The sequence below is a fragment of the Coregonus clupeaformis genome, chromosome 36 (genome assembly GCF_020615455.1).
Source record: "Coregonus clupeaformis isolate EN_2021a chromosome 36, ASM2061545v1, whole genome shotgun sequence".
Taxonomy (NCBI): Eukaryota; Metazoa; Chordata; class Actinopteri; order Salmoniformes; family Salmonidae; genus Coregonus; species Coregonus clupeaformis.
In genome coordinates this window covers 27900883-27972971 of record NC_059227.1, presented here as the reverse complement: position 1 = coordinate 27972971, position 72089 = coordinate 27900883, and the positions used below count along the sequence as shown (strand labels likewise).

Below are 72089 nucleotides of genomic sequence, written 5' to 3'. Positions count from 1 at the left end.
ACCCACCTTTTCTTCACCACTACATCACTGATATTAATACAGTATAGTAAGTAATATTCTAATAATTCAAGTGAATAGGATCATCGGTGTGCTCCATTGATGTCTGTTTGTGCAGAGCTTGATTAGTAATGCCTAGGAATACAAATATGCAGGGGCGCAACTTTGGTTTTAGATGTGTGGGGGACAATTATTATTATTATATTTTTTTTTATCCAGTCGAATAAACACGCCAAACAGCCTAACCGACTGCTCGGAGGCGTCCGCATGGTCCTAAAGCACACCGTTGCCTCGTTTTGTATCACATTCCAATGATAAAACTGTCCCCTGTGAAAGTTGCGCCACTGCAAATATGAATGATATGTCATTTGAGCAAAGCGATATCTATGTAAATGCTACATGTCAGTGTGAATAATTTCTCATATTTCCCCCCTTTCAAGGGTATAACATTACAATTGTATAGCTAATAGGCTATGTGTTTGTAGTGAATGAACCTACAGCAGCCAAGGTAAACATGGCTGGTGTCATTTTTGCATGGTTTTGCTGTTCTCCAAATAGCAATTTTAAGTTTTATAATTGTATAGAAATGAGCTTCATCTTTCAAAAAATCCACCCGGACCTCACTAAAACCCGGACCTCTGGTCAACAATCTAAAGCTTACCTACAGAAAGGAGTCGAACATCGTAGACATTGAAGTGCCTGATGAAGAGCTTCTGGCCTGACTGACATTTCTCCCTGGCTGTGCCATCTATACTCCGCCCGCTCAAGCTACTGCCTATCCAAACTGCCTCAACGCCCTATCATCTGAAGCTGTGGAAGCCAATTGCCCAAGAAGCCAGATCCTTAAATTTGTTTTTGTGTTTTTGTAAAGCGACTTTGAGATTCGGTTTGTAATGAAAAGTGCTATATAAAAGAAATATATCATTATTATTATTATTTCCTTCTGTTGTTAGGGTGTTGAATTCTGTTACTGATGTTTTGTTTGGCATTTTGAAGAACAGCTGTTTCCTAAAGCCTACCAGTGTACACTGTGCTATCATCAGTGTCTGGCAGAGAATGGCCTCTTTTAATATCTCCGTTTGGCCTTTCACATATTGTTGTTGTTTTGCTGCAACAGATATTATGACATATTGTTTTCTTGACAGCCTGCGATTTCAACAAGCAGAGCAGAGCAAGCGGCAGCAGAGTCTTTGGCCATTTCAGTATTTCAGTTCCTATCTCCGACTTCTCCTTCTGTGTTTGGAGCCATTGCGTCACAACCCCCAGGCAGCTGTTTACACAGACACATTCTCCCTGACCATAAAAGTCCTTCCTCCTGTCAGGACTAAGGCTGGGATGTCTCAGAGGAGATGTTGCACCTCCTCCTCCTCTTTATCATTTTAATCTGGCGTATGCAGAACACAGACAACCAGTAAAAGCATCAAAACAAATCTGTTTTTACACACACTCATCGACACTCAGTCTCACCAGTAACCAAAGGAATTTTATAACCCCCATGTTAGCTCTACCGGCTTTATTCTTAGCGCTCTGTGGGCGTCGGTGTTAATTTCCAGTAACAGGAGGTGCTTTGTTCTATTCGTGTCATATCAACTACACAGTCACATGGTGACCTGGACACTGGAGCTTGAGGCGGATGAAAGCATACAGTGTCGTTCTTTGAGTTGGCTACATAGGAGGTGTTGGTGGAGAGGCAGACACTCTCATTCAATATCAAAGAGCATCTAGTCAAAGCGAATGAAGGCTAGCCCCGGATCTGTTTGTTCTGTATAGTTAGCTATGCATAGGAGTTGACTATACAGCTCAATCAGATCTGGGACCAGTCCACAAGATGTCCATGAGGTGTCCATGAGGTGACATTTCCTATTGCTGCAGGATTATTTTCCTGTTGTAGCAAACTGGCTCAAATTAAGATCCTACATCTGTACTCACTAAAGTCAGGTTGGGTGAGCATCAAACTGACTAATCAAATGGTGACAAGAGTGCTTCAGAAAAGGGTGGACACAACAGCCCGGAGCCTGGTGCCTGGAGAAGTCAAGTGCAATGCTGTGTCACTTGGCTTGTATTTTGCTAACAAAGGTGAAGATGCAAGACACCTCATAAACACTGTATGAGCAGACTCTTTGGATACCTATAGTATATACAAGTCTTGATGTTATTGATAAATCCATTTGATAAAAATGTGTGGGAGTGGTATTCTTTCACGAGGTACTGCCTTACATGGAGTGAATTGCGAAAATAACACATTGGCTAATTCACGAAAGCTGTCAGTTCTTTCTACAGCCTAAAATAATATTTTTGTTCTGCAAATGTGTCCCCTTTTCCCAATGAAGTATAGGAAAATCAAATCTGATATCCTTAGAGCACGATTCATGTGACTTCTATTTGAAAAATGAAATCATTACATATTTTTTGTATCATTCTGAATGACAAGGCACTGCCTCCTTCTGGCGTGATAGCTAACATAGCCAGGAAACTGGATCAAAGACAGATGTGAGATAGTTTTGCTGCCATCTGATCCATATTAGCTGATTCATCTCAGACAAATCTGTTTACACCTGACAGACACCATTTAGTCTGATGTGGTCTCCCAATCTCATCCATATGAAGCTCACAGCAACAGCTAAATTACAGCAGGATTAACCCAATCTGCACCTAGATGTCAAAGGGTAATTCATTTGCGTGGAAAATGATTTTACCTGACACTGATGTCAAACTGAGTGAGACCAGTAGAAACCATCTGTTATAGAGCCATCATGGAGGGCACGTGTGATAATTGGAGCTAGCCGAGTCTCATCCACATGTCAGGAACCGGTAATGAGCAGAAGCCGGGGCCATCAATCTCCTTCGTAGGTTTAACAAGGGATTGGAGCCCAGATTAATCAGAGGAAGAGCCAAAGCCAAGCGGCTGCTACAGAGAACTTCTCTCTCCCTCACCTGAGTTATGATGTTCTCATTTGTAAAATACTGTTGTTGTCCCAGTCATAGACAAGTGCGAATTTAGCTTCTATTATCACGAGACAACAAATACGCTCCTTTTCTTTATAGGTATAATTGTTCCTCTTCTTTTGAAATTCTTCCAGGCACTTGAGCAGCTTCATAGCGTGCTATTTTCATTGGAACCTACGTTCTGTAATCAAACCTCTTGAACTTGTCTTAGAATCTATTTACTTTCACTTATTTAGAACTGCCTGTACCACTCAGTTCTTGGCACTGCCAATGGGACAGCTCAATACCAGTTACCATGGTGACGATGGCATGAATACAGGGAACCTGTCCTGAATGATGAGGTTGCCACGGGTGCTTGGGTGGCTTACCCACCAGAAGGAAAATGCATAAATATAATTGAAAAAATGTTCTGTGTTAGGCTATGGAAAAATCCATCAAGATAAATCGAATTATGTTATTTATGGGTGTGATATTTGTAACACTATGGAAACCATATTGCTCTATCACATTACTCTGAGAAAGCATTGCTATTATGAAATATCTTGCTATTGCATGAATGAGCTAAAGTGACAGATCGGGCATGACACTCTCATGTAAATGATCAATATGCAATGCTTTGGTGTTGTTGTGTTGGATTCATTTGACAGATACCTTCTGTTGACTTCCAGTTCAATGGCCAATCCACCCTCAAGCCTCTCTTAGCAAGGGAAAACAACCGCATCTATCACGCTTAAGGGGATCTGCCTGACATTCATCTAGCAGGTTTACCTCCAAATCATATTTGCACTGTATGACAAAAAGTGGGCTGATTTATTAAAAACAAGAATGTAATTTTTGGTTTTACATTTGGATTTACCACCCTAGCTGAATGTAATTTTGTATATTTTGTATTCAGTATACACTGAATGTACAAAACATTAAGAACACCTTCCTAATATTGGCTTAAAAATCCTTCTTTAACCTGTTTCAGCCCCTTCATCTATACTGATTGAAGTGGATTTAACAAGTAATATCAATAAGGGATCAAAGCTTTCACCTGGATTCACCTGGTCAGTCTATGTCATGGAAAGAGCAGTTGTTTATAATGTTTTGTGCACTCAGTGTAAGACATTATTTAATAGGCTAGGGGTGAGTTGAGTTACATGATTGGACATGAAATTTCTACCATAGTACTTTGTGGCAAATCAGATAATGCATCAAAATCATATTGAGTATACGGGAACATTATTGACATAGGATGACCTTAAATAAATTGCCCATGAAAATATTGTGAAGTCTAGATTACTTTCTACTGTATATTCTGGAATATGCATTTTTGGTAAATTGTGTTGCCCAGTAAAGGGCTTCATGACATTTCAAAATGTTATGCACTTTCATTGACGCAATGTGAGGAAAGCAGCATTTACTGTTTTTAGGAATGGATTCTGGCATGTTGCCTTGTATGTGAATATGACCACTGGGGTTTCTAGGATTACTCTCACACACAAAAAGTGCTATGACTATGAGCACAGTAAAACAAAAGAATGGAAATCAACATGATATCAGAGCAAAACGTAATCTTGTCATGTTTTTGTAAAAAGTTCTGCATCAACCAATTGATGCTTATGTCAATTGGCTATGCTCCCAGCAGGCTTTGCAGTGCCAATGAGAAAAAAATCAGCATCAAGCACTTGACACTATGTTAATACATTGCATTCAATGGTAAAAGATGAGTGTCACAAGGTTGATGCTTATGTCAATACATCACAGTCGATGGGAAAATATTAGTGTCAAACAATTTATGCTTATGTCAATACATTTTCAGTCAATGAGAAAAGATCAGTGTCAAACAATTTTACCTCCCTTTTTCTCCCCAATTTTCGTGATTACGATCTTGTGTCATCGCTGAAACTCCCCAATGGGCTCGGGAGAGGTGAAGGTCGAGTCATGCGTCCCGCCAAACCGCGCTTCTTAACACCCGCTTGCTTAATCCAGAAGCCAGCTGCACCAACGTGTCGGAGGAAACACTGTTCATCTGACGACCGAAGTCAGCCTGCAGGCGCCCGGCCCGGCACATGGAGTCGCTAGCCAAGTAAAGCCCCACCGGCCAAACCCTTCCCTAACCCGGACGACGCTGGGCCAATTGTGCGCCACCCTACGGGACTCCCGGTCACGGCCGGTAATGACACAGTCTGGGATCGAACCCCCAGGTTGTAGTGACGCAGCAACACTGCGATGCAGTGCCTTAGACCTTATATTATATGATTTTATAGTAAGAATAATATAATTGAACTTAGCTTAATAAAATAGAAAGGATATTTTTCCCATTCCGGAGCAAGTGCGCATATGATGGCTATGTTGAGCATAAAAGTGATAATTTGAAACAGGTCCTATTGGCTATGCTAGATTTAGAGTTATTTGGCAACTTTAGTTGTTAATGATACACACCTTAGAATGTCTTAGAAATCAAACATATATGGGCTGCATGATGCGACTATTGCCTATTGATGATTTGAGAAAGTCGCAAAAAAAAGCTTGCTCTCTATTCCTTACCTCACTGCCCGGCTTCCATTCACCAGTGGCAAAATCATATCGAGTGGTTCCCATGACGACATTGACGCTATGCAACCCAACGCTGCAGAATTTCTTCAGCAAAGATGGCTAACACAAATACAAGGATGGAAGCAAGTTTAAGTAATTATAACGTCATAATGAATCATGCAAAACATTTACAGTTGAGAGGAATATGTTATTTAATGTAGAGACAAACGATTATTCATATTTTTTGGTCATAAAGTTAATTCATGAAAATCGTTATTTAGCAAGCTCGCTGACTAGCTAACATTAGCCAGCCGGCGAGCTAGCTTTATGGGCGTTGTGACATGAGGATTAAATTGTAATTTGTGTTGTTTAATGTTTTAGGAACTCATAAGAAAACCAGCAAACCAGGCTGTCGTCTTGTGAAACAGTGGATGTAAATAATCTAGCTAGCTAAAGTATTTACTGCAAATTGAATGTACAATTTTGTAAGCTTGTCTTGCTGATATTTGCCATGCATTGCAGCTGAGGTAACGTAGCTAGCTAACTATTTTCTTGCTTATTGTGTAGTGGAGGATACAAATACCTGTATGCCTATGGAGCTAGCTATGTAGCCGATCTGTGTATGGACCCTAAAATGTTTGGTATAAATATTAGTTCAGAACAGTGGTTTTAATTGCTTGCAGCAGTTAATCATTAATCCCTAAGAAATTGCAGAAAATCACTGTTACGCACATGACTGTTACATGTCACACATGACTGTTACATGTCAATATTATAATGTCAATATTAGCAAGCAATGAACCTAGCTATGAACCTCAGCTATCATAGCAGGTTGTATCGACTTCAAAACACTCTGAATGGTATCAATTAAGTATATGGATTGAGTAGAATATAATATAACTTTATTGTGCCAAGGATGCAAGTCGTATATACATACAGCTATTACCAAGCATGAGTTCCCCACATTATAGCCTTCACGTTGAATATATTAACTGATCGTGTACTCTACTTTGGCAAATAAAGGTGTGGTTCAGGTGTGAATGTCTGTCTGTGAGACATTATTTTTCAATCATATATAATACCAGGAATATCAAACTTGTCTTTGAATGATGCTGTGTCTGCATGTACAGTATGTATTACAATTATACACTTGAACAGTGTTTACCCATCCTGGTCCTGGGACATCAATGGTTACACATTGTAACTATGCAATAGACTAGAACACATGATTTAACTAGTTAAAGGCTGATTTGTAATTCATATATACAGAAACAGAATTTAAAAAACAGTACACTACACTTCCTATGCATCATGTAAATACTATAAAACAGGTTCATCTCAATATCTAATTTCCTTCATATGCACTGATCTGAGGACACAGGATAGGTGTAGTATTTCATAAAATGAGAGACTTAATTTCAACCAGTAGAGAATGTGAACCAATTCCAGTAGAGAATGAAACACATTATTGAAAGAAGTTCATTATCCAAGTGTTATAAACACATAATACATGCCTTATAAATAGTATAATTGTATTTACAAGTTCAATCTGTACTTCAATGCACATCTGCTGTGCATTATAAAAACAGATTTAGAAAGAGGAGGTGGGGAGAGAGGTGTGAGAGAGTGTAAAAGACAGAAAGGGAAAGAGGTAAGAACAGAGGAGCAGGAAAACAGCATATGATTAATGAATTGCAGTGCTACTAAACGTAATATTCTCTCAGGTCATCACAATTACATAACAGTGTCTCTAGTGGTGTCTCCTAACCAGCCTTTGGCCCCCAGTTGGCCCAAAGGTTATCTTAAGAGCGGGTGAGGTGGCGATGACATCAAAACATACCTGCAGACGAGAGACAGATGGAGAGAGAGAGATTGCATGATTAAGCCTTGTGTTTCTTTTTATTCTAACATTGTCAGTCATCATAATCATCAGGAGGTGAAATGCAAAACTGACCTTGGATCATTAACTCCGGGACTACTACAGCTCTCTCTGTATTTCAGTGTAAAGCCTCTATATAAAGCATCTCGACCAGGTGACCTCTCACCTCTGATCATGCTGTGCCCTCTATGTGTCAGCCAGTTCAGATGCGTGAGGGGTTCACCGACATAGCTGATATAACCTAGAGGATTTAGGGAGAAGGGGTAGAGGGAGGAAGTGAAGGAGAGACTGTTATTGAGAAAATAAGGTAGTTAAAGAGACAGTGTTCAACAGAAATCTGTGTGTGTGGCCTCACTTGGTGTCCATACTAAGTGGCTGCAGAGTACTTTATACTGAAAAACATGCACAGACACATGAGGACAAACAATATAGCGTAGTTATATAAATAGAAATAATGAAGTGTCTTACTATTCTCCATGGTTGGTCCTCTTGCCTATTCTTTGAAGGTGGAAGGAGCCACAGTTATACACCTGAGCCTGTTAACTGCACAACACAATCCATCAATCAGATTGATACACACGTGCGTTGGTAGCTGTGGGTTACAGGGTGTCTAGTTGTTCTAAATTTTTTCAATATGGGTGACTCTTAAAAGAGTCTGTTTTGTTTTTGTACAGACATCACCCTTACCTGAACAGCACCCTCACCTGAGAAGTAGAAAAAGGAGAGAAACTGGGAATTGAATAACTGCAGTTGACATAGCTAAGTAAATGGAAGAATACTCTTATTGCAATGTGAATGGCTCTTAAAAGAGCCTTTGGTTGTGCATAGTGTAGTCTATGGTGTTGCCAGGGAACAGCACCCTCTTCGAAGAAGTAGGAGGTGAAGATCTCCTGCACACGGATTACCTCCCATGCTGCGTTGTTGGCCCCCATCCTTGCAGCATCCTGCAGAGTAGCAGACCTCTCCTCTGGCACACGGCGGAGAGCTGCAGATCCCCTCCTGGTCCTCGTATCCATCCTCATTAAGTTTTGCAGGACACAGGTAGCCTTCACACATGCCTGAATTCACCCACGAGGCAGTTCCAGATGGCTCTGGTCATCCAACCGTGCAGTGCCCTACACGGTAAGTGTAGGCAATTGTTTTGAAGGAGTCTCCAGTTGCAAGGTATCTGTAGGAATATGGAAGATAACGTCATAATCTTTCATTAAGTCAATCTAAAATGTATATCTAATGCAACATTTACTAATGTGAAGATAAAAGAAAACAGAGAGCATGTACAAAATGTACTTTATTTTACAGTATGATATAATGCATGAAGTAAATATGGAATGACTGTGAAATGTGAAGGTGTAGACTGGGTGAAGATGTAGAGCGAATGTGTCTTTCATCCCCTCTCTGCTTTTCCATTGTCTTTTGTCATCCACAACACCCTCTTGCAGGTACGACCTTCTTCATCTTCTCTGCGTCCTACAGCAGGAGAAGTGGAGAGAATAGGGAGGAGGGGTTAAAATTGACAGGCCGTTCTAGAAGTCATTATGTTGAAGGGCAAGTGGGCAGGCATCGCCACAGACACCTACATGGGCTTCTGTTAAGTTAAACCACCTCTGCCACTACTTCTTGCAGTACTTCTTGCAGTACCTTATTTCCATAAACTATTCCATAGACATTCCCTTCCTAAAAAAGGCTTTATAATCATGACTCTCTCTCTCTCTCTCTCTCTCTCTCTCTCTCTCTCTCTCTCTCTCTCTCTCTCTCTCTCTCTCTCTCTCTCTCTCTCTCTCTCTCTCTGGCTGCCGTTTTACGGGCTCCTAACCAATTGTGCAATTTAATGTGTTTTTTTGCATTGTTTGTAACTTATTTTGTACATAATGTTTCTGCTACAGTCTCTTATATCCGAAAACAGCTTCTCGATATCAGAACAGTGACTACTTACCTCGAACTGGACGAAGATATTTTCTTTAATGAGTCGGACGCAAAGGATTTACTGCTGCTGCCGGACCAGGCCCAAATCCTTGTCATTCGCATGAAAAGGAGACAGAGGATGTAGATCCGGGTGCCTTGTGAGAATTCGTTGGTGAGTGGGTAACCCGCCTCTACCATCCGTCCTATTGGCTAACATGCAATCATTAAAGAATAAAATGGATGAGCTCCGTTCGAGACTATCCTACCAACGGGACAGAAACTGTAATATCTTATGTTTCACAGAGTCGTGGCTGAACGACGACATGGATAATAAACTGTTGGCTGGGTTTTCCGTGCATCGGCAAGACAGAACAGCTACCTCCAGTAAGACGAGGGGTGGTGGTATGTGTCTATTTGTCAATAACAGCTGGTGCGCAAAATCTAATATTAAAGAAGTCTCAAGGTTTTGTTCGCCTGAGGTAGAGTACCTCATGATAAGCTGTAGACTACACTAGACCACACTATTTACCGAGAGAGTTTTCATCTATATTTTTCGTAACTGTCTATTTACCACCACAAACCGATGCTGGCACTAAGACAACACTCAACGAGCTGTATAAAGACATAAACAAACAAGAAAATGCTCATCCAAAGCTCCTAGTGGCCAGGGACTTTAATGCAGGAAAACCCCAGCCACCCTAGTCATAGACTGTTCTGTCTGCTACCGAACGGCAAGCGGTACCAGAGCGCCAAGTCTAGGTCCAAAAGGCTCCTTAACGGCTTCAACCCCCAAGCCATAAGACTGCTGAACAGTTAATCAAATGGTTGCCCGGACTATTTGCATTTACCCCCCTCCCCCCTTTTTTTTTTCAAGTGCATAAACCATCAAGCGCTATGATGACACTGGCTCTCATGAGGACCGCCACAGGAAAGGAAGAACCAGGGTTACCTCAGCTGCAGAGGATAAGTTAATTAGAGTTACCAGCCTCAGAAATTGCAGCCCAAATAAATGCTTCACAGAGTTCAGGTAACAGACACATCTCAACATCAACTGTTCAGAGGAGACTGTGTGAATCAGGCCTTCATGGTCGAATTGCTACAAAGAAACCACTATGAAAGGACACCAATAATAAGAAGAGACTTGCTTGGGTCATGAAACACGAGCAATGGACATTAGACCGGTGGAAATCTGTCCTTTGGTCTGATGAGTCAAAATTTGAGATTTTTGGTTCCAACCGCCGTGTCTTTGTGAGACACAGAGTAGGTGAACCGATGATCTCCGCATGTGTGGTTCCCACCGTGAAGCATGGAGGAGGAGGGGTTATGGTGTGGGGGTGCCTTGCTGGTGACACTGTCAGTGATTTATTTTGAATTCAAGGCACACTTAACCAGCAATGGCTACCACAGCATTCTGCAGCGATACGCCATCCCATCTGGTTTGTGCTTAGTGGGAATATCATTTGTTTTTCAACAGGACAATGACCCAACACACCTCCAGCCTGTGTAAGGGCTATTTTACCAAGACAGAGAGTGATTGAGTGCAGCATCACATGACCTGGCCTCCACAATCCCCCAACCACAACCCAATTGAGATGGTTTGGGATGAGTTGGACGGCAGAGTGAAGGAAAAGCAGCCAACAAGTGCTCAGCATATGTGGGAACTCCTTCAAGACTGTTGGAGAAGCATTCCAGGTGAAGCTGGTTGAGAGAATGCCAAGAGTGTGCAAAGCTGTTATCAAAGCAAAGGGTGGCTATTTGAAGAATATAAATACAAAACATATTTTGATTTGTTTAACACTTTTTTGGCTACTACATGATTCCATATGTGTTATTTCATAGTTTTGATGTCTTCACTATTATTCTACAATGTAGAAAATTGTAAAAAATCTAGAAAAACCCTTGAATGAGTATGTGTTCTAAAACTTTTCACCGGTAGTGAAAATATATATATATATATATATATATATATATATATACACTGCTCAAAAAAATAAAGGGAACACTAAAATAACACATCCTAGATCTGAATGAATGAAATAATCTTATTAAATACTTTTTTCTTTACATAGTTGAATGTGCTGACAACAAAATCACACAAATATTATCAATGGAAATCAAATTTATCAACCCATGGAGGTCTAGATTTGGAGTCACCCTCAAAATTAAAGTGGAAAACCACACTACAGTTTGATCCAACTTTGATGTAATGTCCTTAAACAAGTCAAAATGAGGCTCAGTAGTGTGTGTGGCCTCCACGTGCCTGTATGACCTCCCTACAACGCCTGGGCATGCTCCTGATGAGGTGGCGGATGGTCTCCTGAGGGATCTCCTCCCAGACCTGGACTAAAGCATCCGCCAACTCCTGGACAGTCTATGGTGCAACGTGGCGTTGGTGGATGGATTCAGGTCTGGGGAACGGGTGGGCCAGTCCATAGCATCAATGCCTTCCTCTTGCAGGAACTGCTGACACACTCCAGCCACTAGCATTGTCTTCCATTAGGAGGAACCCAGGGCCAACCGCACCAGCTTATGGTCTCACAAGGGGTCTGAGGATCTCATCTCGGTACCTAATGGCAGTCAGGCTACCTCTGGCGAGCACATGGAGGGCTGTGCGGCCCCCAAAGAAATGCCACCCCACACCATGACTGACCCACCGCCAAACCAGTCATGTTGGAGGATGTTGCAGGCAGCAGAACGTTCTCCACGGCGTCTCCAGACTCTGTCACGTCTGTCACATGTGCTCAGTGTGAACCTGCTTTCATCTGTGAAGAGCACAGGGCGCCAGTGGCGAATTTGCCAATCTTGGTGTTCTCTGGCAAATGCCAAACGTCCTGCACGGTGTTGGGCTGTAAGCACAACCCCCCACCTGTGGATGTCGGGCCCTCATACCACCCTCATGGAGTCTGTTTCTGACCGTTTGAGCAGACACATGCACATTTGTGGCCTGCTGGAGGTCATTTTGCAGGGCTCTGGCAGTGCTCCTCCTGCTCCTCCTTGCACAAAGGCAGAGGTAGCAGTCCTGCTGCTGGGTTGTTGCCCTCCTACGGCCTCCTCCACGTCTCCTGATGTACTGGCCTGTCTCCTGGTAGCGCCTCCATGTTCTGGACACTACGCTGACAGACACAGCAAACCTTCTTGCCACAGCTCGCATTGATGTGCCATCCTGGATGAGCTGCACTACCTGAGCCACTTGTGTGGGTTGTAGACTCCGTCTCATGCTACCACTAGAGTGAAAGCACCGCCAGCATTCCAAAGTGACCAAAACATCAGCCAGGAAGCATAGGAACTGAGAAGTGGTCTGTGGTCACCACCTGCAAAACCAGTCCTTTATTGGGGGTGTCTTGCTAATTGCCTATAATTTCCACCTGTTGTCTATTCCATTTGCACAACAGCATGTGACATTTATTGTCAATCAGTGTTGCTTCCTAAGTGGACAGTTTGATTTCACAGAAGTGTGATTGACTTGGAGTTACATTGTGTTGTTTAAGTGTTCCCTTTATTTTTTTGAGCAGTGTACATATATATATATATATATTTATATATAATGGTGTGAATAGGCAGTATGGACAGTATATGTATTGAAAAGGTGCGTAGAGCAGTAGTTATATAGGATGAGCCTTGACTAGAATACAGTATATACATATGAAGTGGGTAAAACAGTATGTAAACATTATTAAAGTGACCAGTGTTCAAGGACTATGTACATAGGGCAGCAGTCTCTAAGGTGCAGGGTAAAGTATCGGGTGGTAGCCAGCTAGTAACAGTGACTAAAGTTCAGGACAAGGTACTGAAGTTGGTCATTACTATGTGATAGTGTCGTTTCTCTATGTCCTTTTCAGAAAGCTCCACCAGAGTTTTTCTCCCCACAGTTTTAGTTAGCCTAACTTTAGCTTGGCTTGGCTAGTGGGGGCTTTGAATTCAGCATTTTAGATTCATGTCACCAAATTACTTGCATCATTTCTCCACAGCTGAGGTGCAATTTCTGTAGGCCACCAGCATGATAAAAGTCACAAAAGTCTATCATCGAGAGGTCATGTGACACATCAGAGCTTCAAATACCAACCAATAGAGCTTCTTATGACACATAATGTAAAATTGCTGTGATTGATTGTGGTTGGGGAATTGCTTGGATATTGACACACTCATCGATCATCTCACACTGGTAAATGCCTGTCAGATAATTATTTCTGAACATATTATTGGATGTGAGGATGGTATAAAGAATGATATCTAAACAAGAACAGCTAATCAAATGGCTACCTGGACTATTTGCATTACATCGCTGCTACTCGCTGTTTATTATCTATTATCTATGCATAGTCACTTTAGCCCTACCTACATATACATATTACCTCAATTACCTCGACTAACCTGTACCCCCACACATTGACTCGGTACCGGTACCCCCTGTATATAGCCTCGTTATTTATATTTTATTGTTGCTCTTTTATGTTTTACTTTTGTTTATTTAGCAAATACTTTTCTTAACTCTTATTTTTCTTAAAACTGCATTGTTGGTTAAGGGCTTGTAAGTAAGCATTTCATGCTAAGGTCTACACCTGTTGTATTCGGTGCATGTGAAAAAATTACATTTGATTTGATATTTGAAAACATAAAAACATGCTAAATTACTCCCATGGCATACTTTATTTGATCTAGACACCTTTAATAACATTAGAAAAAATCTATATTCCTTAAGGATGATCTAGTGTTTCTGTATATGACAAAGCCCAGCCACATACCATTTGTTCATGACAGTTTAATTTAATTTAATTTTCATTTCACCTTTATTTAACCAGGTAAGCCAGTTGAGAACAAGTTCTCATTTACAACTGCGACCTGGCCAAGATAAAGCAGTGTGATAAAAACAACAACACAGAGTTAGATATGGGGTAAACAAAACATAAAGTCAAAAATACAACAGAAAATATATATACAGTGTGTGCGAATGTAGTAAGTTATGGAGGTAAGGCAATAAATAGGCCATAGTGCAAAATAGTTACAATTTCGTATTAACACTGGCATGATAGATGTGCAAATAGAGATACTGGGGTGCAAATTAGCAAAATAAATAACAATATGGGGATGAGGTAGTTGGGTGGGCTAATTTCAGAATGGCTGTGTACAGGTGCAGTAATCGGTAAGCTGCTCTGACAACTGACGCTTAAAGTTAGTGAGGGAGATAAGAGTCTCCAGCTTCAGAGATTTTTGCAGTTCGTTCCAGTCATTGGAAGCAGAGAACTGGAAGGAATGGCGGCCAAAGGAGGTGTTGGCTTTGGGTATGACCAGTGAGATATACCTGCTGGAGCGCAGACCACGGGTGGGTGTTGCTATGGTGACCAGTGAGCTAAGGTAAGACGGGGATTTGCCTAGCAGTGATTTATAGATGACCTGGAGCCAGTGGGTTTGGCGACGAATATGTAGTGAAGGCTAGCCAAAAAGAGCGTACAGGTCACAATGGTGGGTAGTATATGGGGCTTTGGTGACAAAACGGATGGCACTGTGATAGACTACATCCAATTTGCTGAGTAGAGTGTTGGAGGCTATTTTGTAAATTACTTCACCGAAGTCAAGGATCGGTAGGATAGTCAGTTTTACGAGGGCATGTTTGGCAGCATGAGTGAAGGAGGCTTTGTTTTGAAATAGGAAGCCAATTCTAGATCTAACTTTTGATTGGAGATGCTTAATGTGAGTCTGGAAGGAGAGTTTACAGTCTAACCAGACACCTAACCAGACACCAAGGTGAACCCTGTGGCACCCCCATAGAGACGGCCAGAGGTCCAGACAACAGGCCCTCCGATTTGACACATTGAACTCTATCTGAGAAGTAGTTGGTGAACCAGGTGAGGCAGTCATTAGAGAAACCAAGGCTATTTAGTCTGCCAATAAGAATGCGGTGGTTGACAGAGTTGAAAGCCTTGGCCAGGTCGATGAAGACGGCTGCGCAGTACTGTCTTTTATCGATCGCGGTTATAACATTGTTTAGGACCTTGAGCGTGGCTGAGGTGCACCCATGACCAGCTCGGAAACCAGATTGCATAGCGGAGAAGGTACGGTGGGATTCGAAATGGTCGGTGATCTGTTTGTTAACTTCGCTTTCAAATACTTTCAAAAGGCAGCGCAGGATGGATATAGGTCTGTAACAGTTTGGATCTACAGTGTCACCCCCTTTGAAGAGGGGGATGACCGCGGCAGCTTTCCAATCTCTGAGGATCTCAGACGTTACGAAAGAGAGGTTGAACAGGCTAGAAATAGGGGTTGCGATATTTTCGGCGGCTAATTTTAGAAAGAAAGGGTCCAGATTGTCTAGCCCAGCTGATTTGTAGGGGTCCAGATTTTCTTCAAAAAAAGGGGGGCATGGGCAAGTTGCAGCGGAGGGTGCAGAGCTGGTGGCCGGGGTAGTGGTAGCCAGGTGATAAGCATGGCCAGCCGTAGCAAAATGCTTGTTGAAATTCTCGATTATTGTAGATTTATCGGTGGTGACAGTGTTTCCTAGCCTCAGTGCAGTGGGCAGTTGGGAGGAGGTGCTCTTATTTTCCATGGACTTTACCGTGTCCCAAAACTTTTTGGAGTTAGTGCTACAGGAATGCAAATTTCTGTTTGAAAAAGCTAGCCTTTGTTTTCCTAACTGATTGTATATATTGGTTCCTGACTTCCCTGAAAAGTTGCATATCGTGGGTGCTGTTCGATGCTAATGCAGTACGCCACAGGATGTTTTTGTGCTGGTCAAGGGCAGTCAAGTCTGAGGAGAACCAGGGGCTATGTCTGTTCTTAGTTCTGAATTTTTTGAATGGGGCATGCTTATTTAAGATATAGAGGAAAGCACTTTTAAAGAACAACCAGGCATCCTCTACTGACGGAATGAGGTCAATATCCATCCAGGATACCCGGGCCAGGTCAATTAGAAAGGCCTGCTCGCTAAAGTGTTTTAGGGAGCGTTTGACAGTGATGAGGGGTGGTTGTTTGACCGCGGACCCATTACGGACGCAGGCAATAAGGCAGTGATTGGTGAGATCCTGGTTGAAGACAGCGGAGGTGTCTTTAGAGGGGCATGGGCAAGTTGCAGTGGAGGGTGCAGAGCTGGTGGCCGGGGTAGTGGTAGCCAGGTGGAAAGCATGGCCAGCCGTAGCAAAATGCTTGTTGAAATTCTCGATTATTGTAGATTTATCGGTGGTGACAGTGTTTCCTAGCCTCAGTGCAGTGGGCAGTTGGGAGGAGGTGCTCTTATTTTCCATGGACTTTACAGTGTCCCAAAACTTTTTGGAGTTAGTGCTACAGGATGCAAATTTCTGTTTGAAAAAGCTAGCCTTTGCTTTCCTAACTGATTGTGTATATTGGTTCCTGACTTCCGTGAAAACTTGCATATCGTGGGGGCTGTTCGATGCTAATGCAGTACACCACAGGATGTTTTGTGCTGGTCAAGGGCAGTCAAGTCTGAGGAGCACCAGGGGCTATATCTGTTCTTAGTTCTGAATTTTTTGAATGGGGCATGCTTATTTAAGATTGAGAGGAAAGCACTTTTAAAGAACAACCAGGCATCCTCTACTGACGGAATGAGGTCAAAATCCATCCAGGATACCCGGGCCAGGTCAATTAGAAAGGCCTGCTCGCCAAAGTGTTTTAGGGAGCGTTTGACAGTGATGAGGGGTGGTTGTTTGACCGCGGACCCATTACGGACGCAGGCAATAAGGCAGTGATCGGTGAGATCCTGGTTGAAGACAGCGGAGGTGTCTTTAGAGGGGCATGGGCAAGTTGCAGTGGAGGGTGCAGAGCTGGTGGCCGGGGTAGTGGTAGCCAGGTGGAAAGCATGGCCAGCCGTAGCAAAATGCTTGTTGAAATTCTCGATTATTGTAGATTTATCGGTGGTGATAGTGTTTCCTAGCCTCAGTGCAGTGGGCAGTTGGGAGGAGGTGCTCTTATTTTCCATGGACTTTACAGTGTCCCAAAACTTTTTGGAGTTAGTGCTACAGGATGCAAATTTCTGTTTGAAAAAGCTAGCCTTTGCTTTCCTAACTGATTGTGTATATTGGTTCCTGACTTCCGTGAAAAGTTGCATATCGTGGGGGCTGTTCGATGCTAATGCAGTACACCACAGGATGTTTTTGTGCTGGTCAAGGGCAGTCAAGTCTGAGGAGCACCAGGGGCTATATCTGTTCTTAGTTCTGAATTTTTTGAATGGGGCATGCTTATTTAAGATTGAGAGGAAAGCACTTTTAAAGAACAACCAGGCATCCTCTACTGACGGAATGAGGTCAAAATCCATCCAGGATACCCGGGCCAGGTCAATTAGAAAGGCCTGCTCGCTAAAGTGTTTTAGGGAGCGTTTGACAGTGATGAGGGGTGGTTGTTTGACCGCGGACCCATTACGGACGCAGGCAATAAGGCAGTGATCGGTGAGATCCTGGTTGAAGACAGCGGAGGTGTATTTAGAGGGTAAATTTGTCAGGATGATATCTATGAGGGTGCCATGTTTACAGATTTAGTGTTGTACCTGGTAGGTTTGTTGATAATTTGTGTGAGATTGAGGGCATCTAGTTTAGATTGTAGGTTGGCCGGGGTTTAAAGCATTTCCCAGTTTAGGTCACCAAGCAGTACAAACTCTGAGGATAGATGGGGGGCAATCAGTTCACATATGGTGTCCAGGGCACAGCTCGGGGCTGAGGGGGGTCTATAGCAAGCGGCAACAGTGAAATACTTATTTCTGGAAAGGTGGATTTTTAGAAGTAGAAGCTCAAACTGTTTGGGCACAGACCTGGATAGTACGATAGAGCTCTGCAGGCTATCTCTACAGTAGATTGCAACCGCACCCCATTCCCTTTGGCAGTTCTATCGAGATGGAAAATGTTGTAGTTGGGGATGGACATTTCTGAATTTTTGGTGGCCTTCCTAAGCCAGGATTCAGACACTGCTAGGACATCAGGGTTGGAAGAGTGTGCTAACGCAGGGAATAACTCAAACTTGGGGAGGAGGCTTCAGATGTTAACGTGCAAGAAACCAATGCTTTTACGGTTACAGAAGTCAACAAATGATAACGCCTGGGGAGTAAGAGTGATACTGGGGGCTACAGGGCCTGGGTTACCCTCTACATCACCAGAGGAACAGAGGATGAGTAGAATAAGGATACGGCTAAAGGCTTTAAGTACTGGTCTTCTAGTGCATTGGGTACAGAGAAAAAAAGGGGCAGGTTTCCGGGCGTTGTAGAATAGATTCAGGGCATTATGTACAGAAAAGGATATGGAAGGATATGAGTACAGTGGAGGTAAACCTAAGCATTGGGTAACGATGAAAGAGATAGCATCACTGGAGGCACCGATTGAGTCCGTCTCCGCGTGTATGGGGGGTGGGACAAAGGAGCTATCTATGGCAGGTTGAGCTGGGCTGGGAGATCTACAGTGAAATAGTACAATAAGAATAACCGAAACAGCAATAAGCAAGGCATATTGAAATGGGAGAGAGGCATAAAGCAACCACAGGTGTTATTCTAGAGCTAAGACAACAGCTGGTAATGGCGACAAAGTTTGGGCTGAGGCTAAACATAAACAGGATGCGGTACCGTATAAAGGAACAGTCCAGCAGGCATCAGCTGTATAGCTGAGTTATCATAAGGTCCGGTGAACAGCAATAGGAGAGTTTGGAGGTAGATCGGGGGCTGCTATAGCACTAGCGAGCAAGAGGCCACGGCTAGCGTGTGCTAGCGGGCCGGGGCTAGCAGATGGATCTTCGTGGTCGACGTCATAACGGGAAACCTGTTGTAATCACATCAGACAACCCGTCCGGTTGACAGAGAGGTAGATAGCCGGGAGAAGGGCCTGGCTCGCGGCTAGCTCAAGGCTGATTAGCCAACAACAACGTCCATTTGATTGCAGCTATCTAGCTACGATTATCCGGTGTTAAAGGTCCAGTGAATCAGTGATTCCGGCAGAAAAACCGATATGTTCTGGGTCGATAACGCGCTGTGCAAACAGTGCAGACTGGCGGATAATAATAATAAAAAAAAATTATACAAAATACCATAATTACAGTGCAACTGAAGAACAATATGGATGAACACATCAGTGTCCATCTATCTTTACAAATGGAACGTTTTTTCAGTAAGACCTTGAATACTTGGTTCATTAACTGGAACAACTTCATAATCAACTGCTCAGAATATGCAGAGCCTACTCAAATGTCCATGTAGGCCTCCTGTAGCTCAGTTGGTAGAGCATGGCGCTTCCAACGCCAGGGTTGTGGGTTCGTTTTCCACAGGGGGCCAGTATGAAATATGTATGCACTCACTAACTGTAAGTCGCTCTGGATAAGAGCGTCTGCTAAATGATTAAAATGTCTTCTGAGCCATTCTCTTGAAGTGCTGATAAATATAATTCCGATTTAATGATTTAAAGGTGCAATATGTAGAAATCGTTCCGCCATTTCCTGGTTGGTAAAATTCGAATAGTTTGCCTAATTTCAGGGTATGTGACAAAACAAGCAGTCATTGTGTAGATAATCATTGTACCATCTAAACTGCAGTGAAATATAGTTTCCATAATCAAAAATATTGTATTTTCAGCTGTTTAAAGATGGTGTACAAAACCGAAAGAAAAAGACGCAAAAACTAAATTTAAGAACGGGAAACATAGAAATAGAGCACATAGAACATATCTACTGCTTCTTAGACTTGCTTTCAATGACAATGACAGATCTATAAATCATATTTCTATGTGCATTTGGTTGGGTCACACAAAAAGTTACATATTGCAGCTTTAATATGTATAATCTAGAATGGAGTTAATATCTGCTTCCAGACTCTCATATCAAATCCATCTTTACCCATATTAAATAATCAAAAAGATTAAACATGAGCTCAATCCCATTTCATAAATCAGCATTCTCCGGAAAAAAGAAAGGCAGATTCCTTAATCAGCATTTCATTGTGGTCCTCTGTAGCTCAGCTGGTAGAGCACGGCGCTTGTAACGCCAAGGTAGTGGGTTTGATCCCCGGGACCACCCATACACAAAAATGTATGCACGCACGACTGTAAGTCGCTTTGGATAAAAGCGTCTGCTAAATGGCATATTATATTATTATTTCAACAAGTCATCCATCTCTCCGTTAACGATCGATTTATCAAGGTTAATAACGGACCAACTTACCACACCGAACCTTGTGGATGGACAGCGTCATCCATTATACTCAAAAGGACATTGTATCCCCTATCCCGGGACTACATCATGCCGTGACCGTCCCTGTCTTCACATCCAAACCAATGGCTGCATCCCAAATGGCACCTATTCCGTACATAGTGCACTACTTTTGACCAGGGCCCACAGTGCACTATACAGATGTCAGATCTTAACTTGATCACTCTTTTGTCAGGGAGAATCTTCCTGCTGCATCAGGATATCCAAATGAGCCTCGTGATTCCTTGAAAATGTGCTGTTCTCTTTCTCTCTATGCAGGGGCAGTGGAGCCATTGGGATAAGGCCTGCCATCAAAACAATATTATCTCTCGCTCGATCAAACGCTACGCCAAGGTCCTATTACTGCAACATTCAAATGTTTTATATATTGTTTTATAGTATAGCTTAATAACACAAGATAGATATTGATCTCCACTAGACTATGACATACAAGTGTGAAGTACCCTAAAGTTACAAATTAACTGTCAAAATGTAGTTCAATTGTTGCCTGGGGTGGTCTAGCATTTAGGGCTGCTGCTTTCATGGCGCACATATAGGCCTGCTGTGTCGGTGTGGGTTCGATTCCGGCCCATGCCCTTCTTGCACAAATAACTCAACTCAATCCCCCAGATTGACTTAATTTAGTTACACATTTCAAATATGAACAATCCAGGGATATTTTACCCCCAATCTTGATAAGAAATGACCATACCAGACACTTTTCGATAACATACACTACCAGTCAAAAGTTTGGACACAGCTATTAATTCAAGGGTTTTTCTTTATTTTTACAATTTTTTTACATTGTAGAATAATAGTGAAGACATCAAAACTATTAAATAACACATATGGAATCATGTAGTAACCAAACAAGTGTTAAACAACTCAAAATATATGTTATATTTGAGATTCTTCAAATAGCCACCCTTTGCCTTGATGACAGCTTTGCACACTCTTGGCATTCTCTCAACCAGCTTCATGAGGTAGTCACCTGGAATGCATTTAATTTTACAGGTGTGCCTTCTTAAAACTTAATTTATGGAATTTATTTCCTTCTTAATGCGTTTGAGCCAATCAGTTGTGTTGTGACAAGGTAGGGGGGGTATACAGAAGATAGCCCTATTTGGTAAAAGACCAAGTCCATATTATGGCAAGAACAGCTCAAACTTGCAAAGAGAAACATCATTACTTTAAGACATGGTCAGTCAATACGGACAATTTCAAGAACTTTGAAAGTTTCTTCAAGTGCAGTCGCAAAAACCATGAAGCGCTATGATGAGATCTGTCCAGAATAAGTCCAATGCGTTTCTATGGGCTTAATATGCAGACCTAAGCTTGCTGTCTGCCTTCCTGCCTTTGGGACAACGACTCCCATTGTTAGGGCGGAGACATGGTCATCTCATCATTATATATACAGAGGTGCCTTCAGTTTGCTTGATAATTTGCTACGTTGCTGAACAGTTTGTACTGAACAACACGTTCTTGTACGTTCTTGAACAGACTTTGAGGTACGTTCCCGTATGGTGGGTGTGGCGAAATGTGGCTTCAAGCAATGAGTGACATATTTAATGGGCAGTGGCCATGCTGACAGTTTTCCCCAACCCACAACCACTCCCGATTTTTCAACTGGTCGTTCAGTACAGCATCGTTTCCGTTCAATTGAATGTTCCAGAAGGTAAAAAAGTACTGAACGCAGCCCTGATCTCTGACCAAGGTAACACCGAAATCATCGTTTAGGGAGCTGTAATGATGTGACCAATAATGGTTGCAATTGAGGTCAGCTGTGTGGGTGAATTTAGTGCATATGATGGTTTAACGATACATCAGCTGCCGATAATCTAGTGCCATCGATGGTTACAATAGGCCACTTGTTATTTGATTATATTCTAATAGGCTACATTCTGTAGACTACCTTTTAGCCTGTACATTGTCACATAATGAAAGGTGTGAAAACCGATAATAGGCTACTGTTTGTGTTTCCCTGGCGGAGTTGATGAGCTGATTTGGGCCATCAGTTGATTGACAGATGTAGGCCTACTGAAGAACGGTAAACTCCAGTGTGTATGCTTGCCACGTTTTATAATTAGGCTATGTATAATTTGCAGAGGTGGCTAGAGTACTGTAAATCTATACTTAAATAAAAGTACTGTTACTTCGATTATACACTGTACCTCCTGTACTCCCTGTTTACCCATGACTGCATGGCCAGGCACGTCTCCAACACCATCATTAAGTTTGCTGACGACACAACAGTGGTAGGCCTGATCACCGAAAACGATGAGACAGCCTATAGGGAGGAGGTCAGAGACCTGGCCGTGTGGTGCCACGATAACAACCTCTCCCTCAACGTGATCAAGACAAAGGAGATGATTGTGGACTACAGGAAAAAAAGAGGACTGAGCACGCCCCCATTCTCATCGACGGGGCTATAGTGGAACAGGTTGAGAGCTTCAAGTTCCTTGGTGTCCACATCACCAACAAACTATCATGGTCCAAACACACCAAGACAGTCGTGAAGAGGGCACGACAAAGCCTATTCCCCCTCAGGAGACTGAAAAGATTTGGCATGGGTCCTCAGATCCTCAAAAAGTTCTACATCTGCACCACCGAGAGCATCCTGACTGGTTGCATCACTGCCTGGTAGGGCAACTTTTCGGCCTCCAACCGCAAGGCACTACAGAGGGTAGTGCGTACGGCCCAGTTCATCACTGGGGTCAAGCTTCCTGCCATCCAGGACCTCTATACCAGGCAGTGTCAGAGGAAGGCCCTAAAAACTGTCAAAGACTCCAGCCACCCTAGTCATAGACTGTTCTCTCTGCTACTGCACGGCAAGCGGTACCGGAGTGCCAAGTCTAGGTCCAAAATGCTTCTTAACAGCTTCTACCCCCAAGCCATAAGACTCCTGAACAGCTAATCATGGCTACCCAGACTATTTGCATTGTCCCCCCACCCCACCCCTTTTTTTACGCTGCTGCTACTCTCTGTTTAATATCTATGCATAGTCACTTTAACTCTACCCACATGTACATATTACCTTAACTACCTCGACTAACCTGTGCCCCCGCACATTGACTCTGTACTGGTACCCCCTGTATATAGCCTCGCTACTGTTAATAATAATGCTTATTATTTTTTACTTATTTATTTTTTACTTAACACTTATTTTTCTTAAAACTGCATTGTTGGTTAAGGGCTTGTAAGTAAGCATTTCACTGTAAGGTCTACACCTGTTGTATTCAGTGCATGTGGCGAATAACATTTGATTGGACATTGGATTCTCTCGGAAATGTAGATGCCTGGGACTTCCGGGATTCCTCTGATTCCTCGGAGGCGAGGTGGGATCCGTGGACGTACGAGTGTGACCAGGAACAGACCTCCTCTCCCTCCTACGTTCCCGTAGCCGCCCATCTATCCGTATGGTCAAGGCTATGAGAGAGTCGAGGTCCATGGGAAGCTCCCGGGCTGCGAGCTCGTCTTTAACCACCTCTGATAATCCATGAAGGAATGTGTCGAACAGGGATTCCGGGTTCCAGGCACTCTCGGCGGCCAAATTGCGAAAATCTACCACATAGTATGCCACACTACGGGAGACATCGCTGCAACCCCCCAATGGGCTTGGGAGGCGAAGGTCGAGTCATGCGTCCTCCGAAACATGACCCGCCAAACCTCGCTCCTTAACACCCACCCGCTTAACTCAGAAGCCAGCCGCACCAATGTGTCAGAGGAAACACCGTTCAACTTACGACCGAGGTCAGCCTGAGGCGCCCGGCCCTTCACAAGGAGTCACTAGAGCGTGATGAGCCAAGTAAAGCCCCCCTGGCCAAACCCTTCCCTAACCCGGACGACGCTGGGCGCCTCCCTATGGGACTCCCGATCACGGCCGGTTGGGATACAGCCCGGGATCGAACCCGTGTCTGTAGTGACTCCTCTAGCACTGTGATGCAGTGCCTTAGACCACTGCGCCACTTGGGAGGCCCACACCACTACGGGAGACGACGCAGTTGAAGTAGCTTCCGAGCAGCCTCTCTCCCGGACAACGGAGAATCGAACACCTTTCTTCCCTCCGCCACAAACTCTTCCAGACTGAGGCAAACGGTGGATTGTTGCTCCCACACCGCCGTAGCCCAGGCGAGAGCCCTCCCGGACATCAGCGTTATCAGGTACGCTATCTTCGAGCGATCCGAGGGAAACTAAGAGGGCTGCAGCTCGAAGATGAGGGAGCACTGGGAGAGAAACGCCCGGGCAGGTTCCAGGATCTCCAGCGTAGCGCTCTGGAGGAGGTAAGAAAAACGACTTAAGTACTAGTTACACCTTATGGTAAACTGACAGCAAACAAAAAGGAAAATAACTTAGTGCAACTGATTTGACATTAATTTATTATTTAAGCCTGCCAGCACCGTCTTGCAGATGTCCTCCTGCACAGGGGTGTAATCATTACGCCGATTCTGTTGCAAAACATTTTGTCTGTTGCAAAACATTTTGCAACTGAAACCATTTACTCCAAACGGAAAACTCAAACAAGAGTTTCTATTGGACAAATACAGGTAGGTCCCTCCCCATTTTGTTCTGTTTGCTCTGTTTACTTCTGTTTGGTTCTTAACCGGTAAATGGTTTCAGTAATGAATAAACCCAGGTAGTCTCCAATGAAGACTGACATCAAACAAAGTCCGTAGGCAGTACAGTTTCAATTACGGTCTTATTGAAAGTCGACTTAATATCTATCAATGTACTCAATTTCATAAAAAGGTCAACTGTAATTGAGACATAATAATTTTTAAAATTAAATGGCGTTCATGAAAATGTATTTCACAATATAATTTCAAGTACATGTGATGGTGAATGTGTAGTAAAAATATTTACACCAAGTGTGATGTTTCATTATTTTCACTCAGAATTAAATATCATGGAGGATCAGGTAAGTGCTACAGTAGTCAAACAACGATCAATATCGAAATTTCACTGTCAATGAAAATCTATGTACAACATATTTTATTTCTAGTATATGGCACACAAAGCTTACTGAGATACACTGACTGTATGACCGATGTGCTTATAGGCCTTGTCATAAAAACAGAATGGCATTTAGACAAACACACCCACACACAGTGAGAGAGAGCAGAGGAGTGCACTGGACTGACCGGTTGATCTAGCTAATGTTAGCTAGCTACATGGTTGACACTACATCTAGCTAGCTAGTTTAGCCAGCTTATCTAGTGGCAACCTAATGTGATAGCTAGTTAGTTATTGCCACACATATCTGATTAATATGTTCACTCTTTTTGCCAATCATGACAAGGTGGCTAGTAAGCCAAAAAGCAGAGATCATATGGGGAGCTAAAAACAGGAGATTAACCTTTGTCTGTCAGATTCTGTCAGTTAGCTACCTAGCCATTTGATTTGCCCTTGCCCTCAAAACACAATTTCAACAGCAGAATTATATCTGAGAAATACTTATCTTACTCCAGAAATATTTAATATTACAAAGGCAGAAGGTAATTAAAGTGCAACTTACCTATGATCGCATCTGACTAATATCTTCAGGAGCAGGAGTTGGAACTGGTTCAGAACCGAAAACCGGGGAACCAACAGTATTGATTCATGTAAAAAAATGTAATCACCAAACTTGGAGTTACAAGGTTTTCATCCTACAGCGACGATATAATAAGATAATATATCTATGTATCTAATAATTATGTAACTGAAGTGATTTGATCAAATGTAATTGGGTAAAAAGTAAATTACTTCCATCAGAAAGTACAACCCAAAGAGAGTAACTAGAAAAGTACTAGTTCCTCCAAAAAATTAAAAGGGCAGGGAGCCAGATTCAAACCCATGCTGACGCTGGCATATGTGTGCCAGGGTCAGCAGCTGTAACCGCTGAACCACACAGGCACTGAGGTATATATATTTAAAAAAATGTCCTATTGCTTATCTTGAACATACAATAAAAATAATTGATCTACCCCTACAAATATGTTAATTTATTATAATCCACATAAGAATTCACACGAGACGCGCTGTAGCCTGCACGTAGCCTACATAGGCTAATTGAACTGACGCCTAGTGCACATGCAGCCTAAGTTATTGTATAGCCTACAAACACCGTTTCCAGCTGCCCCCTGGCGGCGATTAAAAATATTCAATATTCATTCAAATCCTCCTGAGACGAAAGGGGTCAAATTAAGATCCGGCATCTGTATGGGGAATAGAGTGCCATTTGGAACGCAGAAAATGACTGTTCCCAAACAGTGACGTTATTAATGCAGTGTGTTTGACATCCTGGGGCCTGCTCTATGGTGTGGCAGGCAGGGACGCATCAGAGATTTAGTGACATTTTATTAGCCTCCACGTTACACCTAATGGGGAGCTCACTGTCTGGCGGCTGCAATTTAGATAGTGACTTTGGGGTTTGGAGATTTGGATGCCCCGTCTGGTGAGTAACTGGCTCCGAATCTCACCGCTAACACCAATGTGCACAAAGAGCAGACAGCAAAAGCAGAAGACAACTATGCTGGCTCTCTGGAGTAAAGCTACTATATAGAGTATGATACAGTGGGGAAAAAAAGTATTTAGTCAGCCACCAATTGTGCAAGTTCTCCCACTTAAAAAGATGAGAGAGGCCTGTAATTTTCATCATAGGTACACGTCAACTATGACAGACAAAATGAGGGAAAAAAATCCAGAAAATCACATTGTAGGATTTTTTATGAATTTATTTGCAAATTATGGTGGAAAATAAGTATTTGGTCAATAGCAAAAGTTTCTCAATACTTTGTTATATACCCTTTGTTGGCAATGACACAGGTCAAACGTTTTCTGTAAGTCTTCACAAGGTTTTCACACACTGTTGCTGGTATTTTGGCCCATTCCTCCATGTAGATCTCCTCTAGAGTAGTGATGTTTTGGGGCTGTCGCTGGGCAACACAGACTTTCAACTCCCTCCAAAGATTTTCTATGGGGTTGAGATCTGGAGACTGGCTAGGCCACTCCAGGACCTTGAAATGCTTCTTACGAAGCCACTCCTTCGTTGCCCGGGCGGTGTGTTTGGGATCATTGTCATGCTGAAAGACCCAGCCACGTTTCATCTACAATGCCCTTGCTGATGGAAGGAGGTTTTCACTCAAAATCTCACGATACATGGCCCCATTCATTCTTTCCTTTACACGGATCAGTCGTCCTGGTCCCTTTGCAGAAAAACAGCCCCAGAGCATCATGTTTCCACCCCCATGCTTCACAGTAGGTATGGTGTTCTTTGGATTCAACTCAGCATTCTTTGTCCTCCAAACACGATGAGTTGAGTTTTTACCAAAAAGTTATATTTTAGTTTCATCTGACCATATGACATTCTCCCAATCCTCTTCTGGATCATCCAAATGCACTCTAGCAAACTTCAGACGGGCATGGACATGTACTGGCTTAAGCAGGGGGACACGTCTGGCACTGCAGGATTTGAGTCCCTGGCGGCGTAGTGTGTTACTGATGGTAGGCTTTGTTACTTTGGTCCCAGCTCTCTGCAGGTCATTCACTAGGTCCCCCGTGTGGTTCTGGGATTTTTGCTCACCGTTCTTGTGATCATTTTGACCCCACGGGGTGAGATCTTGCGTGGAGCCCCAGATCGAGGGAGATTATCAGTGGTCTTGTATGTCTTCCATTTCCTAATAATTGCTCCCACAGTTGATTTCTTCAAACCAAGCTGCTTACCTATTGCATATTCAGTCTTCCCAGCCTGGTGCAGGTCTACAATTTTGTTTCTGGTGTCCTTTGACAGCTCTTTGGTCTTGACCATAGTGGAGTTTGGAGTGTGACTGTTTGAGGTTGTGGACAGGTGTCTTTTATACTGATAACAAGTTCAAACAGGTGCCATTAATAGAGGTAACGAGTGGAGGACAGAGGAGCCTCTTAAAGAAGAAGTTACAGGTCTGTGAGAGCCAGAAATCTTGCTTGTTTGTAGGTGACCAAATACTTATTTTCCACCATAATTTGCAAATAAATTCATTAAAAATCCTACAATGTGATTTTCTGGATTTTTATTTCTCAATTTGTCGATATTTAGGGGAAATGTGGTTTTTCCCCCACTGTATATGCTTAAGGTATCTAAGGGCAGCTAGTAAAAGCAGGCTAATGCTAATAGATGAAGAGTATCATTCAACTTATGGTATCTCAGTTCATTCTTTATGTAAGAGTATCGGCTAGTGGTGTGATGTCCACTTGTAAAGAGGCTCTATAAGGGGGTGTTCATAATCCATTTGAACATTGTGGATGCCTGTGCATGGAAATGTACCCAGCGTGCTGTGAGACAGCTGTATGTGTGTGTTGTTAGCCAGTTGTGCTTGAGACATCTGTGGCATTGTGTTGTGTGACTTAACTGCACATTTTAGAGTGGCCTTTCATTGTCTACAGCACATTTACATTTACATTTTAGTCATTTAGCAGACGCTCTTATCCAGAGCGACTTACAGTTAGAGTGCATACATTTTCATACTGGTGCACCTGTGTAATGATCATGCAGTTTAATCAGCTTCTTGATATGCAACACCTGTCAGGTGGATGGATTATCTTGGCAATGGATAAATGCTCACTAACAGGGATGTAAACAAATTTGTGCACAAAATTGGAGAGGAAGAAGCTTTTTTGTGCGTATGGAACATTTCTGGGATCGTTTATTTCAGCTCATGAAACATGGGACCAACACTTTACATGTTGCGTTTATATTTTTGTTGAGTATTTGGCTTGGAATGCAGTTTGGGTTACAATGTGTTTAGCGAATATAAAGAGGAAGAAAGATAATCTTAGATCCAAATATACATTCAGACCGACATTAAAATGGTTATGGTTACAGCAGTCACATCAAGAGGCATTTACATTAGACTTGGATCCAAGTGAGTTCTAAGTGTGATGAATGTGGTTTCCACATGTAAACATCTGTGAAAAGTGGATTGCTAAACGAAAATTACAAGCAGTCACGGTGAACATCAATTTCTATAAATCGTACATCCCGTTCACATGGATTTGAGGTCTGATAGGGGTGTTTAAGGGAAATAGATTTAGTGTACCCATACTTTCTTTGATATGAATTTGCTCGTAAAGGATTGTCTATTCAGCTCACTTAGGAAGAAAAGGGGAGAAAAGGGGAGAACTAGATTTACTTGATCCAAAACCGATAGTGTCAGGTGAACTATATTTTCATGGGGTCAGTAAATAAATCGAAGATCTTTAGGCATTCTGTTTCTAGAATGTTTGTCATAAACACCTAGCTTTGGGCAGATATCTTTAGAATACAGTAACCTCTGTGGTGTCATGCTTTGAAGATAAAAACATATCAGTGTTACTTTCCATACAATGATCTCCAAACGCTCCGAATGGCACATTGCAAAGGTTTTGATTTTCAGTCTAGGAATATTTTACGTCCTTTAGATGATTTCAGAATTGACCAATTAGCTCAGAGGTTATTCAGAGTAGACTATACATCACTGTACACAATTTCTAGAGTCCATTCACTATTAAAGCTTCATCAGAAATGTTAACATTTTTATGTAAAATCAACAGAACTTATGTACACAATATTTCATATTTTGACCTTTGGCTGAAGTAAAATGACCAACATATTACACATACTCAATTCTGTATTTGTAAACTGTCCCTTGTCTTTCAAAAGCTTGGACAAGATGTCAATGTAAGAATCATTCACTCCACTGTATCAGTGTAGACTTTCAGAGTGGCTGTTGGCTGCTGTGGAGTTCTGAGCTTAATGTCGCTCCCAAGTTTCTGAGCTTAGTCCAAATATCTTGTGTAGCAACTTCCTCCTGCTGGCAACACTTCATCATGGCTCCCACCACTCAGAAAGTGAAGGCGTACACCACTCCCACGACCACAATGTTCCCAATGGTGGCGGTGATGGCAATCCAAAGCCAGATGGCGTCGCGGGACATGGGCTCCCGCTCCGGCTGGTCATGGGCTGCCATAGAGGCGGCGTGGACGCTGGCTGAGGAGTTGAAGAGGGAGTGGTCCGTGCTGTAGTCATCGTTGGGTGACGAGTCCATGAAGGCCCCCGCCATGACAGACTGAAAGAGAAAAGGAAGTCCATTAAACTTTGTACCGCAACATTTTATGTATAACCCAAAACACTCCTTCCCTATCAATATAGTCCAGTAACCTAATCTTCTTCTCCCTTTGGATATTCATTGAATATGCAGTTCATTTATCTCCTTTCCAATATTAAGTAAATAGTCTGAAAACATTTCTGCAATGGCTTTGATTCATTGTGAATGCGGAACCCTTATCTGGAATAGGCCATTGGAGCACATATTAAGATTATATAAATATTGTAAAACTTTTTCATTGAAAGGCATCTACAACAAGCTACTGTATTGCCAATGGAATGCTTTTCCAGCGATAGTATGGAACCTACATATTCCTACACCTACGCATACACATTCAGAACATACACACAGTATCTCAATACCCATCTACAGTAGGGAAGAGGATGGCAAGACAGCATCCACTATGTTCAGAAAATAACACACAGAATATATGAGCTGTGTTTAGGTAGCCAAACCCCAGAAATATGATAGAGGGACAAGAAAAGTGTTCTCCTTCACACAGTTGTATCCTATACAACACAGTCCGTATTAGAGCATAACCCATAGCAGCAAATTACCACTCTGTCACTGAGGTCCCTTCTCATTAGTGTACAATGGGGAAAGACGTATTCTAATGTGATGTCGCTGCTACCTGCATCTTTGAAAACCCTTCTGTGGAGATTTGTTTGTCACATGTAAAGTAAATATTCAATAGAGGTTAAGAGATACAGTATACAAAATAGATTTTGTAAACATTGTCTCAAAGAGGGGATGGAGTACGAGATCCTTTATGAGTGCCTTGTTCCCTTTCATTCCTATAGAGATTAATTGTTTGCTCATCTATAGCAAACTAATAAAAAAGAGCAATAAAGGGACAGACAATGCCACATAAAGACCTGATCAAGGAAAGGGCTGTGATGAGTGTTCCGTAGATGTGTCTGATTTTTCAGGTTTCCACCTGACTGCTCCAGCTTTTCACACCTCACAGATAATGAAATGAGCGGAATTAAAGAGACAGTTCACCTACACGTCAAACTTATTTCCTCTCATGCCCAGAGGGCAAAATATACCGTATTACATCTTAAGAATGTAATGTTATGGTTGTAAAGTGGTTTTCTGGTTGAGAACATGTAATTTAACCAGACTACCCTGAAGAAGGCACTGCATTGCCGAAACGTTGGTTATTAGGTTGGTAGCACACAGTGCCTTTGGAAAGTATTCAGACCCCTTGACTTTTTCCACGTTACAGCCTTATTCTAAAATGGATTAAATACATAAAAATCCTAATCAATCTACACACAATACACCATAATGACAAAGTGAAAAGAGGATTTTAGAAATGTATGCACATTTATAAAACATAAAAAACTGAAATACCTTATTCACATAAGTATTCAGACCCTTTTCTATGAGACTCGAAATTGAGCTCAGGTGCATCCTGTTTCCATTGATCCTCCTTGAGATGTTTCTCCAACTTGATTGAAGTCCACCTGTGGTAAATTCAATTGATTGGACATGATTTGGAAAGGCACACACCTGTCTATATAAGGTCCCACAGTTGACAATGCATGTCAGAGCAAAAACCAAGCCATGAGGTCGAAGGAATTGTCCGTAGAGCTCAGAGACAGGATTGTGTCGAGGCACAGATCTGGTGAAGGGTACCAAAACATTTCTGCAGCATTGAAGTTCCACAAGAACACAGTGGATTCCATCATTCTTAAATGGAATAAGTTTGGAACTACCAAGACTCTTCCTAGAGCTGGCAGCCCGGCCAAACTGAGCAATTGGGGGAGAAGGGCCTTGGTCAGGGAGGTGACCAAGAATCCGATGGTTACTCTGACAGAGCTCTTGAGTTCCTCTGTGGAGATAGGAGAACCTTCTAGAAGGACAACCATCTCTGCAGCACTCCACCAATCAAGCCTTTATGGTAGAGTGGCCAGACGGAAGCCATTACTCAGTAAAATGCACATGACAGCTCGCTTGGAGTTTACCAAAAGGCACCTAAAGACTATCAGACAATGAGAAACAAGATTCTCTGGTCTAATGAAACCAAGATTGAACTCTTTGGCCTGAATGCCAATTGTCACGTCTGGAGAAAACCTGACACCACCTCTACGGTGAAGCATGGTGGTGGCAGCATCATGCTCTGGGGATGTTTTTCAGCGGCAGGGACTGGGAGACTAGTCAGGATCGAGGCAAAATGAACAGAGCAAAGTACAGAGAGATCCTTGATGAAAACCTGCTCCAGAGTGCTCAGGACCTCAGACTGGGGCGAACGTTCACCTTCCAACAGGACAACGACCTTAAGCACACAGCCAAGACAACGCAGGAATGGCTTCGGGACAAGTCTCTAAATGTCCTTGAGTGGCCCAGCCAGAGCCCGGACTTGAACCTGATCTAACATATCTGGAGAGGCCTGGAAATAGCTGTGCAGCGATGCTCCCCATCCAACCTGACCAAGCTTGAGAGGATCTGCAGAGAGGAATGGGAGAAACTCTCCAAATACAGGTGTGCCAAGCTTGTAGCGTCATACCCAAGAAGACTCGAGGCTGTAATCGCTGCCAAAAGTGCTTCAACAAAGTACTGAGTAAAGGGTCTGAATACTTATGTATATGTGATTTTTCAGTTAAAAAATAAATAAAAATATCAAAAATGTCTAAAAACCTGTTTTTGCTTTGTTATTATGTGTTATTGTGTGTTTTATGTATTGATGAGTATTTTTACTTTTTTAAATCAATTTTAGAATAAGGCTGTAAAGTAACTAAATGTGGAAAAAGTATTGGCTCTGAATACTTTCCGAGTGTGCGAAATTCTATCTTTCTTTTTTCAGAACCATTCAAAAGTTTGGACACACCTACTCATTCAAGGGTTTTTCTTTATTTTTATTATTTTTTACATTGTAGAATAATAGTGAAGACATCCAAACTATGAAATAACACATATGGAATCGTGTAGTAACTAAAACAAATATATTTTATTTTTGAGATTCTTCAAATAGCCACCCTTTGTCTTGATGACAGCTTTGCACACCCTTGGCATTCTCTCAACCAGCTTCATGAGGTATTCACCTGGAATGCATTTCAATAAACAGGTGTGCATTCTTAAAAGTTCATTAGTGGAATGTCTTTCCTTCTTAATGCGTTTGAGCCAATCAGTTGTGTTGTGACAAGGTAGGGGGGCTATACAGAAGATAGCCCTATTTGGTAAAAGACCAAGTCCATATTATGGCAAGAACAGCTCAAACTTGCAAAGAGAAACATCATTACTTTAAGACATGGTCAGTCAATACGGACAATTTCAAGAACTTTGAAAGTTTCTTCAAGTGCAGTCGCAAAAACCATCAAGCGATACGTTATCCCATCTGGTTTGCACTTAGTGGGACTGTATTTTGTTTTTCCACAGGACAATGACCCAACACATCGCCAGGCTGTGTAAGGGCTATTTGAACAAGGAGAGTGATGGACTGCTGCATCAGATGACCTGGCCTCCACAATCCCCCGACCTCATCCCAATTGAGATGGTTTGGGATGAGTCGGACCGCAGAGTGATTGAAAAGCAGCCAACAAGTGCTCAGCATATGTGGGAACTCCTTCAAGACTGTTGGGAAAGCATTCCAGGTGAAGCTGGTTGAGAGAATGCCAAGAGTGTGCAAAGCTGTCATCAAGGCAAACGGTGGCTATTTGAAAATTCTCAAATATAAAATAAACTTTGATTTGTTTAACACTTTTTTGTTTACTACATGATTCCATATGTGTTATTTCATAGTTTTGATGTCTTCACTATTATTCTACAATGTAAAAAATAGTAAAAAGAAAGAAAAACCCTTGAATGAGTAGGTGTGTTCAAACTTTTGACTTGTAGTGTATATAACAGACTACAACCAAACTGTCTCTGTAGCAACCAGGTAAATGTGTATTTTGTCATGACAACATTAACAAGTCATAGGAAAGACGTCATTTGGTTGTTATCTGGGGTCATTACAACTAAATAAATGCTTCTAATAGTATATTTCTGGTTGTCAAAAAGACATGAACAAAATGTCCTCATACAACCATCATAAAAGACAAGTTTAACAATAATTTAAGGGGGTGCTTATATTTGCCGTTACGTTATGGAAAAGTTTTTTTTTTGCGTATCCCAAACTCACCCTGAGACACTTGCAGGGAGTGGGGTCACGGCCAGGGTCGCCATTGTTCCGCACCCTGTAACAATTGCTCAATAGTACAGCAACAGATAGTTTTTTTCACCTCGTCAGCTCCGGTATTCAAACCAGAAACCTTTCATTTACTGGCCCAATGCTATAACCTCAAGGCTACCTGCTGCCCCTGGGTGGATACTCATCTCATTGAAGAAATTATGCTTTCAATAAGTTTCCCTTTTATCTGTTGATCAGAGAAGATTCAAACCATTTGAAACATGATTGGGGAATGTGAACATACATTAAAAGTAAATGATTCCTCAAACATGTTCTTTTTTTCATTTAAAGCTGTTCACCAATGCAAAGCTGACTCTGTCGCTGACTTTGTCTGGTAATGGAATACACACTGTCCATTTGTGAACTGGACATCCATTCCAAGGTGTCACTAAGAGGTCGACTGCTTGATTGCTATACAATGCTGTCAATACTTTCCATTGAAGTACCTTACAAGGTAACTAAGACATAAAAGTGTTGTCTTTAATCAATTGTTCCTTGTTTCATCTGCTAAACATCACTGTCATACACATGCACATGCACATGCACATGCACACACCGACAAAACACTAAGACGCACAACAACCCAGACTGCCCCAGGCACCTTCCCTCAAAGGGACAAGTCAGTGTGCCTATGAAGACAAACCGCTCTGTCCGAATGAGCGATGGCGCTCACACATGCTCATTCGTTCATGCATCGTATTACACACGTCTGTCTCCAACTAGCCATTAAAGTGCTATGTTCAGGGTAATAGAGGTGTCTGTCACCACCATTGCGGCTTTTAGAAATTGCTTTCTGGCTAGAACAAATGGATCTTGCATATTGGTTCCCTAGTGTAGACTGTGCTAAATCACAGCTGAGACAATAATTAAGAGATCAACAAGATAGCAAGGTCTGGAGCCTCAATACTGCCCTGGCTAGATGACCTGGATTTATTATCTAAATTCAGTTGATTTCCTGCACTCATTTGCTCTTTGTCACTGTCACAATCCCTTTCTATGTAAATCTCCAAGTGTACAGTTAGTATTTTTTGTCAGTGCTTTCTCCCCTTCACAATGTCTCGTGTTGCTCTGATGCTCGTTCTATTTTGTTAGGATACCCACTGATCCTCACATAATGAAAGTGAAAAGAAGTGAAAGACATCACCATTTATTTTGTGTTAAAATATGACCACTTGTTGTAGTACACAGTACAGTATGATAGCACATAGAACACCGTACTTCTGTCTGTTTTTTATCAGGGGAGAAAGCAAAGCATTTCAAAAGAGCTTCCATAGGACTGAACATCAACAGAGTACAAACTATATCCTCATATGAGTCTCAGTATAGTCCCTGTATATAAGCGGCTGTCTTCAACCCTACAGCCTGGACTAGAGGATATGTGTTAGAGAGCACTTTAGGATTCTCCTTTACAAAGCAGCTGTCAGAAGCTGTCAACGTCTTTATGTTTCTACAGGCAGTTCCTCAAATAAGCCTCCAGTCTGTCGTCAGTCATGGAACTCTCTGTTCACTAAATTATCTTCGATCCTATAGCCAGAGGTTTCAGCGTGAAGAAAAAGGATGTAACATGTTGTATTCTATCGCAAGTACAGACTAAATATCCCAAAGCTTGCTTAGCAGAACCACTGAATGACCACTCACATGTCCACTTTGGACTTAGAGTATAGTAATGACTCTGAGCACTTCCATCAACTGTAAATTACTCACCTGTGAAGTGCACTTTCTCTTATTTCCACTAGTATCCCAAAATAATCAGTATTTCGTACAAATAGACTACTGAGCCAATGGGTAGCAACAGTGACATTCTCCTCTCTTCTCCTAAACACACTGCAAATATCATCCATTAACTACGGGCTACTGTGCACACTTATGGTAATGTTCCAGGCCATTATAATGCTTTTATTCATACAAACCAAGCAGGGAAAGCACGTGTTTACAGAAAATGCCCCATGTGTTTACAGAAAAATCGGGTGTCCCCGTTAAGTCAGGCTATAATTACTGTAAAATAATGCTATTTGCAAGAAGTTGAGAATACTACATGCTTTTGAAACGTCCACACAGCATCAGTCACGACTACCTCTCTCATAGCTGCCTCTCTCACGAAACCAAAAGAACCCATCATTCAAAAGGTATATAAATGTCTAAAACTTGAGAAACCAATATGATATCGTCTCTAACAAAACATAAAGTGAAACACTTCAATCTAGTAAAAATAGGTTCATGGATGGTTCATGGATTCACACGTATAGCAATTCTGGCCCACATATTCTCAATTACTTTTTTACGGACTTCAATATGGAGTCCAGTACCTATAAACCCCTGCTTCACATGACAATACATATCTGAGCTTTACCACTATTTTCCCATACGGACTTTGTTATCCTGTATGCTATTACAGACCAGACATTTAAATCTGCTATATCCTGACCTTTGTACATTTATTGCTAAGAACTCATTCCATGTCTCTCAGTGAACTCTGTTACTACGGTAAAGTATTCTATGCAAATCACGCATAGGACACTTTGTCATCTTCAGGTAATAAGAACTACACTATTTTGCATAGTTCATGACCTACCATTTCATTTGGAAAATGTGTTGCAATTGTTGGATTTCTGCCTCCACAATCCATAGACATGCTATTTTCCCCAGTCATATCAAGCCTACCTCCACTTAATGAGTGTGGCGTGTCATTTATAGCATGGAAAGCAATGCTGAAACATGCAAGCAATTTCACGTTACAAAGTAGTATCTGGCGAGGCACCATTTCTCAAGCCTGTCTGGTTGAGTGCCGTCATACTACTGAAGACAGAGAATCTTTGACAAAACAGAGTTAGCCAGCTATTTTTGCTATTTTTTTGCTTGTTCCAAATCACTCAGATCTGTAACAGTACTATGTGCCTGCCTGGGCCAAGCTCTTCTTTAATTCTCTCTTGGCTCTGTAAGAATTACACAATGCTGTACTAATCATTAGCCTATCATTGCTGCACACCCCCTTTTATACAAAAATTCACCAAGCTTCCCTCTCTCTTTAAACCTCCACGCCGTCTTTCTATCTTCCCCTGGATGAGAATGTCTTATGGGGATAAAGGAAAATAGAAAATGTGAACCGTTTTTTTGAAAAGTGTAGACAAGGAGGAAGAATAAAAACATATCATGATATGCCACAATATTATCACGATATGACATGCTATCGCGATATACCACGACATATCGCCCGGTACCAATTTTGTATTGAATTATCAATATTATACTGTTTCCCACCACTACTACTTTCCCCTAAAAGTTTGTGTCTGGGCTCAGAGTGGGGCTAACCACATTCCTGTAACAGCGGTGGCCATCAAGCAAACTGAGCAAGACGTCCATCACTCAACCATGACAAGAAGGACATGGGACTTTCCGCAGACTGTGATTAGTCCCCTCCTGCTGGCTCACTGCCTGGGTGAGTCTTCACTTTAGTATGCAGCCAGGTGATAGGTTAATCACAAAGAGGGGCATGGGATCTCAGAGTTAGCGTTAGCGCCACTCTGGGGCTGGGCTCCATGTGATGTACTGTAACGCTATCCACTGGGCTGCATTACAGGGTACAGGCTGCTTTCTTCACATTATAAGCACAGAAATGCGCACACGGCAGTAGGCTATAAGCCCGAATGTTCCAAAATGCAATCAATTAGCGGGAAAACACCATTCTCAAAAGTGACCGCAAATACGATTATGCGTGTAATGCTTTATTATAAGGGTAAATTTTTATGGTGAAAATGATTTTCCCCAAATGTTAAACTCACACGCCGCCTATGTATGCCAGTTAGGCTCTACACCGGTTGTAAAGCGGATTAATGTGCTTCATTTTAAGAAGTTATTTGGCCACTTTAGTTGTGATACAAACCTTATCAAAACATATAGGCCTATGGGCTAGACTACATGAGGTGTGTGACTATGATTCGAAAAAGTCACCAAAAAAAGAAGGCATTCGCTGTTTCTCGCCTTACTGCACACAAGCTGGGCATCATTCACAAGTGATAATATATCATTCACAAGTGATAGGCTAATATTGTCACCCATCAGACTATTCTTGATTTAATCTTGTCTTTACATATACTAAATAATATATGTGTGAAATTTGTTTTGATTTAGAATGGACCATTGTCATGAACCTGTCTCGAAACATGTCATCTATGCACTTAAATAGCGAATGGAGGACGCTTTTCCCGTGGTTCATTTTCATGCCAGCCAGGTAGGCTATACTCCTGTTGTAAAGAGAAGCAATGTCCTTAATATTAGGAAAGTTGATAAATAAATATAGTAGGCCTAGCCTATAGAAAGCTGATGGTATCCTCTTTTTACTAGAGGCCATCACTCTGTTTTCTCACGCAATTGTGCAACATGAACTCGTGGGCTCTCATGACGTGTTTGATTAGATTTTCAATCACATTTGCATTGATGTCAGAGTGATTAGAGTGCTGAGTACCAGGCAGTTAGCAAGGTTGGTAGGCTACTAATGACCATCAGCAGCATCAGAGCTAGGAGAAGCCTAGGTACCGTGACTAAACGGTCACTGGAATTTGACTGCGGTCATGATTCGTGACCACCGGTGTGGTCATACCGAGTAGTCATGGAGTGTAGACATCCTCTAGACAACATAAGTCACAAGAAGTTACCTATTGACTAGTCCCAATGGCAAAACTAATTGGGATCTGAGGGGAGCAACACCTCAAATAGTTTGGTACCTCCAATTCCACACAAAATTTTTGCATAACAAGTATTGACACATTAACCCTTCAAATGTCATTTCTTGAAATAGACATTGACATATCACACCGAAAAAAATACATTTATACCACATCATTGTTAAATACTCGTTTCTGATTGGGTAGAAGGGCATTCTAGAATGGGCATTAAAACCTCTCTGACTTTGAATCACAAAAAGACTTGAAAAAAGTAACTGAGAGAGAGAGAGAGAGAGAGAGTGAGTGAGAGAGGGAGTGGGAGAGAGAGAGATAGAGAACGAGAGAGAGAGAAAGAGAGAGAGAAAACCCATACATTTGGACTAACATTAGATAACACACTTTTCCACCGAGCGATAGCTTCCAATTTCCCTGAGATTGGAGTGTTTTCAGTAAAGTGGCACTGCAGGAGTATGATAGCAGCCATAGCCCCTGTGGAAATAAGCATATTTGCCAGGACTTTCTGTAACAAACTGTGTAAGTATTAATAGAGAGATAGGTATGGAGAGAACATTTGACTGATTGCTATTCCTCAGATGTGGCGCATACCCAGCACAGTTCACGTTTGAGTAGTTTTCTGCTTTGCATTTGAAATGTCATTGAATCATGACACCACAGACCTCAAGTTCAAGTAGAACTACTTAGTCAAAACATTTCCATAGAGATTACACACAGGAGTAAACGAGGACTGAAAGTGGCTACCTTTTTGAATAATCTTGGTTGTGTCCCAAATGGCACCCTATTTCCTATATAGTGAACTACTTTGACCAGAGCCCTATGGGCCCAGGTAGAAAGTAGTGCACTATATAGGTAATAGGGTGCCATTTGGAATGGGCCCCTTCTCTGGGTTGGTACTACTGCTACAATAGCAATCCACAGTGTTCCACAGTGCAGAGGGCTATAGGGATGATCCAGAGGACTCTCCTTACTGTACACTCCTTGGCCCCCTTTTATCATACTGTTCATGATGAGTCACTGGGCAGATAGATGCCCTCCAGTAAGTCTGAGTTGAACTCTATGACCAGTGTATAGACCAGGAGCAGGACTGCTGTATGCAGCAATGGGTTTGTTCCCTACACCCTTAACTATGTTTGTTTGAGGCACTGGAAGTAACCCCCGCTGTAGTGATGATGAGTTACACAGGATGTGGAAGCCCTGTCCCCAGACCAGTTGCGTCACAGCATGGCTTCTACTGTAATGTGACATAACCAGGGTAGAATGGGGACCTCTGACTCCGCCAAGACACCAGGTCAGATACAGCCTTCACGATGCAATTTATAACCTAAGGGCATAATTTAATGTTTCAGAAGTTATAACACAATTTTAAAAAATGAAGAATATCGTCTTTAAACAAAGATGATATTTTCTTCTATTCAATTAGGCTTGCCTGAATGTAAAGAACACAACATGTCTGAGTATCTGTGAATATATTAAATATGATGAATTATGATGTGAAACAATTACATCAATCAATAATGATATGTCCCATTCAATAATAACTACATCATGGAAAGAAAATTCACGTTGACAAATCGTCACCTCTGGTGAACATTGGACCAGCAACATTTCATTTAGATTTACATACTACAGTGAGGGAAAAAAGTATTTGATCCCCTGCTGATTTTGTACGTTTGCCCCCTGACAAAGACATTATCAGTTTATAATTTTTATGGTACGTTTATTTGAACAGTGAGAGACAGAATAACAACAACAAAATACAGAAAGATGCATGTCAAAAATGTTATAAATTGATTTGCATCTTTATGAGGGAAATAAGTATTTGACCCCTCTGCAAAACATGACTTAGTACTTGGTGGCAAAACCCTTGTTGGCAATCACAGAGGTCAGACGTTTCTTGTAGTTGGCCACCAGGTTTGAACACATCTCAGGAGGGATTTTGTTCCACTCCTCTTTGCAGATCTTCTCCAAGTCATTAAGGTTTCGAGGCTGACGATTGGCAACTCGAACCTTCAGCTCCCTCCATAGATTTTCTATGGGATTAAGGTCTGGAGACTGGCTAGGCAACTCCAGGACCTTAATGTACTTCTTCTTGAGCCACTCCTTTGTTGCCTTGGCCGTGTGTTTTGGGTCATTGTCATGCTGGAATACCCATCCACGACCCATTTTCAATGCCCTGGCTGAGGGAAGGAGGTTCTCACCCAAGATTTGACGGTACATGGCCCCGTCCATCGTCCCTTTGATGCGGTGAAGTTGTCCTGTCCCCTTAGCAGAAAAACACTCCCAAAGCATAATGTTTCCACCTCCATGTTTGATGGTGGGGATGGTGTTGTTGGGGTCATAGGCAGCATTCCTCCTCCTCCAAACACGGCGAGTTGAGTTGATGCCAAAGAGCTCGATTTTGGTCTCATCTGACCACAACACTTTCATCCAGTTCTCCTCTGAATCATTCAGATGTTCATTGGCAAATTTCAGACGGGCCTGTATATGTGCTTTCTTGAGCAGGGGGACCTTGCGGGCGATGCAGGATTTCAGTCCTTCACGGCGTAGTGTGTTACCAATTGTTTTCTTGGTGACTATGGTCCCAGTTGCCTTGAGATCATTGACAAGATCCTCCCATGTAGTTCTGGGCTGATTCCTCACCGTTCTCATGATCATTGCAACTTCACGAGGTGAGATCTTGCATGGAGCCCCAGGCCGAGGGAGATTGACAGTTATTTTGTGTTTCTTCCATTTGTGAATAATCGCACCAACTGTTGTCACCTTCTCACCAAGCTGCTTGGCGATGGTCTTGTAGCCCATTCCAGCCTTGTGTAGGTCTAAAATCTTGTCCCTGACATCCTTGGAGAGCTCTTTGGTCATGGCCATGGTGGAGAGTTTGGAATCTGATTGATTGATTGCTTCTGTGGACAGGTGTCTTTTATACAGGTAACAAACTAAGATTAGGAGCACTCCCTTTAAGATTTGTGCTCCTAATCTCAGCTCGTTACCTGTATAAAAGACACCTGGGAGCCAGAAATCATTCTGATTGAGAGGGGTCAAATACTTATTTCCCTCATTAAAATGCAAATCAATTTATAACATTTTTGACATGTGTTTTTCTGGATTTTATTGTTGTTATTCTGTCTCTCACCGTTCAAATAAACCTACCATTAAAATTATAGACTGATAATTTCTTTGTCAGTGGGCAAATGTACAAAATCAGCAGGGGATCAAATACTTTTTTCCCTCACTGTACCTTTTCAGGTCGAAAAAGACAACACAATACTGTATATGGATTATAAATGCAGTAAATCACTGCACTCATTAAACATCGCAGATCCTTTGAAGAAAATTAACATCCCAGACCCAACATCCATATCATTATGTTCCTTTTGTGCGCTCCTTGGAGAATTCTTAATTTTATGTATTTATGTAGTTTAATTAAGTGATGACTCGTGAAAATGTATCAATGCCCATTAATAACTCAAAATATGGTTGTTTGGATTTTTTTGCAATGGTTGTTGGATTTTTTGTATTATCAGTTAATTTACTTTATGTACATCTGGTAATGTTAATGGGGGTAAAATATAACTACTGCCTGATGCACTGCTGTGCAAGTAAGGTATTGGGGGCATTTCCTTCTGCTCTGTAAGGTTAAATATTGTAAGTCATGGACATGCTTGTTCATTCACAGTACATTGCTATTAATAGGGAGTAGAAGAATGACGGATGACTAAACAAAAGATGATCTAATGTATGACCACAGTCCCATTTATTCACTTGACCATGCCTGGAATAGGGGCCTAAATATATTTTAAGAAATGTTTAAGTCGATTAAGTTTGGAAATAGGTTGCCCTCCTTAGGCTGCTTCCTTGTCCCTGTGGCTACAGGTAATGGCTCACTAACTCTATGGCATCCCACACTGACATTTTCATTTGCGCTCCAATTTCCTTTCTCTACAGGGTAAACAACCTACAAGCATCATGGGTGTACATCCTCATTCATTTACACACAGAGGCATCGTGAGACATGGTTATCAGCATAATCACCCTCTCTACAGAATACACTGAAGCCACTAATAAGCATCTCGCTTACTGACAGCTGATGTGTGCTGTAAATTAATTTAGCAACAAACAACATTAATGATCAAAACCAAGGATGTATAGAATAGTATGAGAGCATGAAATAGAAAACATGAATGTAGTAGATTGATGCTAAAATCAGTGTGTGACATATAACATACACAGCAAGAGTCTTGCAAAAGCAGTAGAACTATTCCTCTTTAGTTATAGGGTATAAAAATGAAAATGTCTTAAGCAGTGGCCAAGCAGAAAGGAGAAATTCAATAAGAGTTGAAAGAAGCATCGGTATCAGTGGCAAGAGATAAACGGAATGGCTCAAGTAGGAATAATGGGAATTCTTGATTGCAATCATGGCCATTATATGAAAAAAAACGTGCAAACTTCAAGCATCCTTCATCATCTGTCAAAACTTAAAAGGAATATAGCCCACGATTAATCTGCATCAAAGGCACAAAATGAAGGATACGATTTAGGGTAAAGTCATTTGGCAAAACATTAGGGCTCATTACAAGTTTGCTCCTGTTTGAGATTAAGGCTAGCAGATAGAAACATTTCTAAAGAAAGCACCGTAAATGTTCAGACTGTTTATACCACCAACAGCGTAATGAAGTTAGGTGCAACCCAGATGATTGCTCCCTCTCTCTCTGGTTTCCAATGGACATGTAGACTAAAAGAAATGCTGGTTTAAAAACAACCCAATTTGGGTAAATATTGGACAGAACACATGGGTTATTTTGACCCAGCCAGTTGGGTCACAAACAACCAATATTTTCTATAAATTGGGTTGTTGATGCTGGGTTTTGAGCTATGATCCACATTTTCAGAGCAGAATACTGGAGTAGGGGCATGACTTTCAGATAGTTATTTTGGCTACCTGTGAGAGTAAATGTCATTCCAGTTAATCTGTTCTGTTGTATTGTCAGTACATGTTGAGCTCAGACAGGTTTGTATCTTTAATAAGGCTTACACAAGACTATGAGTTCCTTAAGTGCCTATGCATATCCCAATGTTGGTATAGTTACCACTTTGTTATAATATTGAAATAGTACTTTTATAAATGTCATATTAAAATGTGTAATGTGAAGGAATTTCACAATAATTTGCAGTGTACAAACTTGATGATAAACATTAATTACATTTACTCTCACAGGTGGCCAAAAATAACTATCTTAAAGCCACACCCCGAATAGGCCACGCCTTTGGATTACCCAAACATGGGTTAATTTCTTGAGTCAATTTCCGTAGCCCCGCGAAAATCTAACTAGCATAATACAAACATCCCCATCAAAATCTGTCTGTTTAAGGTAGAAATATCAGGTTTTTTGCATGGGCTGCATCTCAATCCACTGCATCCGCCAATATCGGCCTTCCGCATCTGCGGTCAAAGGTGGCAGAGCTAAAGCGGTGTTTGTCAGACCATGAGACATCCCGAAAATCGGTCTTCTCATGAAAACGTCTGTAGCATCTGAACGGTGGCCTACAAACTATTATGACTCCTCTATTGTGACCCCTGTTTTGCTGTAGGATGCTCACAAGCCTCACAAGACTCACCTGAAGGTAGCCCGGTACCAGTAAAAAAAATAATCATGGACGTTTCCTGATCTTTCTTATATCGCTCAGATATAGGACAGACACTTCAAAAACAACATTCCTTTAGATGTATTTTTTGGCTATCTGTTTTTCCATGTATGATGCTGTTATTCAATGTGTTTCTATGGGCTAATAGCAGTAAGGCCAAATTCAATATTTCATCTTTTTTACATCTTTTTTTTATACCTAAAGGGATCCCAAAATTCCAAATCAAATATCTAAATGATCCTTTGTATGACCATCTTAAAACAATTCCATATGTTATAGCTTAGTAGAACACCCCAACCCCGGCTTAAACTCTAGAGGTTATTTTCAGGAGGCATGTCCTATTGGGGACGTGGCGTTCAGATAGGTATTTTTGGCCACCCATGTAAATGTCATTCCTGTTCATCATGTTATGTTTGTACACTGCAAATTTCAATTTTCTTCAATATTCTTGCACATTACATATTTTAATATACAATTAATAACATTATTTAAATATCATAACAAAGTGGTAACTATCCCAACACTGGGATACGCATAGACACTTGAGGAACTTAACTTGTGTAAGCCTCATTAAGCTACAAAAGTGTCAGTGCTCACCCTTAATGTGTTTGACAATACAACAAAACAGATCAACCATAATGACATTTACTCTCACCGGGGACCAAAAATTACGACCCGAAAGCCACGCCCCTACTAAGCCACGCTTCCAGTCTTTTGATCTGACCCGGTGGATCATAGCTCAATAACCCAACTAAATGACCCAACTGGCTGGGTCAAAAATAACCCAACGTGATCTATCCACTATTTACCCAGCGATGGGTTGTTTTTAACCCAGCATTTTTTTGTGTATGAAGGCATAATGAGATGGAAGAGAGACATTTAATAATAAGAATGTAATAAGAATGGGAGTAATGTAATAAGGGTGAGTAGGAAGTGAGAAACTGAGGCACTTAGTGCTTATTCTTAAGCCTGCATAGTTACCAAGTTCTGTCATAGCAACCCATGTTGGAACAATTTGGTAAAGGAGCATCTCAGAGGGCTCTCCAGCATTAATATGAAAGTGACTACCTCCTGTCTGTCAGCCAGGGCATCGAGGGTGAGATGACACTGAGCAAAGCAGAGAGCGTCGTGGAGAAGTCAGGCAGAGAAACGTGGCGCCCCGGTCAAAGACTAATGGAGCGCTCTCTCAAGGTGGCAGGCAGAGCTGTGTCAACCTCTCTGTCTTACCGATGCCGTCCTCCCATCAGCCATCACTTCCTCGCACCACCGCACAGCTGTCTAGAGCCGTGGAGGAAAGCACCCTACATATTTCCCCCACACATGACCTCCCAGACCTAGACTCTGAACACCCACAGGAACAGAGACAGCCTTGATTAATACTGTTTTGTAGTTGACAGATGATTGAGGATCTGTCATTGATAAGTATAGTATGGATGGATGTTGAGTGGAATGAGTGGTGACATGAAGATATTTGATGGCGTCCTAGCTCATGGTTATACTGTTGTAATATCAGTCTTTATTTTGTATTTTCCTACAGTAACCTGAAAGTTCTGTATGCTGATTGCATAATGTGTTGACCATACACATTCAGTGTGGGCTTTGTGAGATACTATGGTCAGCTTTATTGAGGATTTAAAAACTTTCATCCCTGTCAGAAAGCCTCTAAATACAAGGGAATTTAGCTGATACCTCGTTACATTCCAACTAGTCAGGCACCTGGCTAACACCCCACACTGTAAGTTGTTTTGTTTCAACTAATTATTATTAAGTAACTGGTTCCACTGGGTTTTTTTCCGGCCCAAGTGTTACCAGAACTAAAAACAAATAGTTGGCGCAAACATAGCTCCAACTTGAAAAAACATAGGCAGAAATTCAGTCAACTTAACATGATGTGTTTGCTACAATTGTCTCATAAATATGACTTACCTAAAATAATCTGTGGAGGAACTAATGCTTTTAACATATAATGTTTTCATATTTGACACACGTTGACATGTATACAGTAATTCATATTCAACCTGTGATTTGAACTCACAACCTCTTCCAATCTTCTTGCTACCACAACCATGTCTGTGTCAATGACTGATTTCACCTGCCTTGCTACACATTGCACTTCAAAGTAAATCTCAGCTCTGTTAAAAGTACACTCAAGAAAATCTATTTTATTTATCATAGTGATTAAGGAGTAACATTAGATAACAGAAAAACCAAAAATTGCTGAAATAAGTAAATCAAATCAATGATGAGAGAATAGTTAGATTAACTGATAAATGACACAGATATGGTGGCATAGCCGGAAGATTGGAATGCCATGAACCAAGAGGCTGCCAGTTCAAATCCCAGGTGAGTATAAATGAACATGCACAATGTAATCCTGTATGTTAAATATATGTAAGTTAAAAACGTTGTATGTTAAAATCACTGTGTGTGTCTGTAACCAGTTGCACAGCCATTTTTAGTTAAGATGCCCAAATAATAATTTATAGTTTAATTAACATATGAGACGAGTTGAGCAAACACATCATTTTGAATTGACAAAATGTTTGCCTACATTTTCTCAAATTGGAGCTAAATTTGGGCCAACTATTTTTTGTTGTTGTTCAGGTAACACTTGAACCAAAAAGTGAGATTAAACAACACACAAAAAAAGCTAAAAATGAAATGGTCTTCTCTCCCCTTGGCCACCTTAATGACGCCCATGTTTTCTAAAAAGACATAGCCAACTTCATTTCCATACATGTGCAGCCATGAGGGCATCACACTCATAATCAGAGAAAAGTAAATAGGCTATCAATGAAAATCAAGGTGAATCGTAAACATTGTCCATTGACTGGTGTGTTATTGTCATGTTTCATTTATTAGAGTCGTTATGAGGAGTTACATGTTCAAGGTAAGAGTGGTAAATGACATTTCACATTGTAAATCACATATTTGCAATATGGCATGGTAACCTGCCATATAATGCCTAGAGTAGCCTACCTTAATATATATTGATCAACTCCGAGTCTATTGTAATTGCATAGATCTCATCTGGGCTGATTACATTTGATTACTTTAATTATCCTGTTGATTACACAGTTGTCTGACATCTCAGTCAGATATAAGAACTGCATTGATGATCAGAGGGACATCAGCATGGACAAAATAATAGAAAATGGATGAAAACATTTATGCATACATTTTATATTTTATTTTTATATTACTAATTTCATTACATTACATTTCATTAATTAAAAGTAACTTTAGCCAAATCTAATTCGTGCTAACATCGTATTATTTCCTAAAGCTTACTGACCAAATTGTATATTTTGAAAAAATCAACTAGTTGTATTACAGTCGGTTTAAATACTATATTGATCTCAAGATTTAGGGTGGGATGGCTGTTACAGCTGTTTATCCGCGAAAGGTTAGTTTAGCTTGTTGATGACAAAATCAAGTTAATCGGGAGAGAGAAACTTCGTGCGTATGTCGGTAGACAATAAATAACCCATACAGACGCCATAAAGAATGGGTTATCTCCTCACTACCTTCTGCACATTAGTAAGCTTTTGAAAACGCATTTAGCCTATTAGTTCAAATAATTATTAGCCGATAATTGCATGGAAACCACACATAACTTCTCTTGATTACTAATACCAAAAATGTCACACTCACTTACCTGCGCAGCCATAAATGAGAGATCCATTGTGTTACACCGTTGTTACACCGTTGTCTATCTTGAAACAGTGTCGAGTCGCCCTTGTTTTCTCCAAAATGTAATTAGAACGTTTTTCCCACCAACATTCTCAGATCCAGCCAACGTTCATAGCGTATGCAAGTAGCGTAGCCGAGTAGGCGACTATGGTATTGGAACATACGACAACCTTTACAGAGAGAGAAAGTGCGCAACAGCCGTGTGTGTGTGTGTGAGAGAGAGAGAGAGAGAGAGAGAGAGAGAGAGACTGAGAAGTCAGACCCGTTATTATTAAGAGAACCAGGAGAATCATGATGTCGCACCTTTGGCCCTCTTTTTAATAGCCTACAGTGATATGAACCCTAACTGCTAGTCACGCAGTGTTTTCGAGAGTAGTTATGACAGTCTAATTGAGTTGTCTTGCCTACTCTTAGCACATTTATCTGTGAATTTGGAAATACAACAAGAGCTTGTGCTTCAGTGTCATGCCCTGACATTGAGATCTCTAGTTGGGTTGGTCAGGGTGTGAAATCTAATTTATATATTTCTATGTTGGCCGGGTGTGGTTCCCAATCAGAGGCAGCTGTTGGTCATTGTCTCTGATTGGGGATCATACTTAGGCAGCCATGTTGCCTACTTTAGTTGTGGGATCTTGTTTCTGTTTGATTTTGTTATTTTGTCGGTGTTTATTAAAACAAACGACTATGTACGCATACCACGCTGCACCTTGGTCCGATCCTTTATACAACGAACGTGACATTCAGAAACCATGTCTGCTTGCAATATTTAATGAGGGCCATATTTCAAGAAGCAATTAATCATGCGCTGTCTGAGTACCTATGTTAAATGCAAAGGAGGCTGTATGATAAATTATTGGTAGATGGATTAGAAAATGTTTAATGTATTATATCTGTGGTCTATTTTCAGTATCCCCACGCTTTCTTTTGTCACTTTGGATGACATCCTTCATCTTATTCTTAATGATACTTCAGCGAATACAGGGGGTAGCCCCCCCTGACCTGGACTCAAACCCAGGTCCAGCGACTGTCAAGCCAACACCTTAACTGTCACACCAAGATGTCCGAACAGCTTACTGAGGTTGCTAGGTGTTGGTTTAAGGTCACTACATTACCCCCTTCCTCTGGGAGAGCGTGTCCCCACACTTCTCTGTACCAAGAATCTCACGTGTACACGCCTCTTTGATGGCCTCACAGGCGCCATCCCACTTTTGACACCAATGCGACTGTCAAGCCAACACTATAACCGTTACTCCAAGAGGTCCGAACGTACAGTACCAGTCAAAAGTTTGGACACACCTACTCATTCAAGGGTTTTTCTTTATTTTTACTATTTTCTACATTGTAGAATATTAGTGAAGACATCAGAACTATGACATAACACATATGGAATCATGTAGTAACCAAAAAAGTGTTAAACAAATCAAAATACATTTTATATTTGAGATTCTTCAAATAGCCACCCTTTGCCTTGATGACAGCTTTTCACACTCTTGGCATTCTCTCAACCAGCTTTACCTGGAATGTTTTTCCAACAGTCTTGAAGGAGTTCCCACATATGCTGAGCACTTGTTGGCTGCTTTTCCTTCACTCTGCCGTCCGACTCATCCCAAACCATCTCAATTGGGTTGAGGTCGGGGGATTGTGGAGGCCAGTTCATCTGATGCAGCACTCCATCACTCTCCTTCTTGGTCAAATAGCACTTACGAAGCCTGGAAGTGTGTTGGGTCATTGTCCTGTTAAAAAACAAATGGTAGTCCCACTAAGCCCAAACCAGATGGGATGGCGTATCACTGCAGAATACTGTGGTAGCCATGCTGGTTAAGTGAGCCTTGAATTCTAAATAAATCACAGGCAGTGTCACCAGCAAAGCCCCCCACACCATAACACCTCCTCTGTGCTTTACGGTGGGAAGTACACATGCGGAGATCATCCGTTCACCCACACAACGCCCCAAGACACGGCAGTTGGTACCTAAAATCTCCAATTTGGACTTCAGACCAAAGGACACATTTCCACTGGTTCTTTGCAGCAAATCGACCATGAAGGCCTGATTCACACAGTCTCCTCTGAACTGTTGATGTTGAGATGTGTCTGTTACCTCAACTATGTGAAGCATTTGTTTGGGCTGCAATTTCTGACGCTGGTAACTCTAATGAACTTATCCTCTGCAGCAGAGGTAACTCTGGATCTTCCATTCCTGTGGAGGTCCTCATGAGAGCCAGTTTCATCATAGCGCTTCATGCTTTTTATGACTGCACTTGCAGAAACTTTCAAAGTTCCTGAAATGTTCTTTATTGACTGACATTCACGTCTTAAAGTAATGATGGACTGTCGTTTCTCTTTGCTTATTTCAGCTGTTCCTGCCATATTATGGACTTGGTCTTTTACCAAATAGGGCTATCTTCTGTATACCCCCCTACCTTGTCACAACACAACTGATTGGCTCAAACACATTAAGAAGGAAATAAATTCCACTAATTAACTTGTAAGAAGGCACACCTGTTAATTGGAATGCATTCCAAGTGACTACCTCATGAAGCTGCTTGAGAGAATGCCAAGAGTGTGCAAAGCTGTCATCAAGGCAAAGGGTTGCTATTTGAAAAATCTCAAATATAAAATATATTTTGATTTGTTGAACACTTTTTTGGTTACTACATGATTCCATATGTGTTATTTCATAGTTTTGATGTCTTCACTATTATTCTATAAAGAAAAACCCTTGAATGAGTAGGTGTGTCCCAACTTTTGACTGGTAGTGTAGGTGTTGGATTAAAGTCGCTACAATACATTATCATATAAGAGCATGTGGCCTGTGAATAACTCAAAGCTCATTTTGAGTTTAGAAGAAGGAAATGCAATGTCTTAAATGGATGAAATAGTCCATTCAAAGTTTATGATAGCAAAGCGATGAGAGGCGGCCACATAAAGTTCATAAAATGTTTTGCCTAACACAGGTAATGAACTCTGTGGTGTAGTGTCTCCCGAGTGGCGCAGTGGTCTAAGGCACTGCATCGCAGTGCTAGCTGTGCCACTAGAGATCCTGGTTCGAATCCAGGCTCTGTCGTAGCCGGCCGCAACCGGGAGACCCATGGGGCGGTGCATAATTGGCTCAGCGTCGTCCAGGGGAGGGAATGGCTGGCAGGGAGGTAGCTCAGTTGGTAGAGCATGGTGTTTGCAACGCCAGGGTTGTGGGTTCGATTCCTACGGGGGGCCAGTATAAAAATTATCATGTATGCACTCACTAACTGTAAGTCGCTCTGGATAAGAGCGTCTGCTAAAATGTAATAGCCTGCATTTTATGTGTATGCAAATGACTCTCAGTCAGGGTAATCACCCAGATGAGAGCTGTAACAGTGTGTTCACTGTTTTATGTCTAGCCATTTGAACAAAGTAGCTTACATCTTGACCATTACACCCTTATTGTCTACTTGTTTACGGAATATGAATCACATAGATCTTCCAGCTGATATCCTATTCCAATGCAAACTATTAATATTGTGTAATGATATTCTACAGATAAATTATAACACTGTATCCTCTCGAGGAACCATAGGAAATTGCCCATGGGATTTGTTCCTTCCTGCGCATTAACATATCAGAACAATTGCTCTGACACACAATCTCTTAAGCTCATCAATATTTCATCTGAGTTCCAAAGCATCTGGCACACCTGAGGTCAGGGCGATTTACTCTTGAGGATAAAAACTTGCTACATAACTTTTTGAGGCATCCGACCATGTCCTGCAGTCAGATACCTAATCTATTGTGCAGTTTGATTCTGGACAGGAGGCTTTATAGATACAGTAGATATATTGCTGCCTCCGTCGTGTGCCACTACCTTTAGCTTATACACTAGATACTGCCAAGCATGCAGGTACCACTCTAACTCTATCTGATCTGCTATTACAGTAGCTTCATTTCACTTTATTTCAGTGATAATGGTATCATACACTCTTAGATTTTGTTTTGTTGCTATCTAGAACCTAAAATGGTTCTTCGGCTGTCCCCATAGGAGAACCCTTAGAAGAACCCTTTTTGGTTCCAGGCAGAAGAACCCTTAAGGTTCCAGGTAGAACCCTTTTGAGTTCCATGTAGAACCCTTTACACAGAGGGTTCTACATGGAACCCAAAATAGTTATACCTAGAACCAGAAAGGGTCATCCTATGGGGACAGCCGAAGAACCCATTTGAAACCCATTTTTTCTAAGAGTGCAGCAACTGTTCCCAGTAAACATAATTAATCTTTACTAGCATGAATTTGCTGGTCATTAGACTGTGGCAGCTGTGTGGGAGGGAGCCTATGAATACCATCATTAGCCAAGAGAAGGAGACGGGCGCAATAGATTAGCATCTATTAGACTTTGCATGTAGAATCCGGCTTGTCCTCGAAACTGGAGTACTGGAACACCACAGAGGAATAAAATATCTGATAGGGGGGAAATGTAAAGTAAGTGTTGCGATGTTAATAAATATATGCTTTTTGTACTAAAGTTTCTGTTGGAATGGGGTGCTTGTTTGGGTTGACAGATTCTTAAAGTTTAGAGAAAGAGGGAAGAGGACAGCAATGCCCAAGAATGGACTGCAATTATGATCGTTTTTTAACTGGTCTGTAGTCTTTGTCTGCTGTGTTTCTTTTTATAGCTCAATTTGATGACCCCCTCCACCTTCTGTCCAGTAACACCCTTTCTGTAACTGAAAGGGCACTGTATACAGAATGCTCAAGATATTAACTGTACAGTACAATACAGAAAAGCCGCATTTAGATTTTTATGACAGCAATACATGCAACCTTATTGCTTCTCACATGGCCACATGCAGTTATGAATTACTCTGATCCTTTACAAGTAATTGTGCCCATGGTTCTGGGTGAAACACTACAACCACATCGACGCGCCCCATACCAGCTCTAACTTTCACCGTAAACCCAGTAAGGCATATCCACTGTGTTACAAAGTCTATTAAGCTCTCAGCAACAAGATACTGCCTCTGGGCATCCAAATTTCACCAAATGTATAATTAAGATACTAGAGATGAGACCCATGCTCCCTAGCAACGTGAGACCCATGCTCCCAGGTGTCTATTTAAATCTCGGGATCACTGTGGTGTATGTAGTTGGTGTAGTCATCGCAGTTTCAGAGTGTTTTAGCAGTAAAATGTTGTTTTGGTATTCAGAATGCATTCGATTGTCGGCCTCACACGCTGGGGACCTACAGGTCAGTCTGACTCACAGGCCGAGGCCACGGGCCAGTGGAGCTGTTTGCTGAGTCTTGCTGAACGGTTGAAGTTGGGATGAGGAGGCCTTGCCATTTCGAGTTCCCACATGGCCACTTCCACACTTGTGGAAACGTGCTGAAACGTGATTTTCTTTCAGCATCCCCTGTTTTTTATTGGACTGGAGCCTCTCACACCTCTTCTTTGAACATAATAAGGGTGTGTTATGGGGACCTCAGCTGTCAAATATGGGTTGATGGACTGACTTGCCCTGTTTTTAGACAGAGAAAGAGAGTACTCTATGTTTGGATGCTTGCCAGGGCAGGTTTATATACCACCACTCTATTTCTTTCTTTGGAACCAGATTACCATAGAATGGTGTTAGATTTACAGCTTGGGTTGTCAGTCATTGGTTTATTCCATTCATATATCATAAGGCCTTTCTTTGAGGGCCTAGTTATACCCTAACACAGGGTTGTTGGGAAACTACTGGTTTACAGGCCACATCAGGCCTGCAAGTCACATTATGCTGGCTTGCAAAGTGATGTGTAATTCCTATTGAAATCCAGCCAGAGTTAGGATATCCAACAAGTGGAATTTTTAATCACCCGCAACCTGCATTCAGAATGACTGCCCGGGTAGGGACGATCGATTACTGAGACTAGCTCAATCATCTAAACTGGAGCAACCATTACAGTAACGCATGCTATAAGTCCAACTACTAACAGATTGGATTAGTTTCTAAACATGTATAATATATATCTTTGTGTAGAATAACATTAATCAACCAATCAATGAACTGTACATGCAAAAATACAGATATTAAAACAAACAATTTAGAAAATCCCCCTGTAATAGAGCATGCTGGGAAATATGATATATGGCTCTATGTAGAACCCTTCTTGCCTTCCAAAGAACCCTTCTTGCCTTCCAAAGAATCCTTCTTGTCTTCCAAAGAATCATCAAATAACCCTTTCTTCCAAAAACGTTCTTAGGATGTTAAAAGTTTTAGATTGAACACTTTGCCTTACAAAGATCCCTTGTCTTCCGATAAGGGTGCTTCAGATCAAAATGGTTATTGGTAGAACCCTATCCCTCGACATAGAACCCTTTTTTCTGAGTGTAGTTTTGATTTACATTTGGTTGATTTGTCAACTAACATGACTTTATCGTGAAATCAACAGCAAAAAATGTCACAATGTCTTTGGAATTAGGTTAAAGGTTGGGTGAAAAAAATATGAAATTCCCTTACATTGATGACTTTTTCAAATCCAATCAGTTTCCCAAGTTTATTCAACGTTCTCACGTAGGTGTTCCTTTTGTCCAGGTGGGAAAGGGCAGTGTGGAGTGCAATAGAGATTGCGTAATCTGTGGATCTGTTGGGGCGGTATGCGAATTGTAGTGGGTCTGGGATGATGGTGTTGATATGAGCCATGACCAGCCTTTCAAAGCACTTCATGGCTGCAGATGTGAGTGCTACGGGGCGGTTGTCATTTAGGCAGGTTACCTTGGCATTCTTCGGCATAGGGACTATGGTGGTCTGCTTGAAACATGTAGGTATTACAGACTCGGTCAGGGAGAGGTTGAAAATGTCAGTGAAGACACATGCCAGTTGGTCAGCGCATGCTCTGAGTATGCGTCCTGATAATCTGTCTGAATGTTGACCTGTTTAAAGGTCTTACTCACATCAGCTACGGAGAGTGTGTTCACACAGTCGTCCGGAACAGCTGGTGCTCTCATGAATGGTTCAATGTTGCTTGCCTTGACGCGAGCGTAGAAGGCATTTAGCTCGTCTGGTAGGCTCACTTCACTGGGTTTCCCTGCTCGCAGCTGGGTTTCCCTTTGTTATCCGTAATAGTTTTCAAGCCCTGCCACATCCGACGAGCGCTAGAGCCGGTGTAGTAAGATTAAATCTTAGTCCTGTATTGACGCTTTGCCTGTTTGATGGTTCATCTGAGGGCATAGCGGGATTTCTTATAGGCGTCCGGATTAGTGTCCCGCTCCTTGAAAGTGGCAGGTCTAGCCTTTAGCTCAGTGAGGATGTTTCCTGTAATCCATGGCTTCTGGTTGGGATATGTACGTACGGTCACTGTGGTACGACGTCGTTGATGCACTTATTGATGAAACCGGTGACTGATGTGGCATACCCCTCAATGCAATCGGATGAATCCTAGAACACATTCCAGTCTGTGCTAGCAAAACATTGCATTGTAACTTGCTTCTAAATATGTGTTGTAGATCAGCTTCCTTAAATATGTCAACGAGTTTCTTTGTCTGAGGATAATTGTGTGTTTTATCCATTTGCTCCACAACGTTTGTCACAATCGTCTTGAGAAGAAGCGGGCCAAGGCGCAGCGTGATGAGTGAACATACTTATTTATTAGAGAACAAAACGATAACGTGACGTCCTTGGTTACAAACACTAACCATACACGGAACAAGATACCACACCAAAACAATGCCAAACGGCTACCTAAGTATGGCTCCCAATCAGAGACAACGAGCTACAGCCGTCTCTGATTGGGAACCACCCTGGCCAACATAGAAATACCAAACTAGAACACAAAACAATGAAAACTCACACCCTGGCTCAACATACAAGAGTCCCCAGAGCCAGGGCGTGACAGTACCCCCCCCCAAAGGCGCGGACTCCGACCGCGCCAACCAAACACAACAGGGGAGGGGCCGGGTGGGCACTCCGCCTCGGCGGCAGATCCGGCTCCGGGCATGACCCTCACTCCCTCTCTAACCCCCCAAAGCGCCCCTGGTCCGGTCTGGCCCTGCTGGCCGGAGCTGGACTGAACACTGGTGGAGCGTCCCTGCTCCCCGCACCAAGCCAATGGTGCGCGTCGTCAGCCCGGTCCGGCCCGTCCCTGCTCCCCGCACCAAGCCTGTGGTGCGCATCATCAGTCCGGCACAGCCCGTGCCTGTTCCACCGGTGCCTGGTCCGGCACCGGTCAGCTGCTCCACTCCGGAGCTAGAGCAATCCGCTCCACCAGTGTTCAGTCCAGCTCCGGCCAGCAGGGCCAGACCGGACCAGGGGCGCTTTGGGGGGTTTGTTGGAGGGTGGGGGTCAAACCCGGAGCCGGAACCACCTCCGAGGAGGAATGCCCACCCGGCCCTCCCCTGTTCGGTTTATGTTTGGCGCGGTCGCAGTCCGCGCCTTTGGGGTACTGTCACGCCCTGGCTCTGGGACTCTGTTATGTTGAGCCAGGGTGTGTGGTTTCTATGTGTTTTGTGTGCTAGGGTGTTTATCTAGTTCATTTGTTTCTATGTTGGCCGGTGTGGTTCTCAATCAGAGGCAACGTGAATCAGCTGTTGCTTGTTGTCTCTGATTGGGGACCATACTTAGGTAGCCTGTTTTGCCACAGTGTTTGTGGGATCTTGTTCCGTGTTTGGTTAGTGTCTATTGCCAAGGACGTCACGTATCGTTTTGATGTTTTGTTCGTGTGATCATTTAAAATAAAAGTATGTTCGCATTCCACGCTGCGCCTTGGTCCTCTCTGTTCGACGAGCGTGACAACGTTATCTTAAAAAGGTGCCTCTTGCTCCCAAAACAGAAGTTTCTGGAGACTTGCGGTGGGAATGATAATGAGGTCGCACACTGTTTGCGCTTTTGGTAGCCTGATTGCATCCAGACAGAGGAGAAATACTCACACTCCCTTACATCTTCCTGAGGTGGTCAGCCTGATCTGAACACAATTTGACCTCAATGCAACGTTTGTGCGTCTTTTCGAAGTGATCATCGTATTCTGAAAGCAGAAGTCGCATCTAAGTGTCAAGTGTTTTGAGGGACTCCGCAGGTTCAGATTTTCTCCTCCGGTTGGTCCACTGCCATGTGTGAGGCTGACCTATGCTTTGTGAACTCAGCTGTACAACCACTAGCAACAATGTAATGAGTACTTGCAAAAAACTGGACCAAAGCTATTGTACTTAATGGATGAATATGGTATAGTACAGTAGGGCAAAATAGAATAAAGATGCTCTTCCCCTCTGCTCCTCTCTGCTCTCAAACTGCACGCTCTGTGTAGCTGGTAGAACGTCACATTGACAAAGACACTGATGGCAAAGCAACGCGACATGTATACTGGAGCTGAAGTGTGAGAGTAACCTTCAGCATTTCCACCAAAGTTCTCTCTGCATGGTGGGTCTAGTTTTCCCGAGCGTCAGGAAGGGTCTAGTTTCCCCGAGCGTCAGGAAGAGGGTCATCGGATAGGTTTACAGACGTGACCTTGAGTGGAAGGGAGAAGAAAGCTCATAACTCCAACCCAGATAAGACAATGAGATGTACAGTATATGTCTTTGTTGTTGAGAGGTTGTTTGGTATGAGATGTGTTTCAGAGATGTTGATTAGTCATAGAAGAGACAGGGTGGCGTAGGTTTATTGTAGTTAGTATGATAAATAAAAAATATTAAAGAGATGAGAAAAATTAAACCCGGAATAATATTGATATTCAGTGCATTGTTATGGATGACTGTTTGGAGTGGACACCCTTCGTATACGCAATAAATACAGACGCCAAAAACAAACCCTCCTCCCGATCGAATGACCAATACAGTATTATCACTGTTTCCCAAATCACCTTGATGAAGGACAACTCCTCCCTCTATGTAGATCAAGCCAACCATTGATGATGTACGGCTGCATGCTAGGTCTAATTATAGCCTATTGCATAAGAGACACACAGGAATGCCATGGTGAGACCAGTGCAGAGAGATGGAGCAATGATGTGTGTAAGCAAGAGGGAATACATTTCTGCCAAGTCCACCAGTCAATAGAATCGCTGATGGAGCCGGACTCTCCCGTGTATTAAGAAAAGTCAATAAGTATGATACTTTCTATTTTTAATGAGGGAAATAAGTATTTGACCCCCTATCAATCAGAAAGATTTCTGGCTCCCAGGTGTCTTTAATACAGGTAACGAGCTGAGATTAGGAGCACACTCTTAAAGGGAGTGCTCCTATTCTCAGTTTGTTACCTACATAAAAGACACCTGTCCACAGAAGCAATCAATCAATCAGATTCCAAACTCTTCACCATGGCCAAGACCAAAGAGCTCTCCAAGGATGTCAGGGACAAGATTGTAGACCTACACAAGGCTGGAATGGGCAACAAGACCATCGCCAAGCAGCTTGCTGAGAAGGTGACAACAGTTGGTGCGATTATTCGCAAATTGAAGAAACACAAAATAACTGTCAATCTCCCTCGGCCTGGGGCTCCATGCAAAATCTCACCTCGTGGAGTTGCAATGATCATGAGAACAGTGAGGAATCAGCCCAGAACTACACGGGAGGATCTTGTCAATGATCTCAAGGCAGCTGGGACCATAGTCACCAAGAAAACAATTGGTAACACACTACGCCGTGAAGGACTGAAATCCTGCAGCGCCCGCAAGGTCCCCCTGCTCAAGAAAGCACATATACAGGCCCGTCTGAAGTTTGCCAATGAACATCTGAATGATTCAGAGGAGAACTGGGTGAAAGTGTTGTGGTCAGATGAGACCAAAATCGAGCTCTTTGGCATCAACTCAACTCGCCGTGTTTGGAGGAGGAGGAATGCTGCCTATGACCCCAAGAACACCATCCCCACCGTCAAACATGGAGGTGGAAACATTATGCAGGCGTTGTAGGGAGGTCATACAGGCACGTGGAGGCCACACACACTACTGAGCCTCATTTTGACTTGTTTCAAGGACATTACATCAAAGTTGGATCAGCCTGTAGTGTGGTTTTTCACTTTAATTTTGAGGGTGACTCCAACTCCAGACCTCCATGGGTTGATAAATTAGATTTCCATTGATAATTTTTGTGTGATTTTGTTGTCAGCACATTCAACTATGTAAAGAAAAAAGTATTAAATAAGATTATTTTATTCATTCAGATCTAGGATGTGTTATTTTAGTGTTCCCTTTATTTTTTTGAGCAGTGTATATTAGATGTAGTCTATACAAATATATATTATGTTCATAAAACATCAAACATGTCGTTATATGCATGCATCTAAAATATTGTTGAAACTATTGATTTTCAGGACAAACTCTTCATATGAATGATCAAGGAAAACAAAACCTAGTTTTTATATTTAATGAATCACTTAAATGTTGTTAAATATGGGAAAAATACTAAATTTCAGATTCAATGAAACTCTCATGTTCTAAGACTGAATGGCATTTATTTGCACTAAATTAAATTATACTTCCTGTCACTCAAACTCAAATTTGTATCCTGTGGGGTGTGGCCAATTCAATTTGAATTTCAACTCATACGTTGAATGGGAGTCAATTCCCAAATTCTCAATTGAGCCCAACCATGGCGTGTGTCTGATCAGACACAGGCACCAGTGGAAGAGTTGCTCTCTTGGGCACAGACGGCTTAGAAGTGAAACACATATATTGTAACTCCCAAAAGGCACCCGCACAGGGAGTCTTGTTAAGAGAAAAAGTGTTGACAGGGTTCATGACGCATTCACAAGAATCAGCTTTCCAAAAGCATTAACTTTTGCATCGGTGAAAGAGCCTTTAATTTGGCTCCCTGATTTGCATACTGCTACCACTGCTTTTGAGCTCAGAACAACGTTTTCCTACAGATAAGTTAAAAAATAATTATCTAAAGAGGGTGAATCCTCACTGCAGAAACAATAAATAGTGGGGAGAGCGCGTCAATCTATCCACGCACATGTTTTCAGTGCATAAAAAAAACGTAATTTCTTTGCAGCCCATCTAATAATTTGGCCAGGTAAACATTTATTTGAATGCGCATTTCACGATCTGACGTAATAGTAGCTTACCTTTCGTGCTTTACCTTAGAGATTTGAAAATGTTTCATGGTTCTAGGTCGATTTTTAAGCATTTTGAATGAAGAGCCGTTTTAGAGTCAAATGAACCAAAAAGACTCGGAATGCCCATCAATACTAGTCACCTGTGCTACCTATGTGACCAGTGACCATTGACCCATCATATAGTGCCTTCTAGTGTACAAAATAAGTTAAACCATCCCTAGACAGACATGCTGTACACAACACATTAAATGACACATAAGCAGGCCAAAACGGCTCCTAGGCCTACATCAAGTATTAGTGCACTTATTGCCCTATTGACAATCATTAGGAAATTACCTTAAAATAGGAGTATCAGGTTCCCAAAATAACTAAGGATTTAACAAATTCCTCTGGGACTGAAACCACTCAACCAAAGACAGTTTGGTTACTTACCCCCAAGCAAACATAACCATGGAAGTTATTTTTTGCAAATATTTGATTTGCAAATAAATCTTTGTACATTTTCACTTCCTATAAAAAACAATGAAATAAAGACATCTCATGAATAATAATCTGAACTGGCTGGTGGTGGATAAGGATCAGTATGGGTAGAGAGGCTGAGGCGTAAGGGTCTGTGGCATCCCCTGCCAAGACCAATCATGCTCTCTACACGGATGGGAACCGATGGTGTGAACACACCTTTCACTTCTAATATCCTTCCTCTCCTCTTGGATCTGCAACAGTGTGCTGTTATTGAGTAATTACCTACTAAGTTTCTGATGTGTCTGACGTTCTTAGTTATAAAGCAAAGCAGATACGTTTTTCATTCGTTATCTTATACCATAAATATTACCAAATATTAAAGGATGATCCACGCACATCCTCTTGGTTCACTTCTAGTCCAATAGAGTGCTCAACATGAATGTAAAGAATATCATGAAGGTTTTTGCATGAACACAACCCTCAAAGGCACGAGGGTTTTCTCAATTAAAACCACTTTTCATCACTGTCTCCACACGAGTGTCAAAGACCCGAAAATCAACGGCCTTATCCCACGCCATCTCCTATAGCACAGTAGGATTACATTAAAGGTAACAGACAGTACATCTGCTGTACTTCATTATAACTATTTATGTAAGGTGACCTGAGTGAGCGTGTTGTTACAGTCATGTCTCTGAGGCCGGCCAAGCTTATTAAACTGATGAACAAGAACATCAAAAGCAGCAGCCGTGCATACACACATTGTGTATTGTTGTCTAATCTACAGTACATGCCCACACAGTATACATGAATACCATATACTGTAAATACCTGGGTTCAAATAGCATTTGAAATCTTTCAAATACTTTATGTGACCCATTTCAGGAAGCTAGGTGTATGTCGCACGTCAATACTTCACAGGAGAGGCATTTGAACATATTTTTATTATATGTTTTTCAAAATGTGTTTTTTGCAAAAAATGCCTTCTGGAACATGTGAACTTTCATGTGCCTTAATAACAAACTTGTATTCCATCTGTAAATACGAATCAAATTGTTAAATTACAAGCCTATTTGGTTTAGCCACAGAAAGTGTATGATATAGCTCTGAGTCGCAACTTTTATCCAATGTAAAAAAACACAATTTCAAATGTTGCAACATAGGACCGAATCCAGGTGGTTGGTCAAATACAGTATGTGCTTGATTTAGATTGCCTGGACCATGGAACCAATCGTGCAAAACCAGTCTTTCTGGGACTCCAGGCAGGCTTGATCAAAGTCTTTTGGAGAAACGAAATACCTTTTGAACCCAGACCTGGTTTACAGTAACTAATGTACCAATACAGTTGTGTTCCGGGCTGTAAATCTCAACGCAACACTCTCACTCAGCATACTTTAACTCTCATGTGCCGCACTCTAACTTATAAAACATTTGCTAGGTGTGAATAAGAAATTGTAGGCTAATTTATGACATCTAACATGAGGAAAAGCTGCTATGACAGAGGTCTAATGGATTATGCTGTCTTCTGAGATTTGAAGGGCGAGGCGGTTTTAGAGTAGTCGGACATTTAATGATTTAATGTCAGACAGCGCATAGCAGACTGAAGCAGTCTGAAGCATTCTCTAACAATATGTCCCAGTAAATAAAACGCTGTCGTCCAACGGAGTGATATAACGTTTATCAAAACTGCAGGGGTGCCAACCAAGCAGCCACCCCCAACCCACTGAGACTGAGTGCCACGTAAGAACTTGGAACACACCCAATCGGAGCATTCGTCACAACCGCTCTCTCTATCTCTCTCTCTCTCTCTCTACTATCTCTCTCTCTCTCTCTCTCTCTCTCTCTCTCTCTCTCTCTCTCTCTCTCTCTCTCTCTCTCTCTCTCTCTCTCTCTCTCTCTCTCTCTCTCTCTCTCTCTCTCTCTCTCTCTCTCTCTCTCTCTCTCTCTCTCTCTCTCTCTCTCTCTCTCTCTCTCTCTCTCTCTCTCTCTCTCTCTCTCTCTCTCTCTCTCTCTCTCTCTCTCTCTCTCTCTCTCTTGCTCTCTAATCAGAGTCTCTAAGTCTGAGCCGTGATTTATTACTCATCCCAATCTGGTGCAACACATCGCTTTTAATGGAGAACGGCACACACCAATAAACACCCCAGGGAGCCTGTCTGATGAACAACACAGATGAGAGGAAAAATAAATAAATGGAAACAAGCAATTGTGTAGTAGTTTGTATCGGCCGATCTCATTTGAATACAAATGGATAGATCCTCTCTGGTTTCGGGCTTCCATTTTTTGTTTATTCTGCTTTATGCAAAGGATCCAATTAAACAGCTCATCTCGATTGGATCGTCTGTACAAAAACAATGGGACATAATGGGAACCATCAAACAGAGCCTCTTAAGGGAAAATAGGTATTTAGTGTGTTGGCTTCATTGAGAGTGTAATGAATACTCAGCGAGAAAAAGGTGTAGATTCACGCACAGAGCGCGGCAGGTGTTTATTTTGCCTTCGCAGAAGGCAGGAATCGTGGTCACAGGCAGGCAATAGTCATACACAGGTAGGCAAACAGGCAGGTGAAACAAAACTAGGACTGAAGACTATAACTGGTTCTCACAAACGAGCTAGGAAAAGGCTTAGTAGAGTCAAAACGAACAATACCTCACAAGGCACAAACAGAAAGAACTGAACTAAATAAGGAGCTGATGAGACCAGGTGAGTAACTAACACAGGTGAAATCAATGAACAAAAATGATAGACAGGGCTACGTTCAAGAACACAAAGAAACAGGGCTACGTTCAAGAATACCACCAGGGAGGCTCCTGACGACCGAACGGCACCGGAGGGTGGAGCGGGCGGGCGGGGGAGCAGAGGCGGCCGCCTACCTCGGGGGCAAGGTCCGGCAGGCTGGTTCGACAAGGTCGTGGACTGACCCGACGTTCTGCGTCGAGGCTGATGTCCAGTGGGTCTGTTCGGGGGTCGACCCCGAGGTTGGGGAGCGGGACGATCCGGACGGTTACGGTGGAATGCCTGAATCATCTCTGGGTCGAGGATGTCCTGATTGGGGACCCAGGACCGGTCTTCAGGCCCATAACCTTCCCAGTCCACTAGATAGTGGATGCGACCTCTCAGGCATTTGGAATCAAGGATGGCCTGAATGGCGTAGGCAGGTTCCCATCCGAAATCCAACGGTGGCGGCGCACTGCGGGTAGAGACTAGAGGATGAAAAGGACTGTAGGTGACCGGTTTTAACAGAGACACATGGAAGGACGAGGAGATTTTATACTGACGGGGTAACTGTAGGCGGTACGTGACAGGGTTGATGCGATGGGTCATATTGAAGGGACCAATGAAGCGAGGACAGAACTTTTTGCAGGGGAGGTGGAGCCGGATGTCTCTGGTATAGAGCCACACACATTGTCCGGGGTGAAAGAGTGGCGTAGGTCGGCGGCATCTGTCGGCAAAGTATTTCTGGGTATTAGAGGCTTCCTGCAGATTCCAGTGAGCGGTCTCCCATACCCGCTCACTATGCCGAAACCAATCGTCGACAGCTGGGACAGTACCAGGCTCCGCCTCCCAGGGAAACATGGGGGGTTGGTAACCAAGTATCTGTTTATGGTCCAATAACATATTTAAAATACTCCATCTACCTTGCGGATCTGTTTGGACAATTTGCACATTCGGATCGAAATTACTGTTAATTAATATTATCACCCCTTTTGAGTTTCTTTGCCCATGGGAGAAGTATATTTGCCTCAACAGAATCTTGAGGGGGCGGTGCTGCTCAAGTACGTCTCTGACAGCATTTATTTTTCTGTTTTGGCTCCATACAGGCAACTCACAGAAGGGCCATAAAACAGATTGGGACTTCACTTTGGTGTATGGGTCGCTCAGCTGGGTGTCTAGGATATAGGATTGGGGATCGTTCCATCATGATAGGACAATAAAAAAATTAATTAGATGTATACTTTATTTAAAAATGTATATCCCTCATCTGCACAAAATTGAAAACTCTCTCTCACAACCCCTGCTCACAGACACACGTTGGTTCTGGGATATGCAACCATTTCCTTTCTCACTCACTTAACGCCACACTTTTTCAAACACAAACACAAAAACGCACACCACACCTTCCATCACAATACATCCACACATACCCACATACTGTGCCTTCTATGTCTTCTGTTTGCTATGTTTTTATCTCCACTATGTTGATTCAGTACTTGTGTTCTAGTTAGTTGTATTTGAAGATATTTTATTTTGCTTGTTATCTTTTCTTGTAATGCCGTCTTATCCCTTTATAAAATACTAGAAATACTATAAATGTGCTTTATTATTACAATCCCTACCATGGCTAGTATTGGGTGTTCCATTATTCGACTCCTCTATTAGAACTTTCAGAATAGCCATGGATTAGTCTTTGTGTCGCGGAACATTTGGTTGTCAATATACAGTTTATCGACAACGAGAGCAACACGCTTCCCTTTTAATCTATTTTCCTTGAAGATTGGGTACAGAACTTTGCACCGTTCTGCAATCTCCCTCGGGAACTGATCATTCATGCCTATTTTCATGCCAGCAAGTCTTTTACATTTTTAACCATTATTTTATCCTTAAAGAAAGCAAATTTGGCAACGATTGGACGCTCATATCTCTGTCCTCTTTGTCTGAAACGGTGTACACGTTCGAGTTGGATTTTATCGACAGCCTCGAGTGGGATTTGAAGCGCTGTAAGAAATAAATCCTTCACAATTATTTCGGTAACCTCTCCTTCTTTTTCTTGGATACCCGTAAGTACTAGATCTTCTCTCATCGATGTAGTTTGTATGTCTAGTAAGGCTTTTCTCAGAAAGTTGTTCTCCTTTTTAAGTTCCTTAACATCCGTTTTTAGTGACTGTCCCTTTGAGTTTTTTTGTATCGTTCTCCATTATCGCAGCTTTTTCGTCACTCATTTCAAGACTTGCCTTCAACTCTTTTACATCATTACTGACCAACTCTAGTATGCCCAGTTTGTCATTTATCGACTTCAACAGATCGCTTTCCACACAAAAGCATAAATCATCTGTATCAGTCGAGGAGTCCTGTTTTCTCTTGGAGATTGATTCTCCTCGTTTATCCTCCGTCATGTTTGAGTGTTGCTTGCTGTTGTAATATTTGTCGATACATTTCTCTAGCCTTATGATTTGTTTTGTGTTATTATCCAGATCGAATGTTATTACCCGCGAATATGTGAAGTGCTAATATTTAGTCTAACTTACTGATATTGAATATTATGTTTTTATCTTGAGGTGATTCGCACCGCTGTGTATTCAATACGCCATCTACCGGAAGTCACCTTTGTAAATGTTAGTAACCTAGTTATTCAAACATTTATAAACAATTTAAAATATCAAATTATGATTAATAAGATAATTCATAAGGTGCTTAATATAGGTCCTTATAAACCATTTACTAAACATTATTAAGTATTTTTCCGTGGCCTCATCTAAAGTGTGGGCTATTTACACTTTATGAATACTTTATAAATGTTGACATTCCAGCAGTACCTGATGCTCAAAAAGACCGCTAGACAGAAGCGATTTTGCATGTAAATGTTGGTGGGGCAAACTCCTCCATTTTTTTATGATGCATGCCAGCAAAGCCACTACAGAACACTAAACAATACATGAATTGCACTATAACAGTGACAAACGGTGTCCACAAACTGTTAGGGCCTACATAAAGCTGTCCCAACAGCAAATGCTTTCTTTTCAGCTCCATGGAGTGAATCCTTACCACTGATACACCTGGCTATCAGCGGAGCCTTGTCTGGCAGTGGAACAATTAATTCAGCCTCATTTACTGCCTTAAAAAAACATAGCTGATATGGCTGACTTGCTTAAACAAATGTGGTTTCTACTGACAATTGAGATGTACAAACTATGGCATAAAGGGATGGCGAGCGGATAAAAGGACATCCGTAATTTCGATTAAGACATTCATGAGCGAGCTAGGACTGACGTAGTCAATATAACTATTTGTTCAGATCTTTTGAAATGTATAGCGACAGAATTCAGAACATGGGCCGTTCTTACAGTATTCTCCCTGTACACCAAGTCAGAACTGTAGGATAAATAAAGGGGGCACATAAGCAGACAATGAAAGCTCTTACAATATTTCTCTAAAACAGGCTATAGGCTACATGTGCACCACCAACAGCTAACAGCTTACTACACCACATACACTTAGTATTACTTTCTTAGCTACGGTATACATATCTCCCTGGCATATTACATAATTTATGCAGCAGCACACAATACATTATTGGACTCACCTTGTTGTGCTGTGCTCACTTGAACAGGAAGGTGGCGCGACGGTCCTTCATGGTGTCACGATCGCCTATGAAATACGACCAAAGCGCAGCGTTGGGAGTGAACATGACTTTAATGTTGAAATAACGACAAAACAAAACACGATCCGTAACGTCCTCAGTACATAGACTGAACATAGAACAAAAACCCACAAACAAACAGTGAAACACAACAGTATATATATGGCTCCCAATCAGAGATAACGAGCCGACAGCTGACACTCGTTACCTCCGATTGGGAGTCATTGACCAATCACCACTAAACACAAACAAAATGAAACTCACCCAACCCCAACACCACCAAATGAGATACACCCTGGCTCTAACACACAGTCCTAGAACCAGAGTGTGACACATGGGCACATTTTGTCATCAAACTTTGTCGTCAAAGTCTGGCATTCTCTGGATTTATGGTGCTTTCAAGACAACTCGGAACTCTGAAAAAAACAAGGTCGAATCATGACGTCAATGATTTTCAGGTCGAAGAAAGAGGCCCGAGTTCCCGACTTGGAATTCCGAGTTGGATGACCATTCAAAAAGTGTTTTCCCAGTCGGAGCTAATTTTTTCCAGAGTTCCCAGTTGTCTTGAACTCACTGAAGTCTGAGATTTCCCAATTCTGAGTTTGCAGTTGTTTTGAACACAGCATAAATCATTCTGGATTGACAGCATGGCCAATGTTGAAAGTTTACCTTTTTAAACTAAACAAGTGGGGCTCAAAACAGGTGGCTCTACCCCACCTGCCCTGAATGACAGGTCACCACTGCCCCTAGAACATATCAATGGTTAAACAATAAGCACACGATACAGAGGATGTTTAAGAAACATAGTAAAATGCTAACATTCTTGACTTTCCAAAACCAAAGTGTGGATTGCAGTCAGTCCTTACAGCAGCAGAGTTCTGGTTTGCGAAGTATCCACCCTCGGAAAAGGAAACTCTCAGCCAATAGTCTGATGTTAAAAGACTGACACACTGGAAGCATTTAAAGGTTATAACATTTCTACCTGCAAATCATACATAACATTTCCACCTCATATTACATAGCCTATCAGCAGTAATAAAGGAGTAAAACTCCACTGGAGAATACCTGTCTAGTCCGGTCAGCTGTTGTGTGTAGGCTACATCTCCCTATTTTATGATTAGTTCACGTTCACAAGGTTGACAACATTAGCAAAATATTCACAATACAACTATTCCTCAAGTCCTTGCAACAGTTGTTTCACAACAGTTTTTGTGAATCAAATGTTCATTATATTTCCTTTAACGTGTTGTGTGCTTATTATTTTACCATTGACATGTTCTAGGCTATTTTGAGAACTTAATGAGAAGCATTAGGTACTGCTGGAATGTCTACCAATGGCATTTCCATATTTTTGTGAGAAATTACACTGGTCACTCAAAACATTTATAAAGTATTTATAAAGCATAAATAATCCACACTTTAGATGAGGCCACACAAAAATACTTAACTAATGATTAGTAAATGGCTTATAAGGACCTATTTTAACCATCTTATGAATGGAGTAATGATTAATACACTATGAATAAACTATTTAGTAGTAGTAATCCAATATAAATGCTTTATTACATGGAGTTATTATAAAGTGCTACCTAAAAGTCCACTTACTACTCAAGGCCATTCTGTGTTTTAGAGACAATGCGTGTGCTAGCCTCGTTCCAAACTTTGGATATGTGGCAACTCTTACATTACGTGGCATGTCAATGATAGAAGACTTGGCTACAGCATAATAATTATGGATTGAGGCTACTGTATTGCATGCTTGTATGAATCAAGTAACTAAATAAGTATGTGTAGAGGCTTTCCCAGCAGAAGTATGTACTCTAACGTGTCCATATCAGGAACACAGCATGTCACATACTCTACCGAGGGGGATAGATGGCGTAGCAGTGCGGTTGTGTACTCTGTAGTGTGTCCGTGTAAATAGCGTGTTTTTTGTTTTTTTTGTCTTTTGTTGTATATATTTCCCTATCACACTTTTCATCCTTCTACTAAATATACTTTCCTGCAACCCGCCTCACTCAATGTGGAACGGATTCTATTATTTACTTACCTTTTATCTAGAATCTCCAGTTGAAACTAGCTAGTCAGCTAACTAGCTACTTGCTATTAGCCACCGTTAGCGGTTTTCACCCAGAACATCGGATTTTCTGCCAGAATAACTGAATCACTGGACCTTAACACCGGATTGCAACCAGCTAGCCGCATCCGAATGGATGTTGCTGTTGGCTAATCACCACTGCCCCCGAAGCAAGCACCAGTTAGCCTTGAGCTAGCCTCGAGCCAGGCCCATATCCCGACTATCTACCTCTCTGTCTACCGGACGGGAGTAGCCAGCTAACTAGCTACTTGCTATTAGCCACTGTTAGCGTTTTTTTCACCATTGTCCGTGGCCTGCACTACCTACCAGCCAGCTCTAGCCTGGACTATTATCGGCCAGTCTGCACAGCGCGTTATCGACCGAGAACATATCGGATTTTCTGCCGGAATCACTGAATCACTGGACCTTTAACACCGGATCATCGCAACTAGCTAGCTGCAACCGAATGGATGTTGTGGTTGGCTAATCAGCCTTGAGCTAGCCTCGAGTCAGGCCCATCTCCCGGCTATCTACCTCTCTGTCAACCGGACGGGACCTCCTAGTGTTGACACGGAGCCCCGCCGATCCATCACGACTGGTCTGCCGACGTAATTGTCAGTGGTTTCAACAGGCTTCCCGTTGCGACGACCACGAAGATCCATCTGCTAGCCCCGGCCCGCTAGCACACGCAATTCAACAGCCGTGCTTCCTTATCGTCTGTGCTGTAGCACCAATTCGAACTGCTCTCGGACTCACATTGCTGTTCACTGGACCTTACGATCACTATGCTGCACAGCTGATGCCTGCTGGACTGTTCCTTTACACGGTACCCGTGGTGGCAGGTAGCTTAGTGGTTAAGAGCGTTGTGCCAGTAACCGAAAGGTTGCTGATTCTAATCCCCGAGCCGACTAGGTGAAGAATCTGTCGATGTGCCTTGAGCAAGGCACTTAACCCTAATTGCTCCTGTAAGTCGCTCCGGATAAGAGCGTCTGCTAAATGACGTAAATGTAATACCCTGTCCTGTTTAGCCTCAGCCCAAACCTCCATTACCAGTTGTTGTCTTAGCTCTCTCTAATAACACCTGTGATTGCTTTATGCCTCTCTCCCATGTCAATATGCTTTGCCTATTGCTGTTCCAGTTAGTTCTTATTATACAATTTCACTGTAGAGCCCCAAGTCCCTCTCAAACTGCCTCAAATAGCTCCTTTGTTCCACCCCCCATACACGCGGAGACCGGCTCAATTGGTGCCTCCAGTGATGCTATCTCTTTCATTGTTACCCAACGCATAGGTTTACCTACACTGTACTCATATCCTTCCATATCCTTGTCTGTACATAATGCCCTGAATCTATTCTACAACGCCCGGAAATCTGCCCCTTTTATTCTCTGTACCCAACGCACTAGAAGACCAGTTCTTAAAGCCTTTAGCCGTATCCTTATTCTAGTCCTCCTCTGTTCCTCTGGTGATGTAGAGGTTAACCCAGGCCCTGTAGCCCCCAGTATCACTCCTACTCCCCAAGCACTATCATTTGTTGACTTCTGTAACCGTAAAAGCCTTGGCTTTTTTCATGTTAACATCAGAAGCCTCCTTCCTAAGTTTGAGTTATTCACTGCGTTAGCACACTCCGCCAACCCTAATGTTCTAGCAGTGTCTGAATCCTGGCTTAGGAAGGCCACCAAAAATGCAGAAATGTCCATCCCCAACTACAACACTTTCTGTCTAGATAGAACTGCCAAAGGGGGTGGAGTTGCAATCTACTTTAGAGATAGCCTGCAGAGGTCTATCATACTATCCTGGTCTGTGCCCAAACAGTTTGAGCTCCTACTTCTAAAAACCACCTTTCCAGAAATAAGTTTCTCACTGTTGCCGCTTGCTACAGACCTCCCTCAGCCCCCAGCTATGCCCTGGACACCATATGTGAATTGATTGCCCCCCCATCTATCCTCAGAGTTCGTACTGCTTGGTGACCTAAACTGGGATATGCTTAACACCCCGGCCATCCTACAATCCAAACTAGATGCCCTCAATCTCACACAAATTATCAAGGAACCTACCAGGTACAACCCTAAATCTGTAAACTTGGGCACCCTCATAGATATTATCCTGACTAACTTACCCTCTAAATACACCTCCGCTGTCTTCAACCAGGATGCTTTGCTTTATCTTGGCCAGGTCGGAGTTGTAAATGAGAACTTGTTCTCAACTGGCTTACCTGGTTAAATAAAGTTGAAATAAAATAAAATAAAAATAAATACGTGATGCAAGCCTGAGCTAACCGACTCTGCTGACTACTTCAGTGGCCTATAAAAGGGAAAAAAATATTAACCATTTGGGTTTCACCATACTTCTTAATACCATAAGCCATGTAGAGTGTGTTTGCTGTGTCTTTCATCATTTAGGTGTAATTGTCTGATTGACTGTTAATCTGAGAGGAAAATATAAATATCTCTGTCTTTATATGTTTACAAATGTCTTTATATGTGTGGAAATATGTATTTGTATACGGATATTTAG

General features: G+C 42.1%; 1 protein-coding gene and 1 non-coding gene across 2 annotated transcripts; one reads left to right on the top strand and one right to left on the bottom strand.

Moving 5' to 3' along the window:
• The first annotated feature begins 19424 nt into the window (after positions 1–19424).
• On the top strand, positions 19425–19498 carry trnag-ucc. Its single transcript has one exon. It is a non-coding gene; the product is annotated as a tRNA-Gly (tRNA).
• Positions 19499–29059: 9561 nt separating this feature from the next.
• Positions 29060–48892, bottom strand: LOC121552475 (uncharacterized protein C14orf132). The gene is made up of 2 exons (XM_041865412.2): positions 48659–48892; positions 29060–30468 (listed from the first exon to the last, which is right to left on the bottom strand). Exons 1-2 carry the CDS (start codon positions 48683–48685, stop codon positions 30244–30246), a joined length of 252 nt encoding a protein of 83 aa, XP_041721346.1. The 5' UTR covers positions 48686–48892; the 3' UTR covers positions 29060–30243.
• Positions 48893–72089: the final 23197 nt, after the last annotated feature.

What these genes read in the sequence shown, in the direction of transcription:
- LOC121552475 (XM_041865412.2), bottom strand. Translation starts at nt 48,685, where the DNA reads ATGGATCTCTCATTTATGGCTGCGCAG. An exon ending in TCTCATTTATGGCTGCGCAG is followed by an intron (nt 30,469 to 48,658) that starts GTAAGTGAGTGT and finishes TTTCTCTTTCAG; the next exon opens with TCTGTCATGGCGGGGGCCTT.